This window comes from Aegilops tauschii, chromosome 1, assembly GCF_002575655.3.
Source record: "Aegilops tauschii subsp. strangulata cultivar AL8/78 chromosome 1, Aet v6.0, whole genome shotgun sequence".
Classification (NCBI taxonomy): Eukaryota; Viridiplantae; Streptophyta; class Magnoliopsida; order Poales; family Poaceae; genus Aegilops; species Aegilops tauschii.
Genome location: NC_053035.3, coordinates 347,279,808 through 347,351,896, shown reverse-complemented (window position 1 = coordinate 347,351,896; position 72,089 = coordinate 347,279,808). Strand labels below are relative to the sequence as shown.

The following is a 72,089-nucleotide window of genomic DNA, read 5'->3' as shown; positions in this document are numbered from 1 at the left end:
AGCCCACCAAGCATTTCTCAGGAGTGACTGACGACTCCACTACCCCGATCGGGCAGGTCCGCCTTCCCGTCACCTTCGGACAGCGCGACAACTACCGTACCGAGCTCATCGACTTCGACGTCGCCCACATCCGCCTGCCATATAATGCGATCCTCGGGTACCCAGCCCTGGCCAAGTTCATGGCGGTGACCCATCACGACTACAATGTCCTCAAGATGCCAGGAAGCAGCGGAATCATCACAGTCCCGTGCGAAGAAAGAGACGTGGTGTGCTCCCTCAAGCGTGCCTTCCAAGGTGCAGCAATCGATGACCGCGACAGCAAGGGCGAGTGCCCTCCTGAGGCCACCCCCAAGAAGAAGAAGCAGCTGCTCGTGCAGGGCCTCAGGCAAGCGGCGCCACGTCTGGATCGGCGCCCACACCTGGGGCGCCTCCCTCCATCGCATAGGAAAGCACGCCCGGCGCCCTTCTCGGGCAGGGCTCGGGGGCTCTCTTCTGGAGGGCCTCAGACCTTGCCAACGTCACGACGGAGGCGCTTGGGCACCATCTGGAGGCGTGCTTTGTGGCACGTCACCCTCAGGAGGACACAAGACGAGGAGCGCCCAGCGCTTAGGAGTTCATTACCAGGACCACCCAGGAGCTGCAAGATGCGAGGGCCATGCGCGGCAATCGCCATTCACCTGGCGCAGCCTCCCATCCAGGCGAGCATGCCGGGCTGCGCATCTGCATCGACATCCCAGGGCTCAATAGAGCCGCATCTCAGGAGCCCTTCTGGCCTTCGCGCATGGGACGCTGCGAGGGCCCACCGCACAGCTACGTTCGCATGCCTTTTGGCCTGCCGAGTGTGGCGTCCGCCTATCAGCGCAACTTGCGGCACGCCCTGGCGACTCAGGAGGCCAGGCACCACGCCGTCCTGACGGAGATGGAGACTGTCCTCAAGGAACCGCCTGGACCCCCAGAGCCTCCCGAGGCTCAAGGCCCCGGTGGCTCATGAGGAGCGACCCCTTCGCCGCGTACCTTCAGCTGCCCCAACATCCCTTCATCAACAGAACCAGGTGACATTTTCCAAGTTTATTTAGCTGGGAGCGCCCCCCGGGCTGCATCATTACCAGGTCATGTGGGTCCGTCCCTGTGGCATGTATCCCTTTTCATGTCTTTAGATTACCTTGCTGGGGACGCCCCTCGGGCTGCATCATCCCCAAGCCGCTCGGGCCTTACCCAGTGGCATGTATCTTCCCTGCATTTACTTAAGCTAGTATGCTTTCCATCCTTAATCTGCCTATGACTATCACCTACTCGATCGTCACCCACCCTGGGAGCCGTGCACCGGCCGTCTTTCTTCAGGATCCTTCGCGTGAGAGGGTTAGGCACGGCGTTTGTGCTCGGGCCCGTCCCTGCAGCGTCGATAAATCCAACAGCTGAGCTCTGTCTGGCGGGCCGGCCCCGTTCACGTCACCTCCTGGGGTCGTTGGTGCTTGGCCTTCTCACACGATAACCTCAGGAGATTCGTTCGGCGCAGGTTATCTGACCACCTCGCAGGACCAGCAGAGCGAACAAAAACCAAGACCAGGCGCAACCCGCCTTGAGGTAGGGCCTCGTGAGTCCCGCGCTGACTCACGAGTGCCCAGACACACCTCGTCTAGCCCTGCCGTGCAAGCCACGTGTCAGGGCGGGGCTGTACACGCCTCGGGGGCTCTCCGTAGTAGGGAGTCCCCTCCCACGTACCAGTGGAAGCACCATGCTTCGCGCTGGCCGTCGACACTGCTGAGGAGCGGCTATGCCCGCGCAAGTGCGGAAGCGCTATGCTCCGCGCTGGTGATAAACAACTGAGGGCGGCCCCATGGCCGCACCAACCTCAGGGAGCCCCTGAGCTCAGTGCCCGGCCTCACCGCAACACCTCCCCTCGGGAGAGTCGCGCGAGGGGGCTGGGCACGGGGGCTGCGCTCGGGTCACGCCGAAGCGTACGCCACCCAACCGGGTTCCTCCGGACCCGGTCGTCGCGCGCCCCTCCCGAGCCTCGGCAAGGGCAAAGGTATGAAGGGTGTTTGCACGTCAAGGGGGACTCATGAGCATCGTGACTCAGGAACCTAAGTGGTCACGTAGCCCCTCACTCCTTGGGTTCGTCCTGTTCTCTGGTCGGTCCAACGGCGGTTGAGGTATGCGCGGGGCCGGGCTCCGCCGACGTAGAACACTAATCCTATCCTCGCATCTCCTTCCTATAATCTGTTTGCACGTAAAGGGAGACTCCTGAGCATCGCGACTTAGGAGCCTAACTGGTCACATAGTCCCTCATTCCTTGGTTCCGTCCTGGTCTCCTGTCGGCCCAACGGCAGTTGAGGTATGCGCGGGGCCGGGCTCTGCCGACGTAGAACATAAAGCAAATAGGAAGAAAATCGCAAAATCTCAAAACAAATATCACAAGACATATTGTTCTCTCAAACGTCAAGCACAAGTTTAAATGCCTCCACGAGGCACGATGCATGTTGCAGGAGTAAAACAGGAAAGCTGCCGCAAGCAGGTCACCCCTGGACACTGCCATCGCCCACAGAAGGTGCTCCTCCCTTGGGTGGTGTCGCCTTCACCTGCACCACCAGCCGGAGCCGCAGGATCGGTGGCACCGCCGGTCGAAGGCGCGAGAGAGAAGCCATGGAACTTCTTTAGCAGGGCCTCCACCTGGCCCTTCACGGCTGCGGCGGCAGCCGCACAATGCTCCTCGTCCATAGGCTCCAGCAGCTCGTCTAGGCGGGCAGTTGGATCACGGAGATGGAGGTGACTGAAGACACGCTTCAGTGCAGCTGAGGAAAGAACGCGGGCTTCCACCTCGGCCATAGGACCGATGCCGCTCACAACCTCCTCAAGCGCGGCAACCAAGTAGGGAAGCAGCTGAGCAGGGCCATCCTCGTCAGTGGTCAGCGGCTTTTCCAAGCCCTTCTCGTAAAGTGCTTTCAGCGCCACACGGGACCTCTTCTCAAGAAGCGCGAAGGCCGCACGGTCCTCAGCCAGGACCTTCGCCTTGGCGTCAAGATCGACCCCCTTCACCTCCACCTTCCGCTCCAGCTCCTCCAGCCGGCTGCGTTCAGTGGCCTGTGCCCTCGCCAACTCCCCCAGGTCGGCGTCACGGTTCTTGATGGTGTCCTCTCAGGCCCTCATCTCCTCCTCCTTCGCCTGGCGGCCACGAGCTTCTTCTGCGTGTTCATCACGCAGACTCTTCAGCTCGTCCTCCAGCACCCGGCAGCGGTCGTGGGCGTCTACGGCGTCCTTCAGCGCCGCCTCGCGATCGGCCGCAGCTTGAGCGGCGGCCCATTTCTCCATCTCGGAGGTCGTCGCAGCCTGGCTCAGCATCGCTTACACTACTGCGTCAGACTGAAGCCAGCCGGAGGCCAGCTCCAGGTGCCAGGCTACCAGGCACGGATCCGCGCCCAGGAGATCTTCCCGCAGCTGAGTCATCTCTGAAAGGGCACTCTCCAAGATAGCAGAGGAGGCAGAAGAACCTGGGAGTAATGGCGCAGCAGGAGGAGGAGGCAGCGTCGTCACCAAGGCTTGGGAGATCATGGGCTCCTGAGCCTCCGGGACCTCAGTAGCCGAACCGGACATCGGCACTTCCGGAGCCAGCGGGGCCTCGGGGGCTGACCCCTCCAGACGACGCCCCTCCAGGCTTCGCGAGGGAGACAGGGCCAGAGAACTACGAGAGCTGTCGTTTCCTTTCTCCACGGAGGGGGGTGCGGCCGCTGCAAATGGTTCGGTCCTAGGCGTGGGTGGATGCATTTAGCGTCCATCATGGCCCACTTGCTCCGGAAGCCTTCGGCTTTCTTCCCCGTCTTCGAGATCGAGTTGGCCTTGCCGGCCGCAATGAAGTTGGCACACCCGGAGGTGTGACCCTCCTCGACGCGGAGGAAGAAGAAGTGGCGCAGAAGAGCTGCGGATGGCATCACACCAAGGTACGCCTCGCAATAGTAGGCGAAGATGGACAAGAGAAGGATGGAGTTGGGATGAAGATGCAGCGCTTGCAGCGCGTAGTGGCCGAGGACCTCGTAGAAGAAGTCAGAAAAGGGGGGAACCAGCCCCGCGGCGATGCTACTCGTGAAGAAGGGGAAAAAGGTACTCCCCTCAGGCTCCGGCGCGTCAGAGGCAACCCGGAGCCCCGTCTTGCCCCTCTCGTTGCTTTCCCCCGCTGTCAGCAAGCATGCGGTGGCGAGGCTCTTCTCCGAGACGTTGGGCGCATCGAGCGCTGGTTCGTACCAAGCCGGCAACGAGGAGGGCTTGACCTTACGCGGCGCCATTGGTCGCTGATGCGGTGGGGGATGGAAGCAGATCTGGGGATTTTAGAGGCAGGGCGCAAGAAAGAGGATCTGAGCAAGGCGAAGTGAAGCAGTGAAGACAAGCGCTGTCCACGCCAGCCTTTTGTCAAGTCGGGCAGTTGCCGAGGCAGCGTGGGGAAGTGGAGACGCCCACGTCCAATCAACCTCCACCCATCGACCAAGGCCGCAGGCTATTGGGGCCCGCGACGCTCCGCACTTGACCTTTAGCTTCACCTCGAAGCCAAGCCCGAGCGCGCTTTGGGCCCGGGGGCTACTGCCGGCGTTCTGGGAACGGGGGTCCCCAGACTTGCCTGCCTGCGGCCCATGACGTGGCTCTGCGAGCAGGCCTGTACGGCCCATCTTCGCCAACAAGCACTCAAGACCCTCGCGAGGGGCCAAGCCTCGCGTGGCGGATGACGCAAGACCCCTTCGGGAGCGGCCTCACCAGGTTGGCTCACGAGGGGCAGAGAGATCAAGGCAAGGCAAACCTCGCGAGGTTCTCGTGACATGAGCCATGACGATCGAGACCAGGCGGGCGCCAGTGCGCACAGTGTACTTGTTTCCTCTTTGGTGCTAAGGAGGCAAGCACATGCGCGGAGTACCGAGGCGTCAAGCAAAGGTTTCCATATTAGTGCAACGCGACCAAGACCAGCAGGACGGCAAGACTGAGGTCACCATGGAGCCCAAGGCGGCGTCACCACCAGAGCCTTTTGCAGGCGAAGACTGCTTTTGTCAGGATAAGCTGTACTAGTTGTCCCCTTTCAAATTGGCCGTTGTTGGCTCCCTTCCCGCTCAATATTTGGGGAGAGGACCAGGGCCTCTATAAATAGGACTAGCCGCCACCATAGACGGGGACGGATCACTTAGATCATCCTCAACCACACAAGTTCACCAAGCACAAGAACACCTCGCCTCAGGAGGCTGTTCTTCCCCTTGTATTGTTCATCCTTAGCCCCAGAGGCAATCCACCACCACCACACTAGAGTAGGGTATTACACCACAACGGTGGCCCGAACCAGTATAAATCTTGTGTCCCTTTTGTTGCGAGTTCGTCAAGTTAGCCCTTGAGATCTTAGCGAAGCTAGGACGTGGATCGGTTGGGGGAGATCTTCGTGCGCACCCCAGTGTTCGAACCTTGAGGGTTTTTCCGGAACCCGTGATCCGACAAAGCCGACAGGCGAGACACCGTTCTTCCTCGTCTACGGAGCAGAAGCGGTTCTCCCACACTAGGTCAGGCATCGCTCCGCGTGGGTCCTGGCGTTCGACGAAACGCAGCAGGACGCCATGCGGGGGATGGATCTCGTGTTGGGGGAGGAACGCCGCCGTGAAGCCTCACTCCGAGCTGCGAGACACCAGCAGGCGCTGCGGCGGTACCACTGCCGCAGTGTCCGCTCCAGGACGCTTGAGGTGGGTGATCTCGTCCTGAGACGGGTGCTCTCCAGGGAAGGGCTACACAAGCTCTCGCCCATGTGGGAGGGCCCGTTTCGGGTCGCCCATGTCTCCAGGACTGGCGCCACGCGCCTGGAGACGCAGGACGGGATCCCCATCCAGAACGCCTGGAACATCCAGCACCTCCGGAAGTTCTACCCATGAAGAAAGGACCGACGCCTGTGAAGAAGGCCCAGTGCCTGTGAAGGTCTCCGCTCGTGACACTCTCACGTAATAATGAGTGGGGCTGTACACTCCCCGGAGTCTCAGGAGTGCCGCCCTCGGGCCTCGGGAGCTCCCTCCCACGTCCAAGTGGCAGCACTTAGCTCTGCACTGGTGAGAAGACATGAAGACTAGACTAGGTGCCGGACACGGCTTTTCATTTGCTTTCTGCAGTTGGCTTGCCTCTCTTTAATGAAATTTGCTTTCTGGTGTTCCTTGCTGGATTGCTTCCATCGCCTTTTGCCTCCTTTTTCTGCCCTCGGTTCCTCGTTTTGGCCCGTACTCTCCCTCGCATGCCTCGCGAGGGGGCTGGACGGGTGCCCTCAGGAGTGTTTTTCCCCATTCTTCGCGAGGCACCCTCACTCGAGCTCTCAACTGGCACACCTCTTTCAATCCATGCCCCTCGGGTACCGATGCGAAACGTTGGGCCATGGCCGGCCGCGCCTATGACCAGGACTCGGCAGGGCTCGGAGAATAAGAATTTTCTAACGAGTTTTTGCAGTCCCCAGACGCCTCTCAAGCCGCGGAAGCCTCATGAGGCACGCAGCTACTGCTTCGAGTGCACCAAGCTAAGTTATTTATACACGCCTACGTAAAACGTTGATGCTGCGACATGACGCAGGGACAATAAACATAGCATAGCGATTTAGAGATCACGGTTCGTTTCACGCCCCTGCAGGGCCCCATACTTGTCTTTTTAAAGTGTAGAAAGGAAGAAAAGGACAAACAAAAGCGGCGCGAGCACCCGCAACAGCTCGCGAGGATGGGCCCACGGCGCCCCGCCGGACTCAGCCGGACTCCTCCTCGCGCTTCATTGAGGCGCGGCGACGAGACGGCCCGCTGCCGCCCTCTAGGCGTGCGCGGCGGCGTGGAGGCTGGTCGTAGCCGCCGCTGCTGGAGCCGTCGCCGGAGGAAGAGCCGCCGTAGCTGGACGAGCTGTGGCGGGCACCAAGGGCGAGCTCGCCCTCATCCTTGTCACGGCCGTCGCCAAGGCCGAGCACCTCATCGCCGTCGTTGTCCTCGGGGCAGCACCCGACGCGGCGACCATCTTCCCCAAACACCCTCACGAAGAGGGGCGCGTCTCCGTCGTACTTGAGATGGAGGGTGCACCGCCTGCCTAGACCGCGAGCGCGGGCGAACGTCTGCCAACCGCGGGCCAGGGCCACGTTCCCCGCGGCGGTGATCTCCACTGCGACCCACGAAGCCTTGCTGCAGCAGCCGTCCGCCTGCAGCCAGAGCCCGCCTGGACCCATGGCTGGCAGCTCGTCAGCAAAGAAGCACGGAAGCTGAAGCCAGGTGCCGGCCGGATTCTCCGGCCACACCTCCGCCGAGTGGAAGCGTGTCCGGGAAGGCCACGCGACCACAGCGCGCCTCCCTCCATCGACGGGGCTGCCGCGGCATGGGCGACTCCCGCCACGCGAGGGGCGCTGCCGCGGCCGCGGGCAGCCACTACGGGGGTCGCGGCGTGCTTGCGGGGACGGCCGCCCCCATGCTTTGGCGGCGGGGAGCCGGGCCCCTCTTGGCGAGCCTTCCCCTTCTCCACGGCCAAGAACCTCTTCGCAGGCACCATGGAAGTCGCTGCTGGCAATGGAGCGAGGAAGAAGAAGCGAGCAGAGCAAGAAGAGATGAGCGACGGGGGCTCTGCCCCCTCCTCATTTATAGTAGGAGAAGGCCCACCGGCGATCCCCACGATCTCAGGTAATGATAACCCTTTCTGCATGCAGCAGGGACTCGTCAAGTCGGGCAGTTGCTGAGGCAGCGTGGGGAAGCGGAGACGCCCACGTCCAATCAATCGCCACGCGTCGACCAAGGCCGCATGTTGTTGGGGCCCGCGGTGCTCCGCACTTGCCCTTTGGCTTCACCTCGAAGCCATGTCCGAGCGCGCATTGGGCCCGGGGGCTACTGTCGGTGTTTTGGGAATGGGGGTCCCCATACTTGCCTACCTGCGGCCCACGGCATGGTTCTACTCGTGGCCCAGTACGGCCCGTCTTCACCAGCAAACACTCATGACCCTCGCAAGGGGCCAAGCCTCGCGAGGGGGACAACACAAGACATCCTCAAGAGCAGCCTCACCAAGCTGGCTCACGAGGGATGGAGAGATCAAGGCAAGGCGAACCTCGCGAGGTTCCTATCACGCAAGCCATGACGACCGCAACCAGGCGGGCGCCAGGCGGGCGCGAGCGCGTACAGTGTCCTCGTTTCCTCTTTGGTGCTAAAGAGGCAAGCACAGGCGCGGAGTCCCAAGGCATCAGGCAAAGGTTTCCATATCGGTGCAACGAGACCAAGACCAGCAGGACGGCAGGACAGAGGTCACCATGGAGCCTGATACCTCTTGAGCACTGCGTTGGTTTTCCCTTTAAGAGGAAAGGGTGATGCAGCAAAGTAGCGTAAGTATTTCCCTTAGTTTTTGAGAACCAAGGTATCAATCCAGTAGGAGGTCACGCTCAAGTCCCTTGCACCTACACAAACAAATAAGAACCTCGCAACCAACGCGATAAAGGGGTTGTCAATCCCTTCACAGTCACTTACGAGAGTGAGATCTGATAGAGATGATAAGATAATGTTTTTGGTATTTTTATGATAAAGAGTAAAAGTAAGGAAAGCAAAGTAAATAGTAATGGAAATAACGGGATATTAATATGATGGAAAATAGACCCGGGGGCCATAGGTTTCACTAGTGGCTTCTCTCAAGAACATAAGTATTACGGTGGGTGAACGAATTACTGTCGAGAAATTGATAGAATTGAGCATAGTTATGAGAATATATAGGTATGATCATGTATATAGGCATCACGTCCGTGACAAGTAGACCGACTCCTGCCTGCATCTACCACTATTACTCCACGCATCGACCGCTATCCAGCATGCATCTAGAGTATTAAGTTCATAAGAACGGAGTAACGCCTTAAGCAAGATGACATGATGCAGAGGGATAAACTCATGCAATATGATATAAACCCCATCTTTTTATCCTCGATGGCAACAATACAATACGTGTCGTTTCCCCTACTATCACTGGGATCGAGCACCGCAAGATTGAACCCAAAGCTAAGCACTTCTCCCATTGCAAGAAAGCTCAATCGAGTAGGCTAAACCAAACTGATAATTCGAAGAGACTTGCAAAGATAACAAATCATACATAAAAGAATTCAGAGAAGATTCAAATATTGTTCATAGATAATCTGGATCATAAACCCACAATTCATCGGATCTTGACAAACACACTGCAAAAGAAGATTACATCGAATAGATCTCCAAGAGAATCGAGGAGAACTTTGTATTGAGATCCAAAGAGAGAGAAGAAGCCATCTAGCTAATAACTATGGACCCGAAGGTCTGAGGGAAACTACTCACACATCATCGGAGAGGCTATGGTGTTGATGTAGAAGCCCTCCGTGATCGATTCCCCCTCCGGCAGGACGCCGGAAAAGGCCCCAAGATGGGATATCACGGGTACAGAAGGTTGCGGTGGTGGAATTAGATTTTCGTGGTGCCCCTCGGTGGTTTGGGGGTACGTAGGTATATATAGGAGGAAGAAGTAGGTCGGTGGAGCCACGAGGGGCCCACGAGGGTGGAGGGCGCGCCGGGGGGGGGGGGGGGGGGGGGGTAGGCGCGCCCCCTGCCTCGTGGTCGCCGCGTTGGTTGCTTGACGTCCACTCCAAGTCCTCTGGATCACGTTTGTTCCAAAAATAACTCTCCCGAAGGTTTCATTCCTTTTGGACTCCGTTTGACATCCTTTTTCTGCGAAACACTGAAATAGGCAAAAAACAGCAATTTGGGCTGGGCCTCCGATTAATAGGTTAGTCCCAAAAATAATATAAAAGTGTATAAATAAGCCCATTAAACATCCAAAACAGAATATATAATAGCATGGAACAATAAAAAATTATAGATACGTTGGAGACGTATCAAGCATCCCCAAGCTTAATTCATGCTCGTCCTTGAGTAGGTAAATGATAAAAACAGAATTTTTGATGTGGAATGCTTCTTAGCATAATTCTCAATGTGAATCTTTTTATTGTGGCATGAATATTTAGATCCAAAAGATTCAAGATAAAAGTTTAATGTTGACATAAAAACAATAATACTTCAAACATGCTAACCAAGCAATTATGTCTGATCAAAATAACATAGCCAAAGAAAGCTTATCCCTACAAAATCATATAGTTAGTCCATGTTTCAATATTGTCACACAAACGTTCTCATCATGCATAACCCCGATGACAAGCCGAGCAATTGGTTCATACTTTTTAACGCGCTTCAGCCTTTTCAACTCTTACGCAATACATGAGCGCAAGCCATGGATATAGCACTATGGGTGGAGTAAAGTATAATGATGGGGGTTATGAGAGAAGACAAAAAGGTAGAAAGTCTCACATTGACGCGGCTAATCAATAGGCTATGGAGATGCCCATCGATTGATGTCAATGAGAGGAGTAGGGATTGCCATGCAACAGATGCACTAGAGCTATAAATATATGAAATCTCTACAAAAGAAACTAAGTGGGTGTGCATCCAACTTGCTTCCTCATGAAGACCTAGGGCATTTTGAGGAAGCCCATCATTGGAATATACAAGCCAAGTTCTATAATGAAAAATTCCCACTAGTATATGAAAGTGACAACATAGGAGACTCTCTATCATGAAATCACGGTGCTACTTTGAAGCACAAGTGTGGAAAAAGGATAGTAACATTGTCCCTTCTCTCTTTTTCTCTCATTTCTTTTCTTTTTTTTGGGCCTTCTCCTTTTTTTCTTTGGCCTCCCTTCTTCTTTTTAGTCCGGAATCTCATCCCAACTTGTGGGGGAATCATAGTCTCCATCATCCTTTCCTCACATGGGACAATGCTCTAATAATGATGATCATCACACTTTTATTATTTACAACTCAACAATTACAACTCAATACTTAGAACAAAATATGACTCTATGTGAATGCCTCCGGCGGTGTACCGGGATATGCAATGAATCAAGAGTGACATGTATGAAAAAATTATGAATGGTGGCTTTGCCACAAAATATGATGGTGGCTTTGCCACAAAATATGATGTCAACTACATGATCATGCAAAGCAATATGACAATGATGAAGCGTGTCATAATAAACGGAACGGTGGAAAGTTGCATGGCAATATATCTCGGAATGGCTATGGAAATGCCATGATAGGTAGGTATGGTGGCTGTTTTGAGGAAGATATAAGGAGGCTTATGTGTGATAGAGCGTATCATATCACGGGGTTTGGATGCACCGGCAAAGTTTGCACCAACTCTCAAGGTGAAAAAGGGCAATGCGCGGTACCGTAGAGGCTAGAAAATTGTGGAAGGTTGAGAGTGCGTATAATCCATGGACTCACATTAGTCATAAAGAACTCATATACTTATTGCAAAAGTTTATTAGCCCTCGAAGCAAAGTACTACTACGCATGCCCCTAGAGGGATAGATTGGTAGGAAAAGACCATCGCTCGTCCCCGACCGCCACTCATAAGGAAAGCAATAAAAGAACACCTATGTGTCAAAATTGTCACACAAATTTTACCATACGTGCATGCTACGGGACTTGCCAACTTTAACACAAGTATTTCTCAATTTCAAAATTACTCAACTAGCAAACTCTAATATTACCACCTTTATATCTCAAAACACTTATCAAGTATCTAACTTCTCATGATATTCAATGAACTCAATATGGAAGATTAATTTCGCAATTAAAGCAAATTACCATGCTGTTTAAGACTCTCAAAATAATATAAGTGAAGCATGAGAGATCAATAATTTCTATAAAATACAACCACCGCCGTGCTCTAAAAGATATAAGTGAAGCACTAGAGCAAAAACTATATAGCTCAAAAGATATAAGTGAAGCACATAGAGTATTCTAACAAATTCCGAATCATGTGTGTCTCTCTAAAAAGGTGTGTACAGCAAGGATGATTGTGTCAAACTAACAAACAAATACTCAAATCATACAAGACGCTCCAAGAATAACACATATCATGTGGTGAATAAAAATATAGCTCCAAGTAAAGTTACCGATGGACGAAGACGAAAGAGGGGATGCCTTCCGGGGCATCCCCAAGCTTTGGCTTTTTGGTGTCCTTGGATTTACCTTGGGGTGCCTTGGGCATCCCCAAGCTTAGTCTCTTGCCACTCCTTGTTCCATAATCCATCAAATCTTTACCCAAAATTTGAAAACTTCACCACACAAAACTTAACAGAAAATCTCGTGAGCTCCGTTAGCGAAAGAAAAGAAAACACCACTTCAAGGTACTGTATTGAACTCATTCTTTATTTATATTGATGTTAAACCTACTGTATTCCAACTTCTCTATGGTTTATAAGCGCTTTTACTAGCCATAGATTCATCAAAATAAGCAAACAACACACGAAAAACAGAATCTGTCAAAAACAGAACAGTCTGTAGTAATCTGTAACTAACGCAAACTTCTGGAACTCAAAAAAAATCTGCCAAAATAGAACGACCTAAATAATTTGTTTATTGATCTTCTTCAATTGGAATCAGTATTTTATCAAGTTCTGGTGATTTTTAACAATTGCTTTTGTGAACGGTAAGTTTCTGGAATTTTCAGCAAGATCAAATAACTATCATCCAAGAAGATCCTATAGGTTTAACTTGGCACAAACACTAATTAAAACACAAAAACAAATCTAACCAGAGGCTAGATCAAAGATTTATTCCTAAACAGAACCAAAAAGCAAAAAACTAAAAATAAAATTGGGTTGCCTCCCAACAAGCGCTATCGTTTAGCGCCCCTAGCTAGGCAAAAAAAATAAGGATAGAACTAGGTATTGCCATAATAATGGTAAGGTAAATCATGAAAACTCCTTTCGTATTCTATATGTTCAGCAGCAAGTTTCCTTTGTGGCAAGCAAAAGTAATCAAAGGGGTTAAATTTAATAGGACAAAAGTCCCCAAGATCAAGCTCGGGAGGTATGGGTTCCTCCCTTGGCCCCTTATATTGCACAACCAATTCATCATTACAAGCGTTCTTTTGACAAAAAGTCACAAGTCTTTGCTCAAGAGAAAAACCTAACCCATTATTCTGAACAGCAAAGTCGTCATTAAGTTCAGAAATCTATCAACTAGAACATCGGTAGGAACATTTTTTCTAAGGTTTTCATTATAAGCAACATGATCCAAAGATTGTAAACGCATTATGTCTTCTTGATTAAAAAGGATAGCTTCTATGGGAGGATGACCAGCATCCACCCTATAATGCGCAAAAATTTCTTTAGCTTCTTTCATTATAAATCTGAATTCATGAGCCAAAAAGATAATAGCGGCACGCTTAACAGAAGAGTACTCAATATTAGAAAATTATAGGAAAATTCTTTGTATGCAAGGATGCATATGAAAAAATTGCCTTTCAAGTTCAACTACGAGCAAGGATATTGCATCCGCAAGACTACTAGTTCTATGAAGAATAGAACCACCCATAATGGGCAAAGCACCGGCACAAGTAAAGAAATCTTGAATAACTCCTTTCCCAATAATATTACCACTACCGACTCGAAACTTTTTAGTATGCAAGATAGTAGTTTCCTCAAGATGATCAACGAAAGCATCAAAGTTTCCCATGTTATTATTATTGCCTTCATTAACGATAACCTCCCCAGATTCAGACATGGTGAAAGAAAAGCGAGCAGAAAGAGAGGGCGGATAAAACGGAAAGGGTGAAGTGGGGGAGAGGAAAATGAGAGGCAAATGGCAAATAATGCAATGCGAGGGATAAGAGTTTGTGATGGGTACTTGGTATGCCTTGACTTGTGTAGACTCGGCAACGGCGCCAAAAATGGCTTGTTGTTGGGAGTCAAATCTTGACTTGACTTGGCGCACACCTCCCCGGCAACGGCGCCAGAAATCCTTCTTGCTACCTCTTGAGCACTGCGTTGGTTTTCCCTTGAAGAGGAAAGGGTGATGCAGCAAAGTAGCGTAAGTATTTCCCTCAGTTTTTGAGAACCAAGGTATCAATCCAGTAGGAGGTCACGCTCAAGTCCCTTGCACCTACGCAAACAAATAAGAACCTCGCAACCAACGCGATAAAGGGGTTGTCAATCCCTTCACGGTCACTTACGAGAGTGAGATCTGATAGAGATGATAAGATAATATTTTTGATATTTTTATGATAAAGAGTAAAAGTAAGGAAAGCAAAGTAAACAGTAATGGAAATAACGGGAGATTAATATGATGGAAAATAGACCCGGGGGCCATAGGTTTCACTAGTGGCTTCTCTCAAGAACATAAGTATTACGGTGGGTGAACGAATTACTGTCGAGAAATTGATAGAATTGAGCATAGTTATGAGAATATCTAGGTATGATAATGTATATAGGCATCACGTCCGTGACAAGTAGACCGACTCCTGCCTGCATCTACTACTACTAGTAGAGTGCCCGTGCGTTGCCACGGGCTCTTGAAATAGTTTACTAGAGTTACATGTTAAAATCCACACATACAAACAATATAACACAAACTGAAGTCCATTATTGCAATGTAACAAGCTGAGTGATGTTACAACTTAACATCTATTACAAAAATACTAATATCTAGATGATGCGCTTAAGAAATTCTTTCACAATATCAGGAAAGTTTCCTCTAGCTTCATTCCCGCGATGTTTTAGCAAGTATAATAAAAAATGCTTCCTCAATTCATACCCATCCTGCAGAAAAAATAAATGTAGTTAGTATGAAAAATTCACGGAGAAGGTCTTAAAACATGTAACCCAGAATACTCACCGCGCAAACCGGCTTGACCAATTCTTTACCGTTCCACCAGAGCATAAAATGAAAAACAAAATAGCTAGACACATTCCTGGAAAACTTTCAATTAATATTATAAATAATATAATGATAACAAAAGTAAATATTCTTGTTATGAATTCATTACCCGTCTATACTCGTTGGAACACCGGCCGGAAATAAACGATGCCATTTAGATATATCAAAATTCCACCCAGGCAGCTTTATTTCGAGTGCTTCTTTGAAATCCCTTGAAAAACTTTTTAATTTCAGTGAATGCCTCAAGTTTTTATCCTCTGACGATTGTGATGATTGAATAGGATCCATAATATATAGACGACGTGCCTCTTTGTCGATGATGTACAGGATGTATCGGCCGATGGATGCATAGGGAAGATAAATCTACAAGTGGAGCTATTAGAAACAAAAACAAACCATGATAACAATGGTCAAAATATTTTGTTTACCTTATTGCAAGATGAGATGTCGGTCTCCATCCCAGGCCAGCTGTCAAATAATGTTGCCAACGTCTGGATAGTTTCCTTCTCACAAATTTTCTGACCTCGTGTTGACTCTAGCAGCATGGACTAAGTAAAAGAAAAAAAATATTGTTTCAACATGTTGATACTAATGGCACCTAGAATGAAGAGTTACGGTAACTTACACAAAATCGTAGATCCATGTAGTGTATAGGAGGGTCTGTGAACAATACTCCCTCGTCACATGCCAGCATAAGCACGGCGGTGTTGAAGCAATCATTGTCCATGGGCTGCTCCATGTTAAGTATGCACTGAAGTTTCTTAAGACTTAAGCTCATTGGATCGGGTGTGGAGCTCCGGACCCATACCTTCCTGTAATTTGGATGGTAAGAAGAACAATAATATACATCCGCACATTAAATATTGATACATGATACTTACTCCAAACATCCAGCATCATTGATCGACATGATGTAGTTGCAGAGGACGGCAAGTATTTCACGTTGGTCCGTGGGAATGATAGTGATTGGGGGGGGGGGCGTTTCTCTTCGACCACGTCAGATGGATTATCCAGGATCTCAAGATCAGAATTAGCTAAAGTTTCTTCGTTGAGAGGTTGATGGTACATGGGACATCCTTTTAACTTATTAAGCTCTGAATCGAGCAAAATAATTGCTAATTTTTGTCGAAAATGTTTCATATCCTCCTACAAAAAATTATGAAAACAATTTATAAGATATTTTGATAAAACATTATGAGATAATGTATAAAACTGAAATACCTGCGTAAACTGGTCTGACAGTCCATGTGGTGTCCAGTATTCCATATAATTTAGCATAAACAATCCACATGATACGCTATAATATTATAAAATAATGCTTCAGAATATCACACATATGAATCTAAAAACAAACCATTGTAACAAGTGCTTACCCATCAGTTTGTATTGCATCCTGAATTTGCTCTACAACCGTCCATTTTGTAACATTGAGATCAGGCCACTTATGACCTTTGATAAACTCCGGACTATGCTCTACAAGTTTCAGCCATTTCTCGAGCCCTAGCAACTATTTTATATATGAGAAATGTTAAGGATGAAGTCAAACAAAATAAATGCTAAGATGAGAAAAGAAATAGATATTTACCGTAGTAGCAAGGTCATTGCGTTTAACATTCTCACCAAGTGAGTCCAATACGTGGATCTCTCGTTTTTTGGCGTTGGCAACTGCTAGATACCAATGGTAGCCCGGCATGTTAATCGGAATGAATAACTGGTGTAAATAAGATACAAGTCACAGTCACAATTAGATATAGTTATTAATAAATCATTAAACATATAAACTAAATAAAAACAATCCATAATTATATGCATGGATTACGAGACAAAAACTAACCATATCTTGTTGTAGATAACTATTAACATGACGCACGATGCGACGATATTTTGATGGGTCTATGTCTCTTTCCCCGTCTTGTTTTATCTGGCCCGATACAAACATGCTAATAATGTGTACCTTTTCACCCGCCCTGTCTTGTAGATGGTCGTGAGCAAGCATGCAATATATGTAAGCATTTATCACCTGTAATGGGCATTTAGATTATATTTATATTTTATGATATTATATATTGTTCGTATTATTAATTACAAAGTTTGTGCAATTGGTCTTACACCGTCATGTAAGAACATATCATCTTTAATAAGGCATTCCAAATCGTCGGTTGATAACAAGGCATCTCCAATGTCTACGAACTGGGTATTCTTCGGGCAGACTTGATTGATTCGATGACTGTAATATCCCTAGCGGTACAAACATAGTCTGTCGAATTCATAAAAATATGAGCCAACTTAACAATCAAAATGAGCAAAATTAGTTCAATTCAAAAGACAATATTACAAAAATAAGATTGATAATAATATAAAAAATACCTTGTGGGATAATATGTAAATTAGCATCCTTTTTTGGTTTGTTATGAGATATAACCTCTTTGACATTTTTATGTTGTGAATCTTCGTCCCCTTTCAGCGACATCGCATCTGAACCCTCAATGGATTCTTTCCGTGCATCTCCAAAGTCCATATCCATGTCTCCTGTATTCTGAAAAAACAAGAAAAATAAAGAAAGCCCTTCCGTACTATCATCTATAAGATACATACAGAGGAAGGTTAGCTATATGCACCTCTTCTCGTGGTGTTTCACTGTGGTCTGTCATCGTTTCATCAGTGAGTATGTCGGAACCCATCAATTTATATCTATGCTGAAATATAACTAATACTTTTTACTGCATCATAAAATTATATATAATATATGATAAAACTGAATGTGAAACTAACACAACTGTTTTCTCTGCTAATAAATATAGTATTTGGTTATATTAGGAAAAAATGACGCTTAGATCATTTTACTAACACAACAAATCGGGGAAAACAACAAAATATAATGTTCATATATAAGTAATTAAGCGTCTGAAATTGCTTAAGTTATTTTAAATTATTCGTATAGGCTATGGAAAATTGCCATACAAAAACTAAAACAAACAAACAAACCAACATTAACCAAGTATATTTATTTTTTATATGATTTGTTTTGTGATACCCTTAGTATATGTCATAAGAATATAAATATTTATTTTTATGCACCATATTTAGTATATATATATATATATTCAAATTTGTTTAATTTTTGAGGTATGCATACTGTAAATATATATGATATTTTGTGAGGTATAACAATAATTACAAAAAAAATTCAGACGTCCACTAATAACAAATATACCATGATGAAATATTTAAGATGAAATATAAATGGTATTTCATACTGCATCATATTTGTATATATAATATATATATATATATATATATATAAAATAAAAGTGAAACTAACACAAATTTTTCTATGCAAAAAAGGATACCTATTTAAATAAATGTTGTTTAAATAAATGTCCTACCCCATGAAACTCGGGATAAACAACAAACCTCAATGTTCATATATAAGTAATTAGTCATTTGATAATTATTTAAAATATTTTTTGTAGGCTATGAACAAATGTCCAACAAAAAAAACATTTGTAAACTATTTCAAACAAAAAACTATAATGAATTACACGGGCCATAAACAACACGTCCAGGCCCAGACCAAATGCATCACGGGCTAGGCGTCGACCCACCTCCCCCGCGCGTCGGCCCGCCTCCCACGCGCGTCGGTCCGCCACCCCGCGCGTCGGCCCGCCTCCCCCGCCGCCTACCTTATCCACCCACTCGCTCCTCTTCCTCCACTCACTTCATCTTCCCACTTTCGCCTCCGCCGCCGCATCGCCGCGGGGTAGGTGGCGGCCGCGCGACTCCGCCCGCCGCATCAGTCCCTCTCCCCTCCACTCATCTCTCCTGTCCACTCACTCGCCAGCTCTCGCCCTCTCACCCCCCACACCCGCCGCATCGCGGCGCGCGGCGCCGAGCCCGCAACCACCACGCCATCTTGCCGCGACCACCGCACCAGTCTCCGGCGCCACCTCTCGCCCTCCCACCTCCCCCCGCCGCATCGCGGCGCGCGTCGCCGAGCCCGCAGCCACCGCACTAGTCTCCGGCTTCACCTCTCGCCCTCAGACCTCCCCCCGCCGCACCGCGGCACGCGTCGCCGAGCCCACAACCACCGCGCCATCTAGCCGCGACCACCGCACCATGCTCCAGCGAGACGTGTGCGACTGCTGTCGACGCACGCATGGAGCTTCATCGCCCAGATGCGGGTGCTGGATCCCGTCGCCCTCCGGTCGGATCCGCGGCGGTGCTGGTCTCCGACGAGTTCGACGATGGATCCGCAGCGCGGTGCCTCGATCTACAACGCCAGCAGCTCCGGTACGCAGATCCGACCCCTTTCCTCCTCTACTTTTCTTTTTGATGATTCCTGAACTGATTTCCTACTCGTTGCTCTATCGAGGCGCCGTGACCCGGCCTCACAGGCAGGGCCAGGGCGAAGACTGCTCCCCGACGGCCAAGACACGGCCACGGTGGTGCAGCCTGTGGTCTACATCGCCTACCACTCCGCCGTCTTCCGGAACCCCACCACTTCCACAGCAAGGTGAGACAGACGGCCCCTCCATGACGACAACAACAATAATTACCGTAGCATGCCTCTTTCTTGGTAATTAGTTGTTGCACTCAATTCAATTAGCCTACTAACTAATCTAGTCCATTATTAATTATTGCTCTTCCACTGTTTCGGTATCTCTTGGTTTGCATTGGACAACTATGTGATGAAAACACATCACCAGTTTTGGTTCAATTTCTATGTATGCACATGATTCAAGTTTCTTCAATGAATGAATATGCAGCAGCATTTTTTGGTTCAAGCAATGTATAGATTCTGTTATTACCATTGGTCCTTTAAGTTTGTTTGTTTCAAGTGATTTGGCTTATTACTGCTCTCATGGCCATAATTCTGCTCTATGGTTGTTTACACCTGCCCATGGCATGCTAATGTTTAAAGCCGCCTCTGCTCTCAGACTAAAGCTATATGTAATATGGTTCAGATCGCCCATGGCGCGGACGAGACGGCGACGTCGGCAGGAGGGCACTTTGCAGCCCCTGGACTGAGGAGGATGGGCGCACATAGCCACCAAGCCCTCTGCTCCTCTTCTTCCAAGGCGAGCGATCAAGGGTCCCGAGCTCGACGAGTCCAGCCTGGCCACCACAACGAATTGCTCCCAGCAGGTAGCACGTCCCTCTCCCTCTCCTCACTCACCTGCTACTATGCTAATATTCCAGTGATTGCTATTTGTTAGCTAGCTAGTTAAACGACCTGCTTTTCTGCTAAATAAATGCCCCATTAGCTAGGTAGAGGCAGTGTGCTATGCATGTGGTTGTTTAGGTTCTTGCATATGTAATGTAAAATAAATGAAAATATAGGCTGATTCTACTGTAATGCATTATTAGTCTCAAAACCAAGTTCTTGCATAATCACCAACATATTATTGACTGGTTATTTGTGAGAATCTCACTAAATTGGGTATTTGGGTGCTATGATGTGCAGGTGTTGGATAAGATCAGGTTTGAGACCCTGACCAAGTCCTCGTGAACAACCTTGGTACCATTGCAAGGTTGGGCGAGAAGGATTTCATGGAGGCTGTAGCTGCTGGCATCGACGTGTCCATGATTGGTCAGTTTGGTGTCAGTTTCTACTCCGCTTACCTTGTTAATGAGTAGTATGTGTGGTAGTCCCAGGATGGTGGCTCCTTCACTGTGAGACATGATACTACTGGAGAGCCCCTTGGAAGGGGTACTAAGATAACCCTATACCTCAAGGACAATCAGGTACAGCAAAACACAAGTCTTGTCACTATTTACATGCTCATGCTAAATATGTTCTTGTGGGGCATTCAGAATTTCTATGAATGTACCGTTAAATTGAAATGTTGTTCATGTGTTGCTTTTGTTTCTATGCTCTGGGGTTGTAGATTGGAAGACTGTTTGATTGATGATGCTTAGTTTTAGGAGGGTTCTGCAGAGAGATTCAGGGATTTGTTTTGGTTAACACACTTCACGCCCATCTGAAACATCTTCGTTTTGAAGATGTTGAATATGCTCCTTGGAGAAGTCTTCTTCTACCGCTTGCCGTCTAAAATATTATCTTTAGAATATAGTGCTTCTTAAGTTGACTTGTCACTGTAGCTGTGATATGAACTGTAGTGTCCAACTCATCCATTTCATATTTGTACATGGAACATATATCTTTGAATCAAAGTTATCCTTAAAACCACATTTTTGTAACTGAGTCTTGGAATCAAAGTTATTGTTAAAATTTGAGCTCCTAAAATTCTCAGTTCGGTTTAAATATAGACCTTGCACGTGTTCTTGCTGTCACACTTCATTTTGTTTTCAACGTTCCTCATTACTTCTCAACTCTACCATTTGAACAGCAAGCGGAAGAGAAACCGAAGGAGTGCCAAGCAGCAGCAAAACGGCTCGACAAGGCTCTCTTGGTTAGTATGGTTCCATGAAATTTGTGAGTCGTGGCGCAACATACTTTTTTGGTCTTATCCCTGATTTGTGTTCTCTCACTCCCTAGGCAGGGTTTTGACTTTCCTGTATATGCCTATGCCATGGATAATTATAAGGTGAAGTTTGTTTGATTTCCTCACTGCCTGTAATCATGGTTTCAGTTTATCGGTATAAAGTTCTTACTATTGTTATTTACATGGCTTATGGTTAATTATATGGTTCCTGGTTATGCCCTGATTAGTCAGCACCATCTCTGCAATGGTTGTTGTTATGCCATCGTAATTCTGGTTATGCATGATTTTGGTAGGGTCTATTCTTAGTTTTGGAGTTAAATTATGCTACTGTTTACAACATGGCATTTGAGGCATAATTCTTTAACAAAGGCATGTGTATGTGTTGTGCAATGTGTATTGCATTCATTAACAGTGTATCGTATATTTGAGCAATTTGCTGTTTTATTTCTAAGCTGGCAATGGGAGCAGCATAATTACCAAGAAAGAGGCATGCTACGGTAATTACTGTTGTGGTCTTGTATACCCTCATAATTATTTGTTGTTGTCGTCATGTATAAATAGCCAGATTCTTTTTTGGTTTTTTCTTGGGCGTCGATGAGCACAGTAGCTCGGAGGAGGCCACCATGGAGCTGATGCCACCTCGGCAAACAAAACCTGTGCATAACGAGAACGACGAGGCGAGCCAATACTACAGAGGAGCTGAACCATAGTGAGGTATTAATTTTAAGTAGCAATATTGGTTGCTAGCATAGGAAAGGTTTGACGTATCTGTCCACCTTTTAAAATATAAGTATCTAAATACTGAATAATGATTATAGTGCTTTAAGACAATCAGGTGCCGTTTGGTTTAGCATATAAGTGTCTAATTACTATATATAGGTATCTATCCACACTTTGCTTTAACAATCAGGCATCATTTTCTTCATCTTGCTAGCTCCAGTTTGTTGCAGAGGAACTATAGTGATCTATGACCGGACTTCCTGTTGATTTAGTGATTTATGATTCCTACAAGTATATAGAAATATTTTAGCTCCATCATAGGAAAAATAATCTGAAATAGAGTTTCGGTGAACTTGAATATCATGGCGTGCACTTGCTTCATTTACCTAGTTAACAATAAAAAGGCCAAGTCTTTCATATTGAAATGGCATTTTTTTGTTCAACATGATATTGTGATTCTAGCCTCATTTAGTCTGTGTTGCAGGTTAAGAAATTTACAGTTTAAAAATTAATATAGCAGCGATCCCCTTCCTATAGTAAAAAATGCTTATCAGGAATCCTGATATTACAAAAATCCATCAATGGTTATGTAAAATACATAATATTCACTATTGTTGGCATTTTCACAATTAGCTTGAATTTATCTCACTGCAATTGATTGCTCATGGCTTCTACTGGCTTTTTTGTTTTGAATGTTCTCTTTCTTTAGGAATCTGGCTATCTGGCTATTGTTTGGTGCTAACTGTTGTGGTAAGTCATATTATATCTTGTGTCAATAGTCTGTATAATTTTTTGCATCATTTGCACTCATACGCCTTTTTTTAATGATGGTAATATAGGGAGCGCATGTACGTGCAACTGTGGAATGATAACCCAAACCACCTCAATCAGAAAGGGGAGGCCAAAATATGATATGGTTTAGTACCAGTTGATTGAGCAACAGAAGGTAATGCCTATCTTAGTAATTCTAAGCTCATTTCCCCCCAATAAGTGTTCCTTTGTTACCTGTATTATAATTATTATTCAGTGAATTAAATCAGAAGCTACTTCTATCAAAAAGCAGTTTCCTTTCCTATGAGGCTATGATGGCAATCAATATTTTTGTACTATACCTCAACCAAACATACTTTTGATAGTACACCTCAAGCAAACATAACAACTATTACAGTTTTAGAGAAAATAAAGATCTAGAATTGTTCATACCTAGAGGTACTCGCCTTCTTGATGCTCCTTGCTTACACAGAGTACTCCTTGGGAACTTCTCCTCCAGGTCTGGCTGTTGTGATTAACGAAAGAAGAGCAAGGAGGGGGAGGAGGCATGGCAGAGGAGGTTCACATATATAGGTAGGCCATGCGGAGGATAACTGGCTAGCAGATCATTGCTTAATCTAGCACTACCATATATACCTGTCCCCTGCACATCTATTTCCTTTTCCATCAAAATCACACCTGTTAATAAATTAGGCATTGACGGATTTTACAGGATGTTAACATAAAATGGTAGGCCATGCAGAGGAAGGCTGGGTAGCACATGTCTTTGCTTTTTTCATATATATACTTATGTATGGTGCAGATATCTTTCCTTTTTTCATCAAACGCATAACTTTTAATAATATATTAGAAAAGAAGTCAGAAATCAAAACTTACTATAAAATTAGATTGTCCTTAATGTCCTATCCATACTTTAGATCATGATGATGTCAATTGTCATGCCTTAATTTTTTTTTGTGGTACTCATTTTTTCCAAAATGCTTATGTTCTTACACATAAGCTTCATGAACTTATCATTGATTAGCATGTATCAAAATAGAACATTCACGGCGTGCACACTAACATATCTACTATTAACGTGGTTCTAGTTGTGTACTGTAGGGTACTGATCAATAAGAAAAACCATGCATATATCATTTATTTTACTCTATTCAGGAACAAATTAAAAATAATCAGCGTTTATTCGCTAGCTGGAATTTAAGGCAACGACGAGAGAGGAAGATCAAGGACAACTTCAGGATTAAATAATATATGCAAGGTACGTGCCGTATGACCTTCATATGTTTATTTACTATTCTATAGCTGGAATGTGATTATTTCTGAAGAATAAAGTATACATCGTATCGTATAACAGTGCGTGTATGGATGAAGTTATACGATACGAGATTAGCTACAGCAAAAGAAAATTAACGACGTGCACAATAACGATGAAATATTAATGAATTTATTTGTTCACTTAAATAATTCACTGAAAAAATGATCAGGAAAGCACTATGTGCTAATCATGCATTTTAATTTGCATTGCAAAATTAGGCAGTGAGAACTGTTCATCGATACAAAAGCTAGGGGTGTGGCCCAATTGTAATCTAAATAATAGTCTAATAGGCTAAAATATGTGTATAAACAATTGCCAAAAGCTAGGGATCGCCGGCGCATTGTTTCCAATGATGGGCTCCATCGCTGATCGATACGCGTGAGTGATCGTTCACTGAGGTGTCTTGGCAATTAGGATGTCGATGCAGCATATATATAAACGGATATAGTTTTAATGCTTTTTATTGCCTGCCAAATATATCAAGTCGTTTTTAAGACATAGATGATTCTTTCTAATTATAAAAAAACGTGACGGGGGCGTATCAGATCTTTCTCCTTTTTTATAGTTGAATATTTTGTTCCTAAGGCATGACATATTTACAGTTCAATCTCAACGAATCGAAAAAAAATCAACCTTTGTATAAAACCAGATATCCCGAATTAAGTACACGTACAAATAATACATACTGCCATAATGGCTACACTTAGAGTTGACAAGCAAAAAGAAAACACACTTTAACAGAAATGATTGTTCTGTGTGAATACATTATTATCCCAAATGTAGATAAAAGGACCGAGGGAAACGAGCTTTTTATTGAGCCGTGTTGAAAAACAAAGTCATCTACTGTCCATTTTTCCTGGCTATAACTGCAGCATTGACGTATGATAGTGTTTCGTCAAGTGTCATTAAGCAGGCTTCGTGGATATCTATGAAAAAACAATTTGTTAGTACTAATAACATCGTAATATAGAAAAGAACAAAAAGCCATAAAAATCGAAATAGTTTATATAACTTACCTTGAAGATGATGAACATCATCATTAATGTTGGGGGAGAACAAGAATGTGCTCTCCCTCATAGTCTCCATGCACTTATCCCTCCGGTTTACCTGTATGTACGTAACTACAATTTTCTCGAACAAACTTTCAGTGCTCTGCAAGTGGTACAAGTGACGACCAGCATGCTCTTGACTTAGGCGTATAAACAGTATCTCCCGTCTGGAATGATAAAGATATGTTGATGGTAGGCAACTATCAAATATTAATAATCATATAAAACCTCAAGTACTGATTGGAATTTACCGAAAATTCATGATGCCTATCTCAACAAAATGGACCTGCCGTCTATATACTGAATCCCACCTATGTTGTATCCTACCAGCATAGACAAGAATACCAAGAACATCTGGAAAAAATTAAGTCTGGGTGAGACAAAATGTTAAATCGATAAATATGCAAAAACAAACTAAAAGATGTTGCACCGGTAATGGTTTTGTCCCGTAGCAAGGATACGACACCAAGTTGTGGGAAAAATGGTGGACAGATTATCGATGCAATACTGTGCACCGATGTCCTAACCATGGTTATAGCATTTAGTTCAATGACAAACTCCATGCATAGATACCAGAAGTGACCATCTAGCATTTCCGTGGGGTTTATCCCGACGCTACTGAAGTCATATGTTAGCCCGGTCTGCAGAATGGTGTTGAATCGGTAAGCTTGGTTGCTGAAGGCAATTGCTTCAATCTTTGTTCCCTAGAAATATTTAAAAATTCAGATAACAAGACTTTAGAACACATGTGTATATACATTAAAAAAGGTTGCTATATTTAGTGATCACTAATCTCATACTTCCTGGTCCAGAAGTATGCAATGAAAGTATGGGTTTCCCATTGCATGCACCCTGATATGGGACTTCCACATCACCTTAGCTCGAATTATCCAACATCTTTGATAGATATGTTCCATCTGTACACTTTGAAATTCAGGTACCTACATAAAATAATACGAAATGATGGGATAAACAAACGGTGATGTCAGATAAGCGTGCATGAAGATCTGTACACTTGCCTGTTCATTGGAGGGATGGTAGGCAGGGGCATGATGGGATCCGGTGGATTCGCCATCACCCTCCTCGAGGGCCTCGAGCTGTACGGTATCACCATGGTCAGGAAGCTAATGGATGAAGTGTTAAAGAAAGATAGAGGGGCGCACGGGCACGGGTAGTGGCATTTATATATATAGTCCAAGGGGCCCACAGGCGGGAAAATCAAAATTCTTTCAATATTTGCATGTGGCCGTCTAGCGAAAAAAACCTCTACTATCGAAACTATTATAAATAGTAAGTTATGAGAGTTCTTTGGCAACAAAAAATTTATTGCTAAAACTTTTTGAATCAATTAATTATTTATAGATATTTCAGATTCTTAATCTGATTGAAATCATGTCAATTATCTCACCAGTATCATTGTTTCCTTTTCGCCTGTGAATCCGCTATATTCAATATAACAAACTGCGGGAATATAATGATGACTTCAGATTTTTAGTTAGGAACGCAATAATTGGATATATCAAAATAATTAAGGTGATAGTGCGTTAAGGTAAGTGTAGTCACACAATTAATATATTACCATGGATTCGCCAATATTTCGTCGATTAAATATATTACCATTAATTACCAACATGTAATCAATTTCAAAAATTGATTATTTACTCAGCTTTTATTATACTATATGTTTTTTTTAAATCCCAACATATTTGATTTTATAACATGTGATGAGACATCGTTGTGTTACTTTGCAACGACTATTTTACGGGCATTTTAAAATAGTAACAAAAAATTAAATCGAAGTTATTAGCAATAGTACTAATTTGTTCAGTCGGTCTTTGATGGCTTGTTCAAACAGGAAAGAGAACATTTACTTACATTAACACTGGCATGTTGAATACTGTTTTCTTCAAATGCATTAACACTTCATTCAAGTTTGTGCCAGCTGTAACATTTACTTACATTTCCTTGTTCAAACAGGAAAGAGAACATCAAAAAATAAACATGAATTAGGGAAATAAATAAAAAGAAACCTATTGAGATCAGCTTACAACTCTTTCTTGCATTTCATGTGTAATACCTCATGTATATCAAAAAATATAATTGGACTACAAATCATTCAGTCCAACACAGCATTGCAAAAGATCATATTTATTATTCTTTTTCATCACAACAATCTGTATAACATACATACGTACATATGAGAAATAGTAGTAGAAGTACACGCTCCCATAGCTAGGAAACAACATAAATTTGTGTATTTATGCGTATGCATTAGCAGCAACGGTATTACACACATGCACTATCTGTTTATGCATTAGCAGAAGTAACACATCAGCGGCATCATTCGTTAAGAAAAATTACGCTTGTAGAAAATCTATATCAGCGATGATGGTGTATACATACAAATATTTTAGGTCTGAACTATTACAGATGCACAATAAATTCATGATGGTAAATGAACCAATGCAAGAAAATAATATGTAACCTGAACTGAACTGTTAAATAATTAGTTTAGATACGTGAAAGTATCAAGTATTCTATTTTTTTTCCAAATATTGTACACTTCAGCAATCAGACATGTGAGTTGTCACATTTTTTCAAAGTCGCACGGGCATATAAACTTATTCGCATGTACGCAGGCTAGCTTTTTATTATTTATTTGTAGTACATATGCAAAATATATATTCACAAGCTTCACAAACTTCCCTCCTGCGTGTGTTGGTCTTATAATTCAGACCAATCAGAATATTATAGTTCTGACCTAGCAGATGATTGTAGAGGATCATAAGGACGTCCATAAACTTACATTCAAACATACTATCAAAATACCAAAATAATAAGAACAGATATGTTAATTTGCCGTAATACAATAGTTTCATTGGATGTTCCAGGTCTTTATCCTGCCAATCACTATATCTGAATCACATATTACACATGAAAAAGTACGCTTGTAGAAAATCTATATCAGCGATGATGTTGTATACATCCAAATATAAAAATACCAAATAAAAAATATATGTAAAAGAAACGAAATTCAGCATATCTTGACCATCGCAAGAGTAAATGCTCTGTCATTACTAAACCTGCCAGTCTATTAAGACCGAACTTCAGCCTGTAAGGACTTCCTTGTAGACGATGTTCTTCATCGAGGTCAGTAAGGACACAGTCGGTCTTTTTCGCTTCTTTGGATTGTCCTTTAGCTTGTTGGCCTTCTCCTTCGGCTTCTCCTTCTGAATGAGTATCTTTATGTTTCTCTTCGCGGTGGCTCGAGACAAAGCAACATAGAGCTGACCATGAGAGAACACGGGATTGGGTAGGTAGACACCAACTATCGGTATGGTCTGCCCTTGAGCCTTGTTAATGGTCATAGCAAAGCTAAGCCTTATAGGAAATTGCTTTCTCTTAAACTTGAACGGAAACATGTCGTTTTCAGATGGGCAGAGAGGTATTCGAGGAAGGAAGACCCTCCTGCCAGCATGTTGACCAATCATGATTTCTGCATCAATGGTGTTCCTCTCAAAACCTCTTACAACAAGCCTACTGCCGTTACACAGTCCATTAGCTGGATCAATGTTCCTTAGAAGTATGACAGGGCAGTTCAGCTTTAGCTTGAGTGCATGCGGAGGAAGACCATTAGGAGTCAATCCATTAAGAAACTCCTGAGCGTAGTAGCCATATGGGTCGTCCTCTGCAATGTCAAAGCTATGGTAGATTACTTCATCTCCATGAAAACGGTCTATCATGCGGATGTTTATCTTGTCGACATTGTCGTTTGTCATGGAAAGGATTGCTCGAGATGTCATGTAATTGGAATCAGACATGTTGTCATCTAGACTCGGAAACACGTGGTCAATAAGTTTCTCCAGGTCGTCAACCTCGCCTGTAGACGGCAGACAAATATCTTCAGGGAGTAGTATGTTGCCTTGATCGTCTACATCCTCAGTGCCATTGCCGACCCTTAGCAAGTAATCTGCAAACACAACAGTCTTTCCTCCAAAGGGTCGGTCACGTATTCCCATGATGTCGCGCATGCTGTTGTCCAATGCCTCTACCGCTTGTCGCTTAGTCATGCTGGCCTCGGCCCATATTATCAACAAGGCCATCCTTAGGAGCTTGGTGGTCCCACTCTGCTTGGTGAAGCTGCACGAGGCTCCATCATCGCAACTCAATGGGATCTTGAACCTCGAGTGGGCAGTCCTGCCGCCAGGCATGATAGAAGCGGCGACGCCGGACGTCGCGGTAGCGATACCAATCTTGCCTTGGCTCCTCACCTTGGCAAGCATCGCCCTATATAGGAAGGTCTTCCCTGTACCTCCAGGGCCATCAACAAAGAATACACCCCCATCACCGCGTTCAACAGTCGTTAGTATCTCGTCGTATGCGGCCCTTTGTTCCAAGTTCAGCGAAGATACCAACTTAGTGTCATCCATGTCAAACTCAACGGTTGTTTCCTCGATGACCTCTCTTGCCTCGCCCTCGGTTGGGTCAAACGCATCATCTATGGTCGGAAGAGCGAAATCAACAATATCTTTACCCATGGACTGCAACATACCCCTAATGTCTAGCAACACTATCTGCTCCACCTCGTCAGGGGACGTGCGTGATCGACGATAGTCATCTGACATAGGCTCGAGGTGCCTATCCCATAAACCACGCACGTCGCCTGGCTCGCAGTGCACCAAGATGGTTGCGAAGAGCCTCCTAAGAGAACATGGCATCGCCCACTGCTCAGCCTCAGTAAGACAGTCGTCGAGCGTGTTGTCTGCCTCGATGAGTCCCAACCTTTCAGCAGCCTCTCTAAAGCTCCCACATAGCATGCCGTCCACGGTGAGCAAGTCGTCAAAGGATGTTTTGCCCGTAACATGGTTTAGCTACACACGCAGATAGTATCGGTCCCCCTCGGCAGGATTGGCAGACACGACGCGACCTATTTGAAAATGCTCGACCCGCGGCTTCCAAAACTTCTTTTTCTTCTGCCACGTGAAGCTTCCGGGAAAATCCTTGTACAATATATTTCTAGCCCGAGGGTGTTCCTGGTTAGCCTTGAAATACTCCGTTAACATGGATTTTGAAATATTTTCTGAGGCGACAACATTTTTCAAGTCAGCCTGGGCATTGAATGCGACCCTGTGCATATTCGGGAGATGAAGAGGCAACTGCAAGACAGGAGGGTAGTTGGCGCAAAGTGGAAAGCCAAATATCCTCCACATAGCCTCCGGAGGGGTGATCCACCTTGCGTCAACGTATCTCTTGATCTCATCAATGTTACCATCGGCGTCAGGCTGGTCGATGCTGAAAGAAGCCTTATCATGGCCCTTGTAAATGTACTTGTAAAGATATTTGACGGCCTTTATGCTCGAGCAGACCTCAATGTTGATGTGGCAATTGAACATCCGCAGAAGGTATGGGTTATAAGGCACAACCCATCTGTTGTCCAACATCTTCCCTTGGACCTTAGCACGCCTACCATCGTCTCTACGTCGATAAACTGGGTACGAGTCCTTCCCCTGTGCTGTGTTTTCATTGAACGACCGCGGGTATCTGCATTTGCATCTGTTTTCTTGCATGCAAACATTCTTCGGGTTTAGAGCACCGCATGGTCCGTGCATCATATGTTTTACCACCATTGCATACAATTCCGGATACTTATGCTTGTCTGGGAGCTCTGCGGAAATGAGTCGGTCATACTGCTCGGGGACGATAAGCTTATATGTTGAGTCCATGATCAACAGAAAATGTGCATGTGGGAGGCCCCTTTTTTGAAACCCGACAACATATACATATGCGACAACAACACCCAGGATGTGCTTCTTGAACAACATGTCCTTCATAGCCTCTAGTTTGCCAAAGAACACGCAAGCCACAATATCAGGTCGGTCCTGCGCCGTCTGACCAGGCAGCAACTCATTCGTTATCTCTTCCCATTTTGGATTGCAAGTCATGGTCAAGAAGATGCCAGGCTTCCCGTATGTATGTACAATTGCCATGGCATCCATATGCCTCTTCTTCATGTCGCGGTCGCCACCAGGGTATGTTCCAGGGAGAATTATTCTTACCCCAACAGCGCTTGCTCGTGTCTCCCCCGATGTGATCGCGTCAACAACTCCTTTATACAAGTCGGCACGAATCTGCGTCTGGTTCTTCCTGTACCACCTTAACCGGCAACTTTCAATCTTGACGTACATGTCGACGGCCCATTGCTGCAAGAGGCGTGCTCCACAGAGTATGGGATTAAAGATCGCAGGCCGTGTCTGCAGCATGTAACAGTAGTAGTCTCTGACAGAGACGCACAACCTGCTGTTGCCCTCTGCACATGATTGAGTACCATCAAAATGAGGATATAATCGACAAACAAAATATTATTTGTAGCAAAATGGGACGCAGACGGCATACCTGCATCCTCATCATCATCATGGACCAGTTGAGGATTTAGTACAACCTCCAAAGGAACATTACGTTTAGGTAGCTTCGGATGCCAACCTAGTTCTCCCCTTGGATAGAATAGGGGATAAGACAAAGGGTCATATGCTCCGGAGGTCACACGTATACTGTGCCTTTCGTTGTTATTACCACAAAGTGTTATCCTCCGGTCAAACCTTTTTGCTAGGTCGTTGCCCTCAACCCAAATTGCAGCAACCTCAGATGACAACGGTCTGTTATATCTTCTTTGGTCAAGCCTTTTATCGGTGTTTAGGTCTATCCTGTAATCATCGAGGTTGTCCTTGTGTGCACCCAAACTCCTAAATTGCTGGGAGTACGGGTTTTCTTTGAGTATGTCTACTAACTTCTTCACGACATCTTGGTCTAATTGCTTGGTGGCCGCCTTACGATGAGTGATGGTTGGGTCATCATCATAGAAGTATAACTGCAGATGCTCAGGACGGGAGCTAGGCCCAAACGAATGCACATTGTGGTAGATGGTGCCGTGTGCCCGGAATGTGTACACCCCAGACTTCATGTTTGTGTAGTTCTCATCAAGGCTGACGCCAAGGGTTGTGAAGGCGAAATGCCCGTTGAAGAAGCGTATGTTTTCCCGAAAATGTCTAGAATCTGCATCCATGCTTGACCATAGCCTCATCAGCTCTGGGATTGGCTCAGGTTGTTTAAGTTCGATCTGCCATTGCGACAGCAGAAGCCGTCAGTCTCAGACACTTTTTTTTTGCCTTGCAGTGTTTGCAGTTTGCGTCGAGCTTCAGGATGTGAGTCGTGTCTGGGATGTTTGTGTAGACAAAGTCTAATGGATCAACCTCGCTAGGTATAGCAGACGACATGATCGCTTCCTCTTCATCCTCCAAGGTGTCATTATCGTATCCTACGTGCATTTGTTGCAACATGATGTTCAAAACATTATTAACTACTAACTATAATTATGATAAAGCCCCACAAATTCATAGATCATAGTTGAACATACCTTCGTCGCGAAACATGTAGTACTCCTCATCCATAAAGTCGGATGGTGTCGTCTCATCGCCAGTGATGCAGTCTCGGAACCCATCGATTTCGTCTGCATTATCTCCATGGCGAATGTGACAATAGACAACGTCATGTCAGATGAGGGTTGGTGAGAATGAGCACAACAAGGTGACAATAGAATTATCATACCATTGGTACCAACAATGAAATTCGGCATGATTGTCGTCGGGTCGCCATCAGATGAATCACCGTCGGCGGCCGAGAGAGGGGTGTTGCGTGGGATAAGTTTGCTAGGTCTGGACGTGGGAGTGCGAGGGATTCTTTGCACGGGGTGTGCTTCTTTGCCGCATAAGTAGCCTTTCTTTTTGCACTTAACTCCCCCTTCTCTTTGCTGCATGCCCTCCATTCTCGCAGCGTGGTATTTTTTTCTTCAAGATCGATAGTTCCGTGCTCTAGATGTTTCCGATATGTTGCTCGCCTCCGCGCATTTGTTTGCTCCATTTGATCAGGAGTTAAGCAAGTTTTGCGTTGCTTACCACGCTGATTCCTAGGTAGTTGGTTATCATGAATGACAGCTGTACTGATTGTATTGGTATGAGGCAATACCGCCTCATCTTGTGACAATGACGTATAGCTGGACCTATTTGGGTCGGCTGGTTATACAACAGTGTAAAACGCTAATCAGTACTGCATTAATTGATCATTGATACACTTATTAAACACTTGTATCCAGAAACATTAGGAATATATATACTATCAAGAGGCAGCTGAATCAAAAAGCATTCTAACCTGATATTGTAAGGGCAGGAAGGTTATCATCTTTGTGCTTCACGGGAGCTCGCCCTTGAGCCTTGATCTGGCTATTTTTGTCGGCAAGGAGCATAGGGTGAGCTTGTACCCCATTAGTGATATCACCGAGAGCGCTCCATGGAACATTTTGCATACCTGCAATATGGTTGCAGGTGTCATTCTCACGGATTCTCAGATAATAATCATATTGTTATGAACAAAGGGAGTATATTCAATAGACGTTTGGCCTGTAATATAGAAATAGTCGTACCCGACATGTCAACGGCAGGCATATTTTGATGGAGATGCTTGCCGGCGGCGTCATCATATTTTCTTCGATAACCATCTACCAACGGAGCTTTCATCTGTTCCTTGTTAATGTCAGCATTTTCCTTGTTCTTAAGATACGTTGCCCGCCTCCGCGCATTTATTAGCTCTTTCTTGTCATCTAGTAATAGATGCATGAAGGTGTGAGAGTTGTGAATGCAGGAATGTACATTGTTTTGATTTAAAATCAAACAATCATACCAGATATTGAAAGGTCGGGTTGACTTCCATGCTGTACTTTTTCTGCTTCCTCCTCTTTTTTCCTCCGATAAGCAGCTCGCCTCTTAGCGTTTATCTGCTCCCTTTTTTCATCAGACAAGATAACTTTCTTAGATGGTTTGGAGACACGCACGACAGATCCTGTAGTCATGTGCTTGGATGTTGAACCGGATTGTGGTAAAACTTGAGGAGTTGCATTGATGTTTACGTGATTTCCTCCGTACATATGAGTCAAATCTAGAGCCTCTGGAACAAAACCAAACCAAAATGATAATGTACTTAGTATGTTAATGAACATCTGCAACACAACCTCTATAAGATAGATACGGTTCACAACGAAAGACGAATCTTGTAATACCGTCTACACTTTGTGCTACGGCTGCGGCTAACTCGTCAGTGAGACAACTGAGAGACACAAACGTTGATGAGGTTGCCGGGTTGCCCGCTTGATGTAAAAATAACCGATAGTGGTCATAACGGGTTAGTTTAGTGCTATCCGAAGAGTAGAGAGTACTGATTATGTTTTATACTAACCTAAGTTCAGTTCGGAAGGCCGCGGTACACATGTGACATCACCATCAGTGGGTTGAGGAACAACAACAACTGCGGTCTGTTCAGTGATGGACTGATCTGAAATTGGTTCATACAAGTAAATAGACGGTCTAATAATAGATGCAGCAAGCTGTGAGAGTAGTCAAAGCAGGAATGCACATTGTTTTCATTAAAAATCAAACAATTATACCAGATGTTGAAAGGTAAGCTTGACTTTCATGCTCAAGTTTCTTTGCTTCCTCCTCTTTCTTCCGCCGATAATTAGCTCGCCTCTTGGCGTTTATCTGCTCCCTTTTTTCATCAGATAAGATACCTTTTTTAGTTTGTTTGGTGACATTCTCGAAAGATCCTGTAGTCATGTGCTCGGATGTTGAGCGGTTTGGGATAAATCTTGAGCAGTTGACATAGTGTATAGGTGTATTCCTCCATCAATAGGAGACACATCAAGAACATCTGGAACAAAACAAAAGCTAAATGTTATTGTTCTTAGACTGTTCTTGAATGTCTGCAACACAACCTCTATAAGCATGATAAATAACCGAGATTGCCGGGTCTCCTTTTCAATATGTTTTTTGCTCACCTGAGTTCAGATCGGGAGGCCACTGAACACATGTGATATCACCATCAGTGGGTTGGGGAACAACCGGGTCTGCGGTCTGTTCAGGTATCGAGTGGCCTGGAGCATGGTTCATACAAGTAACTGAGATTGAAGTCACGAACTTAAGAGAATAAAATGATGAGTACTCTATCCGCACAACCTCATTCCTGGACTAATAGGGTGATTATCAACAACGTTTGTCCCAGCCATCTGATATCCTACACCTTCAGTACCCACAAGTTCATTATCCGGAAGAACCGGTTGTCCAGACGGTTCAAGTGTCAGCCCATCTGAGTGTCATTCATACAAGTAAGCGAGATCAATTCGAGAAATAAATAGTATTAAATCATGGTAAATTGACAATCCAACTGTCATAAATGGGGTACTCAGGTTGTTCTCACCATCATTTGTCCAATCCAAATTATCTGAAACAACGTCATTTAAGGAAATCACAATCGGGATATAGCTTGACATGTGCGGCATGTTTTTTAGTCAAAGATTTACCTCTAGGTACACCTGACGCTGTTGTATGTTCCGCAGATTTGCTTTGTGGATTCCCCATACTTACCTACAAGCAAAGATTTCATACTATTAACAATGGCTTGTGAACTGAAGTTGTCTACCATCAATCATTTATTTTGTTATCCCCTTCTGGACGCGCCCAGGATCCAACTCCTGGCCTCCGTATTGGGAGGTTTTATGTAAACATATTGATTTTTTTAATTGTTATGTTTCATGCACTTTCGTTTGTGAACTTGGAGACAACTTGGAGATACACCATTGTATGTTGTTCATGTGATGAGTACTGTTGCAATGGAAGAGATTGCCAAGGCTAAAAGAGAAGGTATGGTGCCTGGCCATTTGGTTCAAACAAGTTCCTCATCAATGCAAATTAAGACAGAGTTATTTTATGAACATTTACTTTCAGAACATTGGCTAGTTTCGGCTTTGTACAAAAAAAATCAGGACTGGGTCGGTCCCAGAATAACTTGTTGGGGCTTCAGAACTAAGTTGTCCCACGGGATTGATAATACCCCAAATCTAAGTACTAAGTTGATTTAAATTTTCAACACGTGTCAAATTGTGAAACAAACTGTAAGTTGATGTAAGCTCAAACTTTGCAGGTCAGAGAGTCATCGGGAAACCTGTGGTATCTGGGCTAGTCCTTGATGATTCTTGGCTTTGGGATCCTGACTTTGCAACTGCTTCAAAGTAAATAGAACACACACAATCAGTATATGTTTATGTAGCTGTGGTTCCTCTTATTTCATATCTTGCTTCTAGGTATGTGATGAGTCCTCCAATTCGGGAAGCAGGGCATAATAAAGCACTTCAAGCTGCTCTTTCATCAGGAATATTACAGGTGACACGCTTGAATCCAGAATCCCACCTTAATTTCCTGAAGTGTGAAGTTGTGGAGTCCTTAAAATAAAGCGCTTCAAGCTGGTGTTTAGCCTCTGCTTGAAGATTGTTCGAGGCGGTAAATTATAAAAGGAATATTATTTTCTGAAAATATTGTACATTGTCTACTATGGAGACGGAAACATCCCTTGAATAAGCACCGAACTGTTCTTTGTTCCTATGCAGCTTGTGGGAATTGATCATTGCACCTTCAATTCCACTCAGAAAGCTTTCGGTTCTGATGATTTCAGGAAGATTCCCAATGGCATAAATGGTAAGCCATAGGGCTTGAACAAAGGAAACTGTGTTGTGTCATTGCAAATGGAAGCTGGCTAAGGCATCTCTCTTTTCATTACTTGATCCCAGGTATTGAAGAAAGGATGCATATAATTTGGGATAGCATGGTGGTAAGTTTTGATTTCAAATGTTTTTTTTGTGATGGGTACTAAGTTGGTTCCATTGCCGGTATTTTTGTTTTCTGACTTCATTCAATATATGTACAGGAGACCGGCACAAGCACAAGCAACCAACTCAAGCCTACCATGCTCCAGCAAAGATAGTCATAAACGAGTATAAACGAGTATTTTCTGTACATAGGTAATGTGCGATTATTGAGTATAAACCTGCAATACGTACAACAAAAGTTGGATGCTGGGCGCGTACAGAAGGGGATCACGGCGTCACGTAGACGGGATCGCGGCCCCGTCTCCTAAAGCGATCCCACACCAGATCGCTTCGCGTCTCCTGAAGCGATCCCACAGCAGATCGTCGCCTCCTGAGATGTTTTTTTGTATGGCCTTCAGCATGAAATATTCAGTATGAAATAATTTGTATGAACTTGCATTACGTAGCACTGAAAGGGGAGCAGCGCCGGTTGACACCCTGTGGGTGGTCAGAAGGTGGCCGCCGTCGGATCGGGGTCGTGATCGCCGGCAAACACGACACGCGGGATCGCGGCCCCGTGTCCTCGCCCGATCCAACAGCAGACCGCCGCCTCCTGCAAGTGCGACGGCGAAGGGATGGATCCGCCGCGGCGCGGCACAGGGATGGATCTGCCGCGGCGCGGCACAGGGATGGATCCGCCGCGGTCTGGGCGTAGGGGTGGTTCGGGCGTGCGATCGGGCGGCGGCGGAGATCGATCTGCTGTGTCGGGCGGCGGCGGAGAGGGGTTTTGTTTGCACCGGGTTTTTTCGATCGAGTAAGGCAGAGGTGGTGCGATGACAAAAAAACGGCGGTGGGAGTATGACGAAAATAAACCAGCGAAAATTAACCGCGCGGACTATTCACCAAGTCGTCCATTAGGAGTAGAGATTACAATTGGGCCACACCCCTAGCTTTTGTACCGATGAACAGTTCTCACTGCCTAATTTTGCAATGCAAATTAAAATGCATGATTAGCACGTAGTGCTTTCCTGATCATTTTTTTCAGTGAATTATTTAAGTGAACAATAGAACCACCTATAATGGATATTGCATCCGCAAGACTACTAGTTCTATAAAGAATAGAACCACCCATAATGGGCAAAGCACCGGCACAAGTAAAGAAATCTTCAATAACTCCTTTCCCAATAATATTACCACTACCGACTCGAAACTTTTTAGTATGCAAGATAGTAATTTCCTCAAGAGGATCAACGAAAGCATCAAAGTTTCCCATGTTATTATTATTGCCTTCATTAACGATAACCTCCCCAGATTCAGACATGGTGAAAGAAAAGCGAGCAGAAAGAGAGGGCGAATAAAACGGCAAGGGTGAAGTGGGGGAGAGGAAAATGAGAGGCAAATGGCAAATAATGTAATGCGAGGGATAAGAGTTTGTGATGGGTACTTGGTATGTCTTGACTTGTGTAGACTCGGCAACGGTGCCAAAAATGGCTTGTTGTTGGGAGTCAAATCTTGACTTGACTTGGCGCACACCTCCCCGGCAATGGCGCCGGAAATCCTTCTTGCTACCTCTTGAGCACTGCGTTGGTTTTCCCTTGAAGAGGAAAGGGTGATGCAGCAAAGTAGCGTAAGTATTTCCCTCAGTTTTTGAGAACCAAGGTATCAATCCAGTAGGAGGTCACGCTCAAGTCCCTTGCACCTACACAAACAAATAAGAACCTCGCAACCAACGCGATAAAGGGGTTGTCAATCCCTTCACGGTCACTTACGAGAGTGAGATCTGATAGAGATGATAAGATAATATTTTTGATATTTTTATGATAAAGAGTAAAAGTAAGGAAAGCAAAGTAAACAGTAATGGAAATAACGGGAGATTAATATGATGGAAAATAGACCCGGGGGCCATAGGTTTCACTAGTGGCTTCTCTCAAGAACATAAGTATTACGGTGGGTGAACGAATTATTGTCGAGAAATTGATAGAATTGAGCATAGTTATGAGAATATCTAGGTATGATCATGTATATAGGCATCACGTCCGTGACAAGTAGACCGACTCCTGCCTGCATCTACTACTATTACTCCACACATCGACCGCTATCCAGCATGCATCTAGAGTATTAAGTTCATAAGAACGGAGTAACGCCTTAAGCAAGATGACATGATGTAGATGGATAAACTCATGCAATATGATATAAACCCCATATTTTTATCCTCGATGGCAACAATACAATACGTGTCGTTTCCCCTACTGTCACTGGGATCGAGCACTGCAAGATTGAACCCAAAGCTAAGCACTTCTCCCATTGCAAGAAAGATCAATCTAGTAGGCCAAACCAAACTGATAATTCGAAGAGACTTGCAAAGATAACCGATCATACATAAAAGAATTCAGAGAAGATTCAAATATTGTTCATAGATAATCTGGATCATAAACCCACAATTCATCGGATCTCGACAAACACACCACAAAAGAAGATTACATCGAATAGATCTCCAAGAGAATCGAGGAGAACTTTGTATTGAGATCCAAAGAGAGAGAAGAAGCCATCTAGCCAATAACTATGGACCCGAAGGTCTGAGGTAAACTACTCACACATCATCGGAGAGGCTATGGTGATGATGTAGAAGCCCTCCGTGATTGATGCCCCCTCTGGCAGGACGCCGGAAAAGGCCCCAAGATGGGATCTCACGGGTACAGAAGGTTGCAGCGGTGGAATTAGGTTTTCGTGGTGCCCCTCGGTGGTTTGGGGGTACGTAGGTATATATAGGAGGAAGAAGTAGGTCGGTGGAGCCACGAGGGGCCCACGAGGGTGGAGGGCGCGCCTGGGGGGGGGGGGGTAGGCGCGCCCCTGCCTCGTGGCCGCCTCGTTGGTTGCTTGACGTCCACTCCAAGTCCTCTAGATCACGTTTATTCCAAAAATAACTCTCCCGAAGGTTTCATTCCGTTTGGACTCCGTTTGACATCCTTTTTTTGCGAAACACTGAAATAGGCAAAAAAACAGCAATTTGGGCTGGGCCTCCGGTTAATAGGTTAGTCCAAAAATAATATAAAAGTGTATAAATAAGCCCATTAAACATCCAAAACAGAATATATAATAGCATGGAATAATCAAAAATTATAGATACGTTGGAGACGTATCAGAGGCCAAGACGGCGTCACCACCAGAGCCTTTGGCAGGCGAAGACCACTTTTGTCAGGATAAGCTGTACTAGTTGTCTGATGCGGAGCATCCTACGATCATCCCCATGTACACTATGACTATTCCCCAAGCCCCAAGTGGACATACGACGAGACCTCCAACATGTGCCATTGGACATAAGGTGAACTCTCTCCTTGTTCAACTCCCCTTGGACCCACATGAGACATGGCTACTACCTCAAACAAAGACACTTTGTGTGCCTAGGTACCAAGGAACCAACAAGGAGATGGAATGGTGCAAGATGGACACCAAGAGCATGAACAGGGATTTCCCCAGCGTAGAGAAAGAGGTACTACTGGCCAACTATCGGTCCAACTACCGGTCCACCGGTACTACCGCCCAACTACCGGTCAACTACCGGTCAAGCTTCTGTGATGAGACCGGTGCAAGGCCAGAACAGCACCAGAACAACAGCTATATCCGCTAAAATCGGTACTACCGGCCCCATGACCGGTACTACCGCCCTGCCTGCGCGCAGTTGAAGGGGTTTCACCCCATGTATCCCCCAACTTACCCCTTGGACTATATATACTTGTCCCCTAGCTCCGAATTAGGGTTAGCAAAGGATTAGCTCATGTTTGTGTGAGAGCTTTGGTCATCCACTTGGTTACCTTCTGCTCGGAGATTGCACCTCCTCGGAGAAGATCCTTCCAAGCGGATTCAAGACCCCCTCTTGGGTGGCCCCATCAAAACCTCCTCACGGAGAAGAACCGGTTACCTCTTGTATCGTCCCTTGTTGACTTTGGATCGTGTATCTCCCTTTGTGTTCATGGATCTAGCGCATGTGTGATCTATTCTTGTTGGTTGAGTGTTTCCCTCGTGATTCCCTTGCGTTTCCCCCCTCGTGTCCTTCGTGTTCATCGCGGGATCCGCTCCTTTCGTGAAAGATCGGCCACATAGGGTTCCACCCTACATCATCATGGTATCAGAGCCACGTTGATCACGATTTCGGAGCCCCCTCTCTTTGTTTTCTAGCTTGATTTTGTTGTGTTCTTCCCCAATTTCGAAAATCCCCACCAAAAATAGCCCCAATTTTTTTTGTGATTTGTTGGTGTGATGAAGTTTTGTTGGATCTGATCCATGGATTTGCTTGGTTTCGAGTGGATCTAGCATCTCCCCAAGTTTCCCCACCTTCCCTCCACGAAATCCGTCCAATTTTGACCCCAAAATCATCCATTTCCGCCCCAAAGTTCATCCCCGATCCAGATCTGAGAATTTTCCCGATACAAGCGGTACAACCGGCCCCCAAGGCGGTACTACTGCTCCCCCATCACCAGGAAGCAAAAACTGGTGCCCCAGGACGCTCCAGGAGCGGTACAACCGCCCCCCCCCCCAAGCGGTACTTCCGCCCTTCACAGATTCAGCGTCCCGTGTTTCACCATTTTACCCATAACTTTCACATCCGGAGTCCGATTTTCGCGTTCTTTAGCTCGTTGAGTAGCTATTGACATCCTCTATCCATATAGATAGGTTCCATCACCTTTTGACTCCATCAAATTTTGGAACTTTGGCATCTTTGGCTAGGGCTTCCACCATATCATCCGCATAACCACCACCGACTTCCGCAACCTAACCCAATTTGTTCCCCATTCCATTAATGGTTGTTTGAGTTGTGATTCGAGTCTCCTAAGGTGTTTAGGCTACTTAGGGACGGTTGCTTCTTCATCAACCACCACCATAACTTCCGCATAGGCTTACCCACCATACACTTCCGCCACCCCAAGTTAACACAATTTTGTTTGTGTTGTGAGTTGTGTCTCCTAAGGTGTTTCGGCTACTTGGGGACCGTGCTTCCAACTCCGACACCGTGTATAGTTCACCACCTTACCCTCCATTTCCGCACTGCGTACTCAAAACCCATCATTGCATTTCCGCAATCCCTTTGAACTTCCGCAAAACCAACACCGCTTTCCACTACTAGCATTTTGACATTTGACATTTGAGATTTTGAGTTCGCGGTTTTTCCGTTTCCTAAGGTGTTTCGGCTACTTAGGGACGAGTCTCCATCATCTTGGTATCTCCATCAAGATCACCGCCACTCATCATCGCACGAGGTCATCATCGACTTTGACCGCTTCACCATCATCCGTCCGTGGCTTACTAACGACAAACCTTCGACGGTAACCTCCATATCATCTTGGTATCGTGGTATCCCTCCATTGTATATTCCCCTTGCAATTGCATTGATAACCCCCTAGCCATTTTGCGTTACTTGCCTATCGAGACTAGCCATTTGAGTATTGCCGGCAACGTTACTTGTGCACATTAGTGATCATCCCATTCATTACTTACATACCATATCATATTGGTATCATATCATCCCTTGTGTCACAAGATTGTTCCCGCGTATACACAATTCCTATCTTGGTTTTTGCATTTCGCAAAGTGGTCATACAAAAAAAAGAGAATAAGCTTTTAAGCAAAAGAGAAAGAGCAAAGAAGCTTGTAAGCAAGTGCCATAGCATCATACCACATTGCACATAAGATTGTCATATCCGATCATATTGGATCCTCTTGAGAGAAACATCGGGAACCATACATACATAGCATACTTGGGATAGAAAGTTTATCCATTTTGCATCTTATAGGTTGTGCACAAGTGTCGTATCTGCCTATAGAGCAATCATGCTAGCGTCTCTCTTGAGTTGTGCAACACGAGCGTTTTTCGTGGATTCCACATTTTGTGCTCATTCCTTGGTTGCACGACCCCATTTATCTATTCGTGTGTGTGTTTCCGTGTGCCACCCATTGCTATTGGTCTACTTGTTTCACTTGCGAATTGTGAATCTCTTTCAACATTATTGACTCTTGCTAACATTTTGCATCAAATGTTTGTGACACTATCCTCACCGAGCTCCACCATAAGCCTTATTTGTGTAGGTGTGAGAAATTGACAAGATCGGTACCAATTATGTTATTTCCTTGTTACATCATTGAGTGATCATTGATCCATTTTCAACATCGGTCAAGGTACATTTGGTATAGTTCTTCTCTTTCTCCCACTCATTTTTGCTCGAGTTTTGTGATGGATAGGCAAGGCATTCCATCTCCGGTCTTCGACAACAACGACGGCGTGAACAACTACATCACCAAAGAGTCCATCTTCGAACTACAACGAGCATCAAAAGCCGCACATTCTACCTTGCAAGAGTGCATCGAGAACCTCTCCATCGACATTCATCACTCCGAAGCAAGGAAAAGGGACTATATAGACAACAAGCTTTCCGCACAAAAGGAGGAGCAAGATGCAAGGATGGAGGAGATTCGGGCCTTGATCAAGTCTACTTCCAATTCGTCATCTTCAAGGCGGCGACGACCAAGTCGATCATCTTCGGAGCGCCCAAGCGATGCAAGCGCAAGGCATCCACGTCTACATCTACATGGCGACCACCATCACGTTCGTGATCCACATTGTCATGAAGGGCAAGTCACCTCCAAGCATCATGTGCACGACGACGACGAACAACATCTACTACGAGCTCAAGTGCGACAACGACAACATCAACATGAAGATGCTCCACAAGCGCAAACGTACAAGTCCCAACAAGCCATACTTCACTCCAAGTCCAAGCTTTATGAGCATAAGAGAAGACCGCGAGACAAGCACCACCAAGACAGAGCTACGGCTACATCTACCACTTCGGCATCTTCGCCAAGTGCTATCAAGGCATCTTCGCCTTTAGACGTATGACATCTTCGCCTACATCCCACGAGTTCGCCTACATCGACATCTTCAACAACGAGGCGACCACCTACAAGTGAGGGCGACACTTCCATCTTCGGAAGCCCCTCAAGGAAGATGGCCGAGCATGGGAAATTCCCTTTGGTCATGGAGATGAGCTACGAGGTGCCACATCATATGGGCCTCCAACCATAAGACGGTGACAAGAAGGTTGAGCATGGGACTATCCCTTCAACCAAGGCGGCGATAGGAGTTGAGCATGGAGACGTTTGCACCTACACCTCTCCGACACCCACATATGATGAGATGTCCCAATTTCCATGTGAGGAGAGCCACCAACCCATAGGTGAGATGGGTGACTCCACCATATATGACATTGAGTGCATTTCCTATGAGAGGATGAGTGTGACCACCACTAGTCCCACACATGAGAGTATGCCACACATCCTATGTGAGGTTGAGAGCCATTCGAGTGACTCCACCAACCATAAGAGTGAGAGCATCCAAGAGGGAGTGAGTGAGCCACAACACTTAGTGAGTGAGGTAGTTGACACGGCATGTGAGGCCACTATGATTTCTAACAAATTAACCTCTACTCCGAGTGTGTTTTCTTTGGTGCTAGGTCTCCTACATGACGACATGCCTATCCTCGACAAGTCCATACCTCCAATGGAGACGATGATGGCCATGGTGGATGATGATGCACCCCCCACATGGTTCCATCAAGATGAAGATGACCACGACTTGGTCTTCACCACATCACCTACAACACATGAGCGACGCTCCAAAGGTAACATAGGTGGCAATGCTTCGCTTGTCCCACTAGTGGACTATCTTACCAATGATTGCTTGCATGATGTTGATCCACCTATTCTCATGCTTCATGCTAGTGCGACTTCCTCATGTCATGACTTACCTATTTATGATGAATATGATGATGAGCATGTTGAATTGCCTAGTTGTGATTCTATGTTCCATAGGATATCATGTGACAATTCTATTGGTCACTTCATGTTTGACAATCCATTGAACTTGTCATATGCTATGAGTGAGATCACCCATATTGCATCATTTCAATCCCAACATAGTAACTATGCATGCCCCATTAAAATAAATCCTATTTGCACTTATGGCATAGATGACGAGATGATGGTCATTGGCTTTTGTTTCTCTTGTGATGATATTGCCATGCTTCCTTTAAATGATTTGCGCAATTCATCTACTATGCCATGCCATGATCACATTGTTCCAAATATGCTTTGTTTTGGATGTTGTCAATTTTCTCCATGTGATGTTTCTACTAATACTCATGAGGAGACCCCCATAGTTTCTTCATACACATTAGGAGATTTTGATGCATTCCATATTTTGCATGATTCCCATAATTGCGTGCACCGTATGCATTCCATGAACAACAATGCTCTACATATTTCTCATGATGCATTACACAATTTGAGTCTCCATTATGCTATACATAATAACAAACCGCTCATGATGGATGACATCTTTCTATATCACACATCTCATTTATTTGAGCATTGGCTATTTTGTGCTAACCAACACATGCACGTGCGCATCATGATGGATGATGTGTACATCTACCACGCACACACAATTTTCCCCTTGTCTTTGTTTTGTGTAGGTACTCACGTATACTCGTCAACCTCTCAATCCCAAGAGAAGACGAAACGAGCTCTTGAGAGCAACGACGATTTGGGATCCCGTGGACTATCCTTACCACCATTCCCTTCGCGCAAGCACTACGCGCATCTCTTTTACTTGTCTCTCACACGGCTATGGGCTATTTATCATTTGTCACCTTATGCTCATTTTCCCGTGTTCACTTTGCATGTTATGCTTGCTTCTATGCCTTTGCCATGCAATTGTGACCCTTGCTTGCATTTACCCATGATGCACCATTATGATACTCCTATGTGTATTTGCATGCTTGGTGGAGATCCTTGTTGCTATTGCCATGTTTATCATGTGCCTCATGCTATTGATGCTTGTTGTGTTGGGAGAGTCATGATGTCCCATTGCTATTTACATACGACTCCTTGCCAATACAATGATGTTACTTTCCTCATATCTTGCTTTCATGCTTGTGCTATGACATGTGAATTATTCATGCCCACTATTTGCACACATGACATGCTTTCCATGTTTCCTTCTAGTACGTTGCATCTTCGCACTACTAGCTTGCTTGACTTGATCACTATGATTGCTCGCTTTGTCGCATCACCCATGTTCCACTCTTACTCGCTTTCTTGGGTTGATGACATATATGTTCATGCCTCTCACATGATATATCTTGTTCATTGTCGCTTGCCTCCAATTGTTGCATCTATGCTTAGTGATCTTGGAGACTTGGACACTTTACTTGTGATGCATGCTTGTTTGATTGAGCCTATTGTATTTCATTGTTCTCGCATCATATGCTTCCATACTATGAAATGCTCCCTTGTTCTTTCTTATGATGAGCATGATGCATACACTTGTTGGGTATATTACCACACGAATGATAGGTTTTGCACTTCCGCTAACCTCATTTGTTTTTCCGAGTGTTTGTCATGTTGTTTTGTTTTGAAGGATCCACAAGGCGGTGCCGTCATGCGACCACTTGGTCATGTAAAGGAGTACACGATGCGCGACACCAACATTCTCCACATCCTCATAAAGGTGAACTCATTCCCTTTGAGCCATCCTCACATACGCATATTGGATGGGTCATTCTTTCATTGTTGTCTCCTTCTTCTTGTCTACATGATACATATATTGGATGGAGGACCAACATTGGAGATGGACCCTATGGACCTTCAAGTTGAGGAGTGCTCGGAATTAGTGGATGCGCCACCGGACCACCGCGTCTACCATGACATCGAGCTATGGTACACCAATCCCCATAACACATTTGCATCTTATGCATGGATACTCACATTATGCTTGCCTTGTTGCATCTTCCATTTCTATGTCATCCATGATATATGAGCTTGTACACTTCCTTGGCAAATTTGTTGTGATCTTTCTTGATGACATATTCATACATCATGATCATCTTGACCACCATCAATTGCATGACAACATAGTCACATTGAGCACCAATTACCATGTTCATGCTTTTGATAAACCATCCCATTATGACCTCATTTTGCACAATGGTTGCATTGATCACATTCACAATACATTTGTGTGCACAATGAATGTTTTTGCTTCCATGAACGCTTTGCATATCATTCTATATCATCTTGTTAAGCTTCATGCTCTTTGTTACGCACAATCTTGTTGCACGGACTCATTCCTACATGATCGACACTTTGTGTGCGCTAACCATTGTATTTCCGAGTGTCGCTTGTGTTTGCTATTTTTGCATGTATACCACTCCAGAGACACCTTGGAGTACTTGGATTGCGCAATGTCTTCCACTTCGTCCTACTACAAGTCCGTCCACGACAACCGTTTCCATGGTGATGAGGTTTTCAATCCGAGGTCGGATCTTTCCCAAGGGAGGGGAGATGATGCGGAGCATCCTACGATCATCCCCATGTACACTACGACTATTCCCCAAGCCCCAAGTGGACATACAACGAGACCTCCAACATGTGCCATTGGACATAAGGTGAACTCTCTCCTTGTTCAACTCCCCTTGGACCCACATGAGACATGGCTACTACCTCAAACAAAGACACTTTGTGTGCCTAGGTACCAAGGAACCAACAAGGAGATGGAATAGTGCAAGATGGACACCAAGAGCATGGACAGGGATTTCCCCAGCGCAGAGAAAGAGGTACTACCGGTCAACTACCGGTCCAACTACCGGTCCCCCGGTACTACCGCCCAACTACCGGTCAACTACCGATCAAGCTTCTGTGATGAGACCGGTGCAAGGCCAGAACAGCACCAGAACAACTGCTATATCTGCTAAAACCGGTACTACCAGCCCCATGACCGGTACTACCGCCCTGCCTGCGCGCAGTTGAAGGGGTTTCACCCCATGTATCCCCCAACTTACCCCTTGGACTATATATACTTGTCCCCTAGCTCCGAATTAGGGTTAGCAAAGGATTAGCTCATGTTTGTGTGAGAGCTTTGCTCATCCACTTGGTTACCTTCTCCTCAGAGATTGCGCCTCCTCAGAGAAGATCCTTCCATGCGGATTCAAGACCCCCTCTTGGGTGGCCCCATCAAGACCTCCTCACGGAGAAGAACCGGTTACCTCTTGTATCGTCCCTTATTGACTTTGGATCGTGTATCTCCCTTTGTGTTCATGGATCTAGCGCATGTGTGATCTATTCTTGTTGGTTGAGTGTTTCTCTCGTGTTTCCCTCATGATTCCCTTGCGTTTTCCCCCTCGTGTCCTTTGTGTTCATCGCGGGATCCGCTCCTTTCGTGAAAGATCGGCCGTATAGGGTTCCACCCTACATCACTGTCCCCCTTCAAACTTGGCCGTTGTGGGATCCCTACCCGCTCAATATTTGGGAAGAGGACCCGGGCCTCTATAAATAGGACTAGCCACCATAGTAGGGGGAGACAGATCTAGAACGGATCAGAGATTAAAACCTTCACCAGCTCACCAAGCACAAGAACACCTCACCTCAGGAGGTTGTTCTTCCCCTTGTAACTGTTCATCCTAAGCCCAAGAGGCAATCCACCACACCACACTGGAGTAGGGTATTACACCACAACGGTGGCCCGAACCAGTATAAATCTCGTGTCCATCTGTTCATTGAGTTCGTCGAGCTAGGCCGTGAGAAGCTTGAGCGAGCTAACCATCGAGGGAGAGAGAGATCTTTGTGCGCACCCCAGTGTTTGAACCTCAAGGGTTTTGCTGGAACCCGAAATCCGACAGTGCGGTGACCGCCACGAGCTGGGCGTGGGCGGCCTCCATCAGGGCTAAGGCCGCTGCTGCGGAACAAACAACTGTTGTGCCGCTCTCGCCAGTTGCTATCCCCAAGGCAGATGTTGCTGCCGCCGCCTGAGAAGCAATAGCGGCCGTTTGGGCTGCCTTGGCCACCCGGACGTAGATTGCGGTCACCCTCACGAAGCTTCTTAGCACGCGCCTCGCGGCTGCGGCCGCGCTCTCGCCGGAGTGGGCCGCCAAAGTTGCCCACATGACGCTGGTCCACGTCCCCATCTTTCACTGGCGACGATTGAACAGTGAAATGATATTTGGGGAGTGAGCTAGTGTGCTTGACACGCCGGCTGTGGACTGTAGCTGTCGCACCTTCTCGCGTAAGCCTTATGAGTACTATACTCCAATGCACCAATATATTTTGTGTTGCATCTCACACAGTTGGTGATAATAAACTGTGTGCGATCTACTTGAATTACATAATGGGGTCACAACTGCAAAGGATGGTGTTTGAATTGCTAGAACTTTTATCTGCAGTGAACATGCAACTATAGGTGCGTTGTCAAAAAATTGGAATTATTCAGGGTTCGTTTGGACGTTTTTATACATTAACTTGGTTTTGTACGCATTTCAGGTGCATAATTCAAATTTGAACTACACGCACATGCACCAGTGCATATAAACGGGTTGAAAAATCAAATATGTGTCCTTGGTTGCCTGCTTAGGTCCCATGCAAGAAATGGGATTGAATGTCAAACACCCTGCCACCGTCACTCGGCCGCAAACATTGAGATACCTGGTTTTTAAATTCTAGTAAATCCAAAACTCGTCTGAAATTCATGAAACTTGGCATGCTATTATGGAGCGGCATCAACATGCCGTGGTAAATTTTTTGTCCCATTTGGGGCAGGTTTGGGTATAAGCTTCTCACAAACCAGAGCTTCTCACAACAAGCGTGATGGTTTCGGTAGGGAATGTGCCACCTTTGGGGACGAAATGATATCCGTGCCTCTTATTGCTTAACAAAAATTTCTAGTGTCAACATAGAACAACAGGAGCGTTGTGTTAAATTTTGGAATTTTTCGGGGTTTGTTTGGACATCTTTATACATTTACTGGGTTTTCTAGGCATTTTATGTGCATAATTCAAATTGGAACTACATGCACATGCTCCAATGCATATAAATTGGTTGAAAAAACAAATTTGTGTCCTTGGTTGCATGCTTACGTCCCATGCAAGAAATGGGAATGAATGTCAAACACCCTGCCACCGTCACCAGGCCGCAAACATTGAGATACCTGGTTTTTAAATTCTAGTAAATCCAAAACTCGTCTGAAATTCATGAAACTTGGCATGCTATCATGGAGCAGCATCAACATGTCGTGGTAAAAAAATTGTCCCATTTGGGGAAGGTTTGGGTCTAAGCTTCTCACAAACCAGAGCTTCTCACAACAAGCGTGATGGTTTCGATAGGGAACGTTCCACCTTTGGGGACGAAACGATATCTGTTGCCTCTTATTGCTTTCAATTTTTTTCTAGTGTCAACATAGAACAATAGGAGTGTTGTGTTAAATTTTGGAATTTTTTGGGGTTCATTGGACATTTCTATACATTAACTGGGTTTTCTAGGCATTTTATGTGCATAATTCAAATTTGAACTACATGCACACGCTCCAGTGCATATAAATTGGTTGAAAAATCAAATATGTGTCCTTGGTTGCATGCTTAGGTCCCATGCAAGAAATGGGAATGAATGTCAAACACCCTGCCACCGTCACTCGGCCGCAAACAATGAGATACCTGGTTTTTAAATTCTAGTAAATCCAAAACTCGTCTGAAATTCATGAAACTTGGCATGCTATCATGGAGCGGCATCAACATGACGTGGTAAAAAATATGTCCCAGTTTGGGCAGGTTTGGGTACAAGCTTCTCACAACAAGCGTCATGGTTTCGGTAGGGAACGTGCCACCTTTGGCGACGAAACGATATATGTTGCCTCTTATTGCTTTTAATTTTTTTTCTAGTGTCAACCTAGAACAACAGGAGTGTTGTGTTAAATTTTGGAATTTTTCGGGGTTCGTTTGTACATTTTTATACATTAACTGGGTTTTCTAGGCATTTTTTGTGCATAATTCAAATTTGAACTACATGCACATGCTCCAGTGCATATAAATTGGTTAAAAAATCAAATATGTGTCCTTGGTTGCATGCTTAGGTCCCATGCAAGAAATGGGAATGAATGTCAAACACTCTGCCACCGTCACTCGGCCGCAAACATTGAGATACCTGGGTTTTAAATTCTAGTAAATCCAAAACTCGTCTGAAATCATGAAACTTGGCATGCTATCATGGAACAACATCAACATGCCGTGGTAAAAAAATTATCCTACTTGGGGCAGGTTTGGGTATAAGCTTCTCACGAACAGAGCTTCTCACAACAGGCGTGATGGTTTCGGTAGGGAACGTGCCACCTTTGGGGAGGAAACGATATCCATTGCCTCTTATTGCTTTCAAATTTTTTCTAGTGTCAACATAGAACAACAGGAGTGTTGTGTTAAATTTTGGAATCTTTCAGGGTTCATTTGGGCATTTCTATACATTAACTGGGTTTTCTAGGCATTCTATGTGCACAATTCAAATTGGAACTACATGCACATGCTCCGGTGCATATAAATTGGTTGAAAAATCAAATGTGTGTCCTTCGTTGCATGCTTAGGTCCCATGCAAGAAATGCGAATGAATGTCAAACACCCTGCCACCGTCACTCGGCCGCAAACATTGAGATGCTTGGTTTTTAAATTCTAGTAAATCCAAAACTCGACTGAAATTCATGAAAGTTGGCTTGCTATCATGGAGCAGCATCAACATGTCGTGGTAAAAAAAATTGTCACATTTGAGGCTGGTTTGGGTATAAGCTTCTCACAAACCAGAGCTTCTCACAACAAGCGTGATGGTTTCGGTAGGGAACGTGCCACCTTTTGGGACGAAACGATATCCGTTGCCTCTTATTGCTTTCAAATTTTTTTCTAGTGTCAACATAGAACAACAAGAGTGTTGTGTTAAATTATGGAATGTTTCGGGGTTCATTTGGACATTTTTGTACATTAACTGGGTTTTCTAGGCATTTATGTGCATAATTCAAATTTTAACTACATGCACACGCTCCGGTGCATATAAATTGGTTGAAAAATCAAATATGTGTCCTTGGTTGCATGCTTAGGTCCCATGTAAGAAATGGGAATGAATGTCAAACACCCTGCCACCGTCACTCGGCCGCGAACATTGAGATACCTGGTTTTTAAATTCTAGTAAATCCAAAACTCGTCTAAAATTCATGAAACTTGGCATGCTATCATGGAGTAGCATCAACATGCCGTGGTAAAAAATTTGTCCCAGTTGGGGCAGGTTTGGGTACAAGCTTCTCACAACAACCGTGATTGTTTCTGTAGGGAATGTGCCACCTTTGGGGACGAAACAATATCTATTGCCTCTTATTGCTTTCAAAAAATTTCTAATGTCAAAATAGAACAACAGGAGTGTTGTGTTAAATTTTGGAATTTTTCGGGGTTCGTTTGGACATTTTTATACATTAACTGGGTTTTCTAGGCATTTTATGTGCATAATTCAAATTTGAACTACATGCACATGCTCCAGTGCATATAAATTGGTTGAAAATCAAATATGTGTCCTTGGTTGCATCCTTAGGTCCCATGCAAGAAATGGGAATGAATGTCAAACACCCTGCCACCATCACTGGGCCACAAAAATTGAGATACCTGGTTTTTAAATTCTAGTAAATCCAAAACTCGTCTGAAATTCATGAAACTTGGCATGCTATCATGGAGCGGCATCAACATGTGGTGGTAAAAAAATTATCCCATTTGGGGTAGGTTTGGGTATAAGCTTCTCATAAACCAGAGCTTCTCACAACAAGCGTGATGGTTTCGGTAGGGAACATGCCACCTTTGGGGATAAAATGATATCCATTGCCTCTTATTGCTTTCAAATATTTTCTAGTGTCAACGTAGAACAATAGGAGTGTTGTGTTAAATTTTGGAATCTTTCGGGGTTCATTTGGACATTTTTATACATTAACTTGGTGTTGTAGGCATTTTATGTGCATAATTCAAATTTGAACTACATGCACATGCTCCGGTGCATATAAATTGGTTAAAAATCAAATATGTGTCCTTGGTTGCATGCTTAGGTCTCATGCAAGAAATGGGAATGAATGTCAAACACCATGCCACCGTCACAGGACCGCAACCATTGAGATACCTGGTTTTTAAATTCTAGTAAATCCAAAACTCGTCTGAAATTCATGAAACTTGGCATGCTATCATGGAGCAGGATCAGCATGCCATGGTAAAAATTTGTCCCAGTTGCGGCAGGTTTGGGTAAAAGCTTCACACAACAAGCGTGATTGTTTCGGTAGGGAACATTTCAGCTTTGGGGACGAAAGGAATCCGTTGCCTCTTATTGCTTTCAAAAAATTTCTAGTGTCAATAGAGAACAACAGGAGTGTTGTGTTAAATTTTGGAATTTTTCGGGGTTCGTTTGGACATTTTTATACATTAACTAGGTTTTCTAGGAATTTGATGTTGGGGAACGTAGTAATTTAAAAAAAATTCCTACGCACACGCAAGATCATGGTGATGCATAGCAACGAGAGGGGAGAGTGTGCCCACGTACCCTCGTAGACCGAAAGCGGAAGCGTTAGCACAACACGGTTGATGTAGTCGTATGTCTTCAGGATCCGACCGATCAAGTACCGAACGCACGGCACCTTCGAGTTCAGCACACGTTCAACTCGATGACGTCCCTCGAACTCCGATCCAGCCGAGCTTTGAGGGAGAGTTCCGTCAGCACGACGGCGTGGTGACGATGATGATGTTCTACCGACGCAAGGCTTCGCCTAAGCATCGCTACAATATGACCGAGGTGGATTATGGTGGAGGGGGGCATCGCACACGGCTAAGAGACCCAAGGGATCAATTGTTGTGTCTCCAAGGGGTGCCCCCCTCCCCGTATATAAAGGAGTGGAGGAGGGGAGGGCCGGCCCTCTCTATGGCGCGCCCTAGGGGAGTCCTACTCCCACCGGGAGTAGGATTCCCCCCTTCCAAGTAGTAGGAGTAGGAGTCAAGGAAAGGGGAGAGAGAAGAGAACGAAGGAGGGGGCGCAGCCCCTCCCCCTAGTCCAATTCGGACTAGGCCTTGGGGGGGCGCCCAGCCTCTCCTCTCTTTTTCCCCTAAAGCCCAATAAGGCCCATATACTTCCCGGCGAATTCCCGTAACTCTCCGGTACTCCGAAAAATACCCGAATCACTCGGAACCTTTCTGATGTCCGAATATAGTCATCCAATATATCGATCTTTACGTCTCGACCATTTTGAGACTCCTCGTCATATCCCCGATCTCATCCGGGACTCCGAACTACCTTCGGTACATCAAAACACATAAACTCATAATATAACCGTCATCGAACTTTAAGCGTGCGGACCTTACGGGTTCGAGAACAATGTAGACATGACCGAGACACGTCTCTGGTCAATAACCAATAGCGGAACCTGGATGCTCATATTGGCTCCCACATATTCTACGAAGATCTTTATCGGTCAAACCGCATAACAACATACGTTGTTCCCTTTGTCAACGGTATGTTACTTGCCCGAGATTCGATCGTCGGTATCTCAATACCTAGTTCAATCTCGTTACCGGCAAGTCTCTTTACTCGTTTTGTAATACATCATCCCGCAACTAACTCATTAGTTGCAATGCTTGCAAGGCTTATAGTGATGTGGATTACCGAGTGGGCCCAGAGATACCTTTCCGACAATCGGAGTGACAAATCCTAATCTCGAAATACGCCAACCCGACAAGTCCCTTCGGAGACACCTGTAGAGCACCTTTATAATCACCCAGTTACGTTGTGACGTTTGTTAGCACACAAAGTGTTCTTCCGGTAAACGGGAGTTGCATAATCTCATAGTCATAGGAACATGTATAAGTCATGAAGAAAGCAATAGCAGAATACTAAACGATCGTGTGCTAAGCTAACGGAATGGGTCAAGTCAATCACATCATTCTCCTAATGATATGATCCCGTTAATCAAATGACAACTCATGTCTATGGCTAGGAAACATAACCATCTTTGATCAACGAGCTAGTCAAGTAGAGGCATACTAGTGACACTCTGTTTGTCTATGTATTCACACATGTATCATGTTTCCGGTTAATACAATTCTAGCATGAATAATAAACATTTATCATGATATAAGGAAATAAATAATAACTTTATTATTGCCTCTAGGGCATATTTCCTTCAGTCTTCCACTTGCACTAGAGTCAATAATCTAGTTCACATCGCCATGTGATTTAACATCAATAGTTCACATCTTTATGTGGTTAACACCCATAGTTCACATCGATATGTGACCAACACCCAAAGGGTTTACTAGAGTCAGTAATCTAGTTCACATCGCTATGTGATTAACACCCAAAGAGTACTAAGGTGTGATCATGTTTTGCTTGTGAGATAATTTTAGTCAACGGGTCTCTCACATTCAGATCCGTAAGTATTTTGCAAATTCTATGTCTACAATGCTCTGCACGGAGCTACTCTAGCTAATAGCTCCCACTTTCAATATGTATCCAGATTGAGACTTAGAGTCATCTGGATCAGTGTCAAAAACTTGCATCGACGTAACCCTTTACGACGAACCTTTTTTCACCTCCATAATCGAGAAACATATCCTTATTCCACTAAGGATAATTTTGACCGTTGTCCAGTGATCTACTCCTAGATAACTATTGTACTCCCTTGCCAAACTCAGTGGTAGGGTATACAATAGATCTGGTACACAGCATGGCGTACTTTGTAGAACCTATGGCATAGGGAATGACTTTCATTCTCTTTCTATCTTCTGTAGTGGTCGGGCTTTGAGTCTTACTCAATTTCACACCTTGTAACACAGGCAAGAACTCTTTCTTTGACTATTCCATTTTGAACTACTTCAAAATCTTGTTAAGGTATGTACTCATTGAAAAAACTTATCAAGCGTCTTGATCTGTCTCTATAGATCTTGATGCTCAATATGTAAGCAGCTTCACCGAGGTCTTTCTTTGAAAAACTCCTTTCAAACACTCCTTTATGCTTTGCAGAATAATTCTACATTATTTCCGACCAACAATATGTCATTCACATATACTTATCAGAAATGCTGTAGTGCTCCCACTCACTTTCTTGTAAATACAGGCTTCACCGCAAGTCTGTATAAAACTATATCCTTTGATCAACTTATCAAAGCGTATATTCCAACTCCGAGATGCTTGCACCAGTCCATAGATGGATCGCTGGAGCTTGCATATTTTGTTAGCACCTTTAGGATTGACAAAACCTTCTGGTTGCATCATATAAAACTCTTCTTTAATAAATCCATTAAGGAATGCAGTTTTGTTTATCCATTTGCCAGATTTCATAAAATGCGGCAATTGCTAACATGATTCGGACAGACTTAAGCATAGATACGAGTGAGAAACTCTCATCGTAGTCAACACCTTGAACTTGTCGAAAACCTTTTTGCGACAATTCTAGCTTTGTAGATAGTAACACTCCTATCAGTGTCCGTCTTCCTCTTGAAGATCCATTTAATCTCAATGGCTCGCCGATCATTGGGCAAGTCAATCAAAGTCCATACTTTGTTCTCATACATGGATCTCATCTCAGCTTTCATGGCCTCAAGCCATTTCGCGGAATCTGGGCTCATCATCGCTTCCTCATAGTTCGTAGGTTCGTCATGGTCAAGTAACATGACCTCCAGAACAGGATTACTGTACCACTCTGGTGTGGATCTCACTCTGGTTTACCTACGAGGTTCGGTAGTAACTTGATCTGAAGTTACATGATCATCATCATTAGCTTCCTCACTAATTGGTGTAGGAGTCACAGGAACAAATTTCTGTGATGAACTACTTTCCAATAAAGGAGCAGGTACAGTTACCTGATCAAGTTCTACTTTCCTCCCACTCACTTCTTTCAAGAGAAACTCCTTCTCTAGAAAGGATCCATTCTCAGCAATGAATATCTTGCCTTCGGATCTGTGATAGAAGGTGTACCCAATTGTCTCCTTTGGGTATCCTATGAAGACACATTTCTCCGATTTGGGTTTGAGCTTATCAAGATGAAACTTTTTCTTATAAGCATCGCAACCCCAAACTTTAAGAAACGACAACTTTGGTTTCTTGCCAAACCACAGTTCATACGGTGTCGTCTCAAACGGATTTAGATGGTGCCCTTTTTTTACGTCAATGCAGCTGTCTCTAATGCATAACCCCAAAACTATAGTGGTAAATCGGTAAGAAACATCATAGATTGCACTATATCCAATAAAGTACGGTTATGACGTTCGGACACACCATTATGCTGTGGTGTTCCAGGTGGCACGAATTTGTGAAACTATTCCACATTGTTTTAATTGAAGACCAAACTCGTAACTCAAATATTTGTCTCCGCGATCAGATCGTAGAAACCTTATTTTCTTGTCACGATGATTTTCCACTTCACTCTGAAATTCTTTGAACTTTTCAAATGTTTCAGACTTATGTTTCATCAAGTAGATATACCCATATCTGCTCAAATCATCTATGAAGGTCAGAAAATAACGATACCCGCCACGAGCCTCAACACTCATCGGATCGCATACATCAGTATGTATTATTTCCAAAAAGTCAGTTGCTCGCTCCATTGTTCCAAAGAACGGAGTCTTAGTCATCTTGCCCATAAGGCATGGTTCGCAAGCATCAAGTGATTCATAATCAAGTGATTCCAAAAGCCCATCAGCATGGAGTTTCTTCATGCGCTTTACACCAATATGACCTAAACGGCAGTGCCACAAATAAGTTGCACTATCATTATTAACTTTGCATCTTTTGGCTTCAATATTATGAATATGTGTATCACTACGATCGAGATCCAACGAACCATTTTCATTGGGTGTGTAACCATATAAGGTTTTATTCATGTAAACAGAACAACAATTATTCTCTAACTTAAATGAATAACCGTATTGCAATAAACATGATCAAATCATATTCATGCTCAACGCAAACACCAAATAACACTTATTTAGGTTCAACACTAATCCCGAAAGTATAGGGAGTGTGCGATGATGATCATATCAATCTTGGAACCACTTCCAATACACATCGTCACTTCATCCTTCACTAGTTTCTGTTCATTATGCAACTCCTGTTTCGAGTTACTACTCTTTAGCAACTGAACCAGTATCAAATACCGAGGGGTTGCTACGAACACTAGTAAAATACACATCAATAATCTGTATGTCAAATATACCTTTGTTCACTTTGCCATCCTTCTTATCCACCAAATACTTGGGGCAGTTCTGCTTCCAGTGACCAGTCCCTTTGCAGTAGAAGCACTTAGTCTCAGGCTTAGGTCCAGACTTGGGCTTCTTCACTTGAGCAGCAACTTGCTTGCTGTTCTTCTTGAAGTTCCCCTTCTATCCCTTTGCCCTTTTCTTGAAACTAGTGGTCTTGTTAACCATCAACACTTGATGCTCTTTCTTGATTTCTACCTTCGTCGATTTCAGCATCGCGAAGAGCTTGGGAAGTACTTTCGTCATCCCTTGCATACTATAGTTCATCACGAAGTTCTACTAACTTGGTGATGGTAACTAGAGAATTCTGTCAATCACTATTTTATCTGGAAGATTAACTCCCACTTGATTCAAGCGACTGTAGTACCCAGACAATCTGAGCACATGCTCACTGCTTGAGCTATTCTCCTCCATCTTTTAGCTATAGAACTTGTTGGAGACTTCATATCTCTCAACTCGGGTATTTGCTTGAAATATTAACTTCAACTCCTGGAACATCTCATATGGTCCATGACGTTCAAAACGTCTTTGAAGTCCCGATTCTAAGCCGTTAAGCATGGTGCACTAAACTATCAAGTAGTCAGCATATTGAGCTAGTCAAACGTTCATAACGTCTGCATCTGCTCCTGCAATAGGTCTATCACCTAGCGGTGCATCAACGACATAATTCTTCTGTGCAGCAATGAGGATAATCCTCAGATCACGGATCCAATCCACATCATTGCTACTAACATCTTTCAACATAATTTTTCTCTAGGAACATATCAAAATAAACATAGGGAAGCAACAACGCGAGCTATTGATCTACAACATAATTTGCAAAATACTATCAGGACTAAGTTCATGATAAATTTAAGTTCAATTAATCATATTACTTAAGAACTCCCACTTAGATAGACATCCCTCTAATCTTCTAAGTGATCACGTGATCCATATCAACTAAACCATGTCCGATCATCACGTGAGATGGAGTAGTTTCAATGGCGAACATCACTATGTTGATCATATCTACTATATGATTCACGCTCGACCTTTCGGTCTCAGTGTTCCGAGGCCATATCTGTTATATGCTAGGCTCGTCAAGTTTAACCTGAGTATTCCGCGTGTGCAACTGTTTTGCACCCGTTGTATTTGAACGTAGAGCCTATCACACCCGATCATCACGTGGTGTCTCAGCACGAAGAACTTTCACAATGGTGCATACTCAGGGAGAACACTTATACCCTGAAATTTAGTGAGAGATCATCTTATAAAGCTACCGCCGAACTAAGCAAAATAAGATGTATAAAAGATAAACATCACATGCAATCATAATATGTGACATGATATGGCCATCATCATCTTGTTCCTTTGATCTCTATCTCCAAAGCATCGTCATGATCTCCATCGTCACCGGCATGACACCATGATCTCCATCATCTTGATCTATATCAATGTGTCGTCACATGGTCGTCTCGCCAACTATTGCTCTTGCAACTATTGCTATTGCATAGCGATAAAGTAAAGCAATTATTTGGCGCTTGCATCTTATGCAATAAAGAGACAACCATAAGGCTTTTGCCAGTTGCCAATAACTTCAACAAAACATGATCATCTCATACAACAACTTATATCTCATCACGTCTTGACCATATCACATCACAACATGCCCTGCAAAAACAAGTTAGACGTCCTCTACTTTGTTAGTGCAAGTTTTACGTGGCTGCTACGGGCTGAGCAAGAACCGTTCTTACCTACGCATCAAAACCACAACGATAGTTCGTCAAGTTAGTGTTGTTTTAACCTTCTCAAGGACCGGGCGTAGCCACTCTCGGTTCAACTAAAGTTGGAGAAACTGACACCCGCCAGCCACCTTTGTGCAAAGCACGTCGGTAGAACCAGTCTCGCGTAAGCGTACGCGTAATGTCGGTCCGGGCCGCTTCATCCAACAATACCGCCGAACCAAATTATGACATGCTGGTAAGCAGTATGACTTGTATTGCCCACAACTCACTTGTGTTCTACTCGTGCATATGACATCTACGCATAAAACCAGGCTCGGATGCCACTGTTGGGGAACGTAGTAATTTCAAAAAAAATCCTACACACACGCAAGATCATGGTGATGCATAGCAACGAGAGGAGAGAGTGTGTCCACGTACCCTCGTAGACCGAAAGCGGAAGCGTTAGCACAACGCGGTTGATGTAGTCGTACGTCTTCACGATCCGACCAATCAAGTACCGAACGCACGGCACCTCCGAGTTTAGCACACGTTCAACTCGATGACATCCCTCGAACTCCGATCCAGCCGAGCTTTGAGGGAGAGTTCCGTCAGCACGACGGCGTGGTGACGATGATGATGTTCTACCGACGCAGGGCTTCACCTAAGCACCGCTACGATATGACCGAGGTGGATTATGGTGGAGGGGGGCACCGCACACGGCTAAGAGATCCAAGGGATCAATTGTTGTGTCTCCAAGGGGTGCCCCCCTCCCCGTATATAAAGGAGTGGAGGAGGGGGAGGGCTGGCCCTCTCTATGGCGCGCCCTAGGGGAGTCCTACTCCCACCGGGAGTAGGATTCCCCCCTTCCAAGTAGTAGGAGTAGGAGTCAAGGAAAGGGGAGAGAGAAGAGAAGGAAGGAGGGGGCGCAGCCCCTCCCCCTAGTACAATTTGGACTAGGCCTTGGCGCCGAGCCTCTCCTCTCTCTTTCCCCTAAAGCCCAATAAGGCCCTTATACTCCCCGGCGAATTCTCGTAACTCTCTGGTACTCCGAAAAATACCCGAATCACTCGGAACCTTTCCGATGTCCGAATATAGTCGTCCAACATATCGATCTTTACGTCTCGACCATTTTGAGACTCCTCGTCATGTCCCCGATCTCATCCGGGACTCCTAACTACCTTCGGTACATCAAAACACATAAACTCATAATATAACCGTCATCGAACTTTAAGCGTGCGGACCCTACGGGTTCGAGAACAATGTAGACATGACCGAGACACGTCTCCGGTCAATAACCAATAGCGGAACCTGGATGCTCATATTGGCTCCCACATATTCTACGAAGATCTTTATCGGTCAAACCGCATAACAACAGACGTTGTTCCCTTTGTCATCGGTATGTTACTTGCCCGAGATTCGATCGTCGGTATCTCAATACCTAGTTCAATCTCATTACCGGCAAGTCTCTTTACTCGTTCTTTAATACATCATCCCGCAACTAACTCATTAGTTGCAATGCTTGCAAGGCTTATAGTGATGTGCATTACCGAGTGGGCCCAGAGATACCTCTCCGACAATCGGAGTGACAAATCCTAATCTCGAAATACGCCAACCCAACAAGTACCTTCGGAGACACCTGTAGAGCACCTTTATAATCACCCAGTTACGTTGTGACGTTTGGTAGCACACAAAGTGTTCCTCCGGTAAACGGGAGTAGCATAATCTCATAGTCATAGGAACATGTATAAGTCATGAAGAAAGCAATAGCAGAATACTAAACGATCGTGTGCTAAGCTAACGGAATGGGTCAAGTCAATCACATCATTCTCCTAATGATATGATCCCGTTAATCAAATGACAACTCATGTCTGTGGCTAGGAAACATAACCATCTTTGATCAACGAGCTAGTCAAGTAGAGGCATACTAGTGACACTCTGTTTGTCTATCTATTCACATATGTATCATGTTTCCGGTTAATACAATTCTAGCATGAATAATAAACATTTATCATGATATAAGGAAAAATAATAATAACTTTATTATTGCCTCTAGGGCATATTTCCTTCATTTGATGTGCATAATTCAAATTTGAACTACATGCACGTGCTCTGATGCATATAAATTGGTTGAAAAATCAAATCTGTGTCCTTGGGTGCATGCTTAGGTCCCATGCAAGAAATGGGAATGAATTTCAAACACCAGGGCACTGTTGATTGCCGGCAAAATGTTGAGATACTTTGTTTTTAAATTCTAGTAAATCCAAAACTCGTCTGAAATTCATGAAACTTGGCATGCCATCATGGAATGGCACCCGACATGCTGTGGTATTTTTCATGTCCATTGTGAGAGAAGGCGCACTCGAATAACAGCCAACAAAGGCATTTTGAAACAAATAGCTGCCACTGTAACATCTCAAACATTTTGTATAATTTAAATTGTGTGTGTTCTGTTAACCATTCACGTGATGCAACGCCTCACTCTTTTAATGGCTAGGAGGTGCCGTGCGGACAGGTGCTTGAGTACTTGACTAAACGGGAGGCGTGCGAGCTATACTCCAATGCGGAGGCTCACCGGGAAGCGTGCAAGCTGTACGCCACGCGGGCTCAACGGGAAGCGAGCCCTTTGACTTCCATGGCCGCCCGCCTTGCTCGCATCCTCGCCATTAATGGCGCCCAAGCCACAGTTTAATGCGGTTTTTGAATATAAAACACTCATCGCAAACGTTTTAGTTAGAACACCCGTATGCAAACCGACAACTTCCCCATGATGCCAAGGGAAAATGTGCCGAGCAGGATTTGTGCAACTCTTGATCGCAAACATTTTAGTTAGAACACCCGTATGCAAACCGATAGGTTCCACAGGAAGCCAAGAGAAAATGTGCCGAGCAGGATTTCTGCAGCTCTTGATCGCAAACGTTTTAGATAGAACACCCATATGCAAAGTGAGAGCTATGGTCTCCCCCCTTAAGTCGAGGGAAAATTCGCAGCGCAGGATTTGTGCATCCTTTCAATGCAAACGGTTGTTTTGGATGACCCGTGTGCAACCACGTACAAACAATTTGGTAAGATTTGCATCTGTCATACTGCGTATGTTGCCATTTGTTCAACTAGAAAGATTGACATTTGTTGATCTAGTAACATTGCCATTTGTCAATCCTTGTAACACTGCAATTTGTAAAAATATGCAGCTAAAAATCACTAGCACTATCTAATTTTTGCAACTAAAATTCAGTAATTAAGCATAGATTTCATTCATAGATTAAGCAGTCGTTCTTAATTTATACAAACAGTTCAACTCGACAGCTGAACCGACCAAACTTTTCCCCAATTGTTGTCAACCACGTACTGAAATAGCTAGTTCAACTATATATACTAGCTAATTTTAAGTACGTTGTACAATTCCACCACATCTATAGTCAGATGAATTGAACAAAATAGCCCCTAAATACTACTACTACGGAGGGGCTTTGTGCTACTTCCGGCAGCCTCTCCTCTGCCGAGTGTGCTCAGTAAGAGGCAAAGGAGGAGGAGGAGCCTACCGACGAGCTGGACAACTGCAATACGGTGCCTGCCGCTGTTGCACGTTCAGCGACACTCGCCAGCTCGAACGCCCACTGCCGCTCTAGATGACCCCTCTCTAAGCGGCCGGACTGCTTGTAGATCTCCTGATTCCTCACGTCTGCATTGGCGTGTGCTGCGGCCACGGCTGCGGTAAGGCTCTTTGCATGCTTGATGAGGCGCTCCTCCTCCTCCCGCAGGAACTCGATGTAGCACGCAAGGTCGGTCATGCACGTGTGGGACTCCACCTCCGCCTCCCTCCTTCGGGCGGCGGTGGCGGAGCGGGTGATGATCCCGACGACCGACGGTGGCTGGCGGCCACGACGGCCACCTCCCCCTTCGGGCCGCGGTGGCGGAGCGGGTGATGGTGGCCGGCAGTGGGGTGGTGGCCACGACGGCCACCTCCCGCCTTCGGGCTGCTATGGCGGAGCAGGTGATGGCCCTGGCTTTCGACGGTGCTGTGGTGGCAACGGCGGCCGGCAACAGCTGTCGACGGGCACCGGCGGCGGAGCTTGTGGTGGGTGTTCCGCTCACACCCAACAGGGATGCCACGCGCACTACACTACGCCAGGGACTGCACCGCCGTCGCGGTGTAGCCTCCCAGCTGGAGCTGTCCTCTGATGACGGCAGAGTGGCTGAGCGACGACGACGGACCAGTGCCATTGGTGATTGTGGGAGAAGCAGAAGAGATAAGCTACAGGGAGGGAGGGGAAAATGCGACGCAGGACTAGCCAGCCGTGAGGGTTTATATAGCAGGCTGGTAAACATTGGGATTTTGGGGGATTTCGCCGAGTCGGGGGGGGTGTGACACCCGGATAATTAAGCTACAGTAATCCCACGTTAACGATGCCACGTCACCCCGTTTACTGTTGATAAACTCTCGATAGTTCAGAACCGAAACAAATTCAAAATTTAAATAAAAGCAAATAATAAAAGTTTACAAATATTAAAACTAAAATGTTCGGAGTGAGCCAAATAGTCCATGTTAAATATTGGTGAAGAAACCACACTTTTGTAAAGTATTTAACTGCACAATAGTAAGTAAAAACAGCAGCAAAACAATTATTTAAATGCTTTTAGATACTAAACAAATGTTAATCTAGTTTATATAATCACCAAACTTTTTGGAGTAGGTGGCCTATGTTATTATGCTAATTTAGGAGTAGGGGTTGTATTTTTGTAAAACTGTTTTGCTAACTAAAATAAATAAAACAGAAAAGAAAATAAGAAAAAGATAAAAAAGAGAGAAAGCCCCCTGGCCAACTGGACCAGACGGCCCAGCTGGCCGACCCACCTGGCCCAACCGGCCAGCCCACCTACTCCCCTCCATAACCCCCCACTACCCGAAACCCTAGCACACGCACCACTTCCCCCCCCCACTCCCCGCGTCTCTCCCCTCCCGATCTGATCTGGGTCGGGGACGAACTGCTTCCCCCCCCCTCTCGCGACGCCAGCGCCCCAACCCCGTCGCCGGACTCCCCCATCGCCTCGACGACCCGACGTCGTCGCCCGGTGCCCGCGCCTCGCCCTGCGCCCTGCCAACGCCATGGCTCCGTGCTCGAGCCCCGCGCCGCACGGCGACCCTGCTGCGGTGGACGAGCCACCCGCCGGCGACGACCCCCCTCCCTCGCGCCCATGCCACGGCCTCCTCCTCACCGGACGCCGCCACCGCCCGTCGCCTCGTCCTCCTCGTCTCCTCCTCGCCGACGACGCGTCCTCGTCCTCCTCCCCAAAGGCTCCACCGAGCCTCGCCGCCACCTGCTCACCAACGCAGGTGAGGACCCCGGTCCTCCTCCTCCTCCTCCCCGTGCCCTCACGCCGGCGATCGTCCGCGCAACTGCTCTACCCGCGCCACCGCGCGCCCGTGCCGACCGCCGCCGCCCCTTGCTCACCGTCGCCTCGCTCCCTGTGTGCCTGCGCCGGCCGCCGCAGCCCCACCGCATCTCCTCGCCTCGCTTGACGAGCGCTCCCCCCTAATGTTGCCCCCGTCCGCGTCGGAGGTTCGCCCCGCCGCTCGTCGCCCCACCCCGCCTCTGTTCCCACTCCCCGGCCACGCCGGCACTCGCAGTCGCCCCCGTGCGGGTGCACAGGCGCCTGCACGCCCCACACGGGTGCGGCAAAATCTCCAGCGCCCGTTTGGCCCAGTGCCTCAATGACATGTGGGCCCAGCCCCAGAACAAAATAGATTAAAAAATAATAATAATAATATAATTAATTAACTAAGATAATTAATTAACTTAATTAATCATGTTAATTAATCTAATTAACCCTGTTAATTAACCATAATTATTTGATTAGATAAACGGTCTATGACAGTGGGACCCACCCGTCAGCTTGACTGGTCAACGGTCAAACTGATCGCTGATGTCATGCTGACGTCATAAATGCAATTTCGAATTAAAAGAATCTGCTAATTCTAGAAAATGATTTAAAACTTTAGAAATTAATATAAAATAATCTGTAACTCGGATGAAAATACTTTGTACATGAAAGTTGCTCAGAACGATGAGACGAATCCGGATACGCAGCCCGTTCGTCCGCCACACATCCCTAGCATAGCAAACTCGCAATTTTCCCCCTCCGGTTCATCTGTCCGAAAACGCGAAACACCAGGGATACTTTCCCGGATGTTTCCCCCTTTCGCCGGTATCACCTACTACCGCGTTAGGGCACATCTAGCACTGCGGTTGTCATGTTATGCTTTGTGATGCTTTGATTGCTATGTTATTTATTGTGTTCCCCCTCCGTTACTTCTTTCCGGTAGACCCCGAGACCGCTGCCGGTACCCCTGTGATCGACTACATCGACGACGAACCCTTCTCTTGCCAGATGAACCAGGCAAGCCCCCCCCCTTGATCACCAGATATCGCCTATTCTTCTCTATACTGCTTGCACTAGAGTAGTGTAGCATGTTACTGCTTTCCGTTAATCCTATCCTGATGCATAGCCTGTCATTGTTGCTACAGTTGTTACCCTTACCTGCTATCCTACTGCTTAGTATAGGATGCTAGTGTTCCATCAGTGGCCCTACACTCTTGTCCGTCTGCCTTGCTATACTACTGGGCCGTGATCACTTCGGGAGGTGATCACGGGTATATACTATATACTTTATATACATGACACATGTGGTGACTAAAGTCGGGTCGGCTCGTTGAGTACCCGCAAGTGATTCTGATGAGGGTGCTGAAAGGACAGGTGGCTCCATCCCGGTAGAGGTGGGCCTGGGTTCCTGACGGCCCCCCGACTGTTACTTTGTGGCGGAGCTACAGGGCAGGTTGAGACCACCTAGGAGAGAGGTGGGCCTGGCCCTGGTCGGCGTTCGCGGATACTTCACACGCTTAACGAGATCTTGGTATTTGATCTGAGTCTGGCCATTTGGTCTATACGCACTAACCAACTACGCGGGAACAGTTATGGGCACTCGACGTCGTGGTATCAGCCGAAGCTCTTCTTGACGTCAGCGACGGAGTGGCGCGCGCCGGATTGGACTGGAACGCCTGCTAGGCTAGGTCTGCTTCCGGCCGCATACGCAACGTGCAGGTGTGCAATGGGCGATGGGCCCAGACCCCTGCGCGCATAGGAATTAGACCGGCGTGCTGACCTCTCTATTGAGCCTAGGTGGGGCTGCGACGTGTTGATCTTCCGAGGCCGGGCATGACCCAGGAAAGTGTGTTCGGCCAAATGGGATCGAGCGTGTTGGGTTATGTGGTGCACCCCTACAGGGAAGTTTATCTATTCGAATAGCCGTGTCCCTCGGTAAAAGGACGACCCGGAGTTGTACCTTGACCTTATGACAACTAGAACTGGATACTTAATAAAACACACCCTTCCAAGTGCCAGATATAACCCGGTGATCGCTCTCTAACAGGGCGACGAGGAGGGGATCGCCGGGTAGGATTATGCTATGCGATGCTACTTGGTGAACTTACCATCTACTCTCTTCTACATGCTGCAAGATGGAGGTGGCCAGAAGCGTAGTCTTCGACAGGATTAGCTATCCCCCTCTTATTCTGGCATTCTGCTGTTCAGTCCACTGATATAGCCCTTTACACATATACCCATGCATTTGTAGTGTAGCTCCTTGCTTGCGAGTACTTTGGATGAGTACTCACGGTTGCTTTTGTCCCTCTTTTTCCCTTTCTATACCTGGTTGTCGCAACCAGATGCTGGAGTCCAGGAGCTAGAGATCCTGAGGATGATTCTACATGGAGTTCGGCTTCGAGGAGTAGTTAGGAGGTCCCAGGCAGGAGGCCTTGCCTTTTCGATCGTTGCTACTTTTGTGCTAGCCTTCTTAAGGCAAACTTGTTTAACTTATGTCTGTAATCAGATATTGTTGCTTCCGCTGACTCATCTATGATCGAGCACTTGTATTCGAGCCCTCGAGGCCCCTGGCTTGTATTATGATGCTTGTATGACTTATTTATGTTGTAGAGTTGTGTTGTGATATCTTCCCGTGAGTCCCTGATCTTGATCGTACACATTTGCGTGCATGATTAGTTTACGATTGAATCAGGGGCGTCACAAGTTGGTATCACAGCCGACTGCCTGTAGGAATCCCCCATCCCAACTCCTTGGCCGAAGTTGAGTCTAGTCGTTGCAAAACTTTTACTAACATGGTTGTGCGGCTTACGGGCCCACGTCGCCATTGGGTGGTAGTAGGATCTTTTATTCCTCGACCTTTACTCTGGGACACTGAGCTCTCTCCTATTCGGGTTAAATGATTTTGCTAAAAATACTAACTGTAGGTTCTCGTAAATACTTTCTCCCGGAGAGCCCCTTCCGGCCAGATGATCGCCTGCTGCACCAGAAAATTTTGATGACACTCTCTGATGCTTTCCCGAGACCCTTGTGCCCTTCGCCATTGCGATCCCTACCACCGATAAATCTTTATGGATAACTACATACTTTTGTCGTTCATACCTTCATCCCCAGTTGCCCTTGTTATTACAAGGTGCCCTCAAATACTCTCTGATGTTCCAAGCATCCATTATGCTTACTACCCCGCAGTTCCTTGCCGCATGAATACCCCTATGAATAATTCTTCACCCTTATCAAGGAACAGTTCATTACTAGTTGGTCATCTGATCCACAAGGTACATTGATATACTATCCGGTCTTCCGGTAATTCCCTGCCAGCTGTTGCTGTGCAAATACTTGTCTGCTTGCATTATGGTTGCGTTCCATATGTCTAGCAATATTCATTAGTATCCCTTGTCATTATCATTTTGAGTCCGTTGATTCAATTTGTTGCGAATGCTCGCAATCCTCAATCAGATCCTACAATTCATCCTTCAGGCTCAGGCGTCATTTTAAACGTGAGCTGGATCTCGACCAATCAAATTGCCATCGATTGTACCCCTAAGCCTACTCAACTTATCCATCCTTGATCAGAGCGTTGCTTCTGATCCCCTGATTTGGAAATCATAATTCTTTTGCATTTGAACTTTGAATTAGTCAGTTGTTTCTGTAATCAGATCTCCTTGCATTATTCTTCCTCTGGTTGAGTACCGATGCTCACATCAGATCCCTTGTGGACCATCGGTTCCTTTGTTGGATTTTATCCGACAGTGTCCTTCATATTGAATAACCTTGTGAGCCTTTCCATGGGTGTATAATGCCTTTGGTAAATTGTATCATCTGCTTTTGAACAATGCTCTACTTTGGAGCTTGTAATATTTACTCCGAAGTTTGTGGTATATGTTCCTAAGATGCCCTGATGGGTTGAACCTACGCCTTCCCTAATCTGTGTGAACCCGAAAGATTACACGGGTCATACTTATCTGGTATTGCACCAGGTAAAAACTTTCAACAACTAACGTCATTTTCGAAATACGAGAGGTGAATGAAAGGTTATGCGTTGAACAAGTGGGAGTCGACCTTGAACCCTGTGTTCATGCCCATGGACACGATGTATACCTTATCATGGAAGCTTCTCTTAAAATAATTATCCCCTTGTTATAAGTTCATCTGGTATCCGTGGACGTGGTTCCGACCATGATTGTTCTCCTTTGATTCCATTTCTCGGAAAAGTTAAAGAACTTGTCTTCTGCGGATTAATACATCCTTGCAACCTCTATTTCGATCTTCCTTCGAGTATTACCCTCCGGTATCTCGAGAATATCAAAGAAATGTGTTGCTTCCCTTAAGTCTTCATCTAGTATTGCTTCTCATCGATTTCAGATTTCCCCGGGTTCCGAGTTATTAGTTACTCAAGAACACCGATAAGTGAATAAATTCCACACCCTGATTCAATAACTCTAAATAATTTTCGTTGTTTACGAGTTTAATAACCCTTCAAGTCATTCCTAGCCTGATCGGCTATATCATTATCGTGCCAAATTTTAACGGTGCTACCTGGTTCTTCTTCCCGGAGCATAATTTACGACGATGAGCTAAGCTTACGTCGATCTTCCTCGTCATATCATTCTTCCTTGAACAACAAGCTTGATTTCAAGTTTGTGTCGTACCCGTGGTTCGAATAACCTTTTGCTTCATCATACCTTTTAGCTTGATGTCATCGTTGATCGATTACATCTTCATGAAATCTCTTGACAAATGTGTCGTGATCATCATCTACATTCTGAGCTCTTCCAAGATATCTATCGAAATTCAGGATGAGAAATACCATCCTTGCCCCTCGATGAATTGTGTTATCATCGACAACATTCTTGCCTCCCCCCAACACAAACTTGTTCATATTTTGTGTTGTATCTTGATTTCCCTGCTATCCAACCTATGTTATGTTCTACCATGGAGTATTGCCATCTTTGATGTCAAGAATGTCGTGAGCATTACTCCACCTCTTAAGAATTCTTGGTACAGTGATACTTCTCACCATCACCATTCTTTCTTGGTCCCCGTGTTGTTTCTAAACGAAATACCGACAAATGGTCTTTGATGTGTAAATTCTAAACTTCTAGCAACCCTATTGCTTTGAAGTTATTGGTCTATAGTTTCATTCTACATCTATGGCTTAAAAATCATCATTCGAACATTGATCGTGCTACCTAGCCCATATTTCGGGTGCACATTTCAACTAATGTTTAACTGTGTATGTTTTCCTCGAGCATACATCATTAAGTCATTCGATCTAGCTAATGTTATCTCCTTGTTCACATAGTTGTGGAAATCCATCTTTTGGAAATCTCAATGGATTGTCGCTGAGTCAATCAGTCACCTCCTCACCTCTCCTTGATTTAATGATGAACCCTTGTTCGGAACTCGCTTCCATAGTTCATCTCCCGAGAATCTGCGATGTCGTTTCGACAATTTGTGTTGCACCTTTCTTCTCAGGCATCCTGAGTCTGAGTTATCCTGACACCAATTAGATCTGAATCTCGGTCAAATATGATGGTTGGAACATATTTCCAAGAGTTATAACATTGGTCTATTTATGACCCGGTAAGGTGATGTCATGCCTAACACACCTGGCTGGAGGACCTATTGTTATAAGTTTTCCTTTTTAGCAAGGTTAGCTATTCTTCCATGAGGAAATTGTAAGACTTACTCTATAAGTTGTTCCTGATGGATCCTTTGTGTATCCATGGCCTGATCTTACCTAATGACCATGTCAATGCTATCTCGAAGCATGTCTGTGGTACTCTGATCTTCAATAAAAACATTTGAAGCACAATGCTAAATTTTCGTTATCAATTATTCAAACACCGTTGTTTGGGTAATGTCATGAACTTCCTCTTCCCTAATCTAAATGGTTCTCTTCTAACCATTGTCCTTGGGAAGGATATACCCCTGAAATATGTGTTTAAACACATTTTCCTTTCCATTGTTCTATTTAATCTGATAATCATATTTTCCTTTCCATTGGTTGGTTTAACGTTTCTGGTGATCATTATGATCTAAGCAGTATTAATTCCCTGCTTGTGCAAACACCTCGGTGTACAACTCTGTCAGTAAGACCCTGTTACTATTGTTGGTGACATTCCGGTAGCCACCGATGGACGAGAACTTTGCCTATTGGTCCGCCTCGTTTCAACGAGCAGGAAAATGGTTCTCTTCGTCCCTCGCCCTTGGTACCGACGATGTTGCTGACATATAACTGACAGGCTACCCTCTGACATGCCTTGCTATCATGATCGTGCAAGATGTCACCGCCCTTCCTACTTTTAACCCACATGGTGGGCCCATAACCCACAGTTCCACAGGATCGAAACCTGACTCTCCTATACACCCTGTTGTCGAAGTTATTCCTCGAGCTTGACTTCGTATGTGATTCACGGGCCACCTGCCAAGTGATCTATTCTGGTACTAGACGCAATACTTTCCCATTTGCTCTGAACCCCTATCACGTTTCGTATCAGGCAACGAACAATTGTCTATGCGCTTGAAGCTTCTATTTTGCACCTTCTTACTTGCTCTCGATAATGTCTTAAGTTCCAATTCGAGGGTTACCTCCCGCCACCCTCCCTAATGTTATCTACTAGATAAGCAAACATTGTAGCGGCCCATTTTTCCGTAATGCCCCCTTATCCTTTCGTAAGTACGATGGACTTCCCGAAGAAAGGACGACAACTTCATCATGATGCATTGGAATAAAGAATTGAAGACATCAACCAAAGGATTAACTTCTTCGAGAAGACCGTTAGAATATCGTAACCAGAACTTTCCCCCTTACTCCCCTCTTAAATCTCGGGACGAGATTTCTTGTACTGGAGGAGAATTGTGACGCCCGGATAATTAAGCTACAGTAATCCCATGTTAACGATGCCACATCACCCCATTTACTGTTGATAAACTCTCGATAGTTCAGAACCGAAACAAATTCAAAATTTAAATAAAAGCAAATAATAAAAGTTTACAAATATTAAAACTAAAATGTTTGGAGTGAGCCAAATAGTCCATATTAAATATTGGTGAAGAAACCACACTTTTGTAAAGTATTTAACTGCACTATAGTAAGTAAAAACAACACCAAAACAATTATTTAAATGCTTTTAAATACTAAACAAATGTTAATC

General features: G+C 45.1%; 2 protein-coding genes across 2 annotated transcripts; one reads left to right on the top strand and one right to left on the bottom strand.

Moving 5' to 3' along the window:
- Window positions 1-28,149: 28,149 nt before the first annotated feature.
- On the bottom strand, window positions 28,150-29,859 carry LOC109774080 (uncharacterized). The gene has a single exon (XM_020332799.1). It carries the CDS (start codon window positions 29,857-29,859, stop codon window positions 28,150-28,152), a length of 1,710 nt encoding a protein of 569 aa, XP_020188388.1.
- A 5,894-nt stretch (window positions 29,860-35,753) lies between these two features.
- LOC120972697 (dihydropyrimidinase-like) lies at window positions 35,754-37,440 on the top strand. Its single transcript, XM_073506228.1, has 6 exons — window positions 35,754-35,784; window positions 36,065-36,152; window positions 36,225-36,303; window positions 36,528-36,615; window positions 36,708-36,767; window positions 37,193-37,440. The coding sequence occupies exons 1-6, from the start codon at window positions 35,754-35,756 to the stop codon at window positions 37,438-37,440; spliced, it is 594 nt and encodes a 197-aa protein (XP_073362329.1).
- The last annotated feature ends 34,649 nt before the right edge of the window (window positions 37,441-72,089 follow it).

Coding starts and splice junctions, on each gene's coding strand:
- LOC120972697 (XM_073506228.1), top strand. CDS start 35,754: ATGGAAGAGATTGCCAAGGCTAAAAGAGAAG. Junction 36,153..36,224: donor GACTTTGCAACTGCTTCAAA/GTAAATAGAACA, acceptor TCTTGCTTCTAG/GTATGTGATGAGTCCTCCAA. Junction 36,616..36,707: donor GATTCCCAATGGCATAAATG/GTAAGCCATAGG, acceptor ACTTGATCCCAG/GTATTGAAGAAAGGATGCAT.
- LOC109774080 (XM_020332799.1), bottom strand. CDS start 29,859: ATGCTATGTGGGAGCTTTAGAGAGGCTGCTGAAAGGTTGGGACTCATC.